The sequence below is a fragment of the Heterodontus francisci genome, chromosome 20 (assembly GCF_036365525.1).
Source record: "Heterodontus francisci isolate sHetFra1 chromosome 20, sHetFra1.hap1, whole genome shotgun sequence".
Lineage (NCBI taxonomy): Eukaryota > Metazoa > Chordata > Chondrichthyes > Heterodontiformes > Heterodontidae > Heterodontus > Heterodontus francisci.
In genome coordinates, this window is record NC_090390.1 from 15478448 (window position 1) to 15548851 (window position 70404).

General features: G+C 45.8%; 4 protein-coding genes across 4 annotated transcripts; 3 read left to right on the top strand and 1 right to left on the bottom strand.

Moving 5' to 3' along the window:
• Positions 1-9148: 9148 nt before the first annotated feature.
• LOC137380841 (calphotin-like) lies at positions 9149-12191 on the bottom strand. The gene is made up of 6 exons (XM_068053252.1): positions 11973-12191; positions 11675-11870; positions 10799-11491; positions 10294-10698; positions 10001-10193; positions 9149-9809 (listed from the first exon to the last, which is right to left on the bottom strand). The coding sequence occupies exons 1-6, from the start codon at positions 12189-12191 to the stop codon at positions 9149-9151; spliced, it is 2367 nt and encodes a 788-aa protein (XP_067909353.1).
• Positions 12192-12369: 178 nt separating this feature from the next.
• LOC137380842 (coiled-coil domain-containing protein 8 homolog) lies at positions 12370-13017 on the top strand. The gene is made up of 2 exons (XM_068053254.1): positions 12370-12796; positions 12941-13017. The coding sequence occupies exons 1-2, from the start codon at positions 12370-12372 to the stop codon at positions 13015-13017; spliced, it is 504 nt and encodes a 167-aa protein (XP_067909355.1).
• Positions 13018-21202: 8185 nt separating this feature from the next.
• Positions 21203-31942, top strand: LOC137380843 (fap1 adhesin-like). Its single transcript, XM_068053255.1, has 18 exons — positions 21203-21485; positions 21534-22037; positions 22158-22373; positions 22494-22733; positions 23381-24076; positions 24173-24916; positions 25540-25827; positions 26620-26907; positions 27067-27243; positions 27724-28179; positions 28276-28419; positions 28636-29043; positions 29140-29259; positions 29644-29787; positions 29884-30027; positions 30483-31010; positions 31155-31322; positions 31755-31942. Exons 1-18 carry the CDS (start codon positions 21203-21205, stop codon positions 31940-31942), a joined length of 5736 nt encoding a protein of 1911 aa, XP_067909356.1.
• Positions 31943-32262: 320 nt separating this feature from the next.
• LOC137380844 (fap1 adhesin-like) lies at positions 32263-40876 on the top strand. The gene is made up of 18 exons (XM_068053256.1): positions 32263-32401; positions 32618-32809; positions 33193-33408; positions 33505-33720; positions 33817-34152; positions 34945-35088; positions 35185-35328; positions 35425-35568; positions 35953-36096; positions 36193-36336; positions 36433-36552; positions 36673-37248; positions 37873-38040; positions 38737-38928; positions 39312-39527; positions 39624-39863; positions 39960-40103; positions 40368-40876. The coding sequence occupies exons 1-18, from the start codon at positions 32263-32265 to the stop codon at positions 40874-40876; spliced, it is 3984 nt and encodes a 1327-aa protein (XP_067909357.1).
• The last annotated feature ends 29528 nt before the right edge of the window (positions 40877-70404 follow it).

Below are 70404 nucleotides of genomic sequence, written 5' to 3' on the forward strand. Positions count from 1 at the left end.
CAATAGCAGGTTTGATGGCCAAATCTATAGCAGGTTTGATGGACAATTCTATAGAAGGTTTGGTGGCCAAATCTATAGCAGGTTTGGTGGCCAAATCTTTAGCAGGTTTGATGGCCAATTCTATAGCAGGTTTCGTGGCCGAATCTAACGCAGGTTTGGTGGCCAAATCTACAGCAGATTTGATGGCCAATTCTATAGCAGGTTTGGTGGCCAAATCTATAGCAGGGTTGATGGCCAATTCTATAGCAGGTTTGATGCCAAATCTATAGCAGGTTTGATGGGAAAAACTACAGTCAGTTTGAGGGCCAAATCTATAGCAGGTTTGATGTCCAAATGTATAGCAGGTTTGATGAGCAAATCTATAGCAGGTTTGATGAGCGAATCTATAGCAGGTTTGATGGCCCAATCCATAGCAGGTTTGATGGCCAAATCTATAGCAGGTTTGATGGCCAAATCTATAGCAGGTTTGATGGCCAAAGCTGCAGCAGGTTTGGTGGCCGAATCTAAAGCAGGTTTGGTGTCCGAATCTACCGCAGGTTTGGGGGCCGCATCTGTAGCAGGTTTGAGGGTCAAATGTATAGCAGGTTTGATGAGCAAATCGATAGCAGGTTTGATGAGCGAATCTATAGCAGGTTTGATGGCCCAATCCATAGCAGGTTTGATGGCCGAATCTATAGCAGATTTGATGGCCAAATATGTAGCAGGTTCGATGGCCGAATCTTTAGCAGGTTTGGTGGCCAAATCTATAGCAGGTGTGATGGCCGAATCTATAGCAGATTTGATGGCCAAATATATAGCAGGTTCGATGGCCGAATCTTTAGTAGGTTTGGTGGCCAAAACTATAGCAGATTTGATGGCCAAATCTATAGCAGGTTTGATGGCCAAATCTATAGCAGGTTTGATGGCCAAAGCTACAGCAGGTTTGGTGGCCAAATCTATAGCAGGTTTGATGGCCAATTCTATAGCAGGTTTGATGGCCGAATCTATAGCAGATTTGGTGGCCGAATCTACGGCAGGTTTGTTGGCCAAATCTACAGCAGGTTTGATGTCTGAATCTATAGCAGGTTTGATGGCCGAATCTACAGCAGGTTAGATGGCCGAATCTATAGCAGGTTTGATGGCCAAATCTATAGCAGGTTTGATGGCCGAATCAAGAGCAGGTATGGTGGCCCAATCAATAGCAGCTTTGGTGGCCAAAGCTATAGCAGATTTGATGGCCAATTCTATAGCAGGTTTGATGGCCAAATCTATAGCAGGTTTGATGGAAAAAACTACAGTCCGTTTGAGGTCCAAATCTATAGCAGGTTTGGTGGCCAAAACTATAGCAGATTTGATGGCCAAATCTATAGCAGGTTTGATGGCCAATTCTATAGCAGGTTTGGTGGCCAAATCAATAGCAGGTTTGATGGCCAAATCTATAGCAGGTTTGATGGACAATTCTATAGAAGGTTTGGTGGCCAAATCTATAGCAGGTTTGGTGGCCAAATCTTTAGCAGGTTTGATGGCCAATTCTATAGCAGGTTTCGTGGCCGAATCTAACGCAGGTTTGGTGGCCAAATCTACAGCAGATTTGATGGCCAATTCTATAGCAGGTTTGGTGGCCAAATCTATAGCAGGGTTGATGGCCAATTCTATAGCAGGTTTGATGCCAAATCTATAGCAGGTTTGATGGGAAAAACTACAGTCAGTTTGAGGGCCAAATCTATAGCAGGTTTGATGTCCAAATGTATAGCAGGTTTGATGAGCAAATCTATAGCAGGTTTGATGAGCGAATCTATAGCAGGTTTGATGGCCCAATCCATAGCAGGTTTGATGGCCAAATCTATAGCAGGTTTGATGGCCAAATCTATAGCAGGTTTGATGGCCAAAGCTGCAGCAGGTTTGGTCGCCAAATCTATAGCAGGTTTGATGGCCAATTCTATAGCAGGTTTGATGGCCAATTCTATATCAGGTTTGATGCCAAATTTATAGCAGGTTTGATGGGCAAAACTACAGTCAGTTTGAGGGCCAAATCTATAGCAGGTTTGATGTCCGAATGTATAGCAGGTTTGATGAGCAAATCGATAGCAGGTTTGATGAGCGAATCTATAGCAGGTTTGATGGCCCAATCCATAGCAGGTTTGATGGCCAAATCTATAGCAGGTTTGATGGCCGAATCTACAGAAGGTTTGATGGCCGAATCTACAGCAGGTTTGATGGCCGAATTTAAAGCAAGTTTGATGGCCAAATCTATAACAGGTTTGATGGCCGAATCTACCACAGGTTTGGGGGCCGAATCTATAGCAGGTTTGGGGGCCGAATCTATAGCAGGTTTGGTGGCTGAATATATAGCAGGTTTGGGGGACGAATCTATGGCAGGTTTGGTTGCTGAATCTATAGCAGGTTTGGTGGCTGAATATATAGCAGATTTGATGGCTGAATCTATAGCAGGTTTGATGGCCGAATCTTTAGCAGGTTTGGTGGCCAAAACTATAGCAGATTTGATGGCCAAATCTTTTGCAGGTTTGATGGCCAAATCTACAGCAGGTTTGGTGGCCGAATCTAAAGCAGGTTTGGTGTCCGAATCTACCGCAGGTTTGGGGGCCGCATCTGTAGCAGGTTTGAGGGTCAAATGTATAGCAGGTTTGATGAGCAAATCGATAGCAGGTTTGATGAGCGAATCTATAGCAGGTTTGATGGCCCAATCCATAGCAGGTTTGATGGCCGAATCTATAGCAGATTTGATGGCCAAATATGTAGCAGGTTCGATGGCCGAATCTTTAGCAGGTTTGGTGGCCAAATCTATAGCAGGTGTGATGGCCGAATCTATAGCAGATTTGATGGCCAAATATATAGCAGGTTCGATGGCCGAATCTTTAGTAGGTTTGGTGGCCAAAACTATAGCAGATTTGATGGCCAAATCTATAGCAGGTTTGATGGCCAAATCTATAGCAGGTTTGATGGCCAAAGCTACAGCAGGTTTGGTGGCCAAATCTATAGCAGGTTTGATGGCCAATTCTATAGCAGGTTTGATGGCCGAATCTATAGCAGATTTGGTGGCCGAATCTACGGCAGGTTTGTTGGCCAAATCTACAGCAGGTTTGATGTCTGAATCTATAGCAGGTTTGATGGCCGAATCTACAGCAGGTTAGATGGCCGAATCTATAGCAGGTTTGATGGCCAAATCTATAGCAGGTTTGATGGCCGAATCAAGAGCAGGTATGGTGGCCCAATCAATAGCAGCTTTGGTGGCCAAAGCTATAGCAGATTTGATGGCCAATTCTATAGCAGGTTTGATGGCCAAATCTATAGCAGGTTTGATGGAAAAAACTACAGTCCGTTTGAGGTCCAAATCTATAGCAGGTTTGGTGGCCAAAACTATAGCAGATTTGATGGCCAAATCTATAGCAGTTTTGATGGCCAATTCTATAGCAGGTTTGGTGGCCAAATCAATAGCAGGTTTGATGGCCAAATCTATAGCAGGTTTGATGGACAATTCTATCGAAGGTTTGGTGGCCAAATCTATAGCAGGTTTGGTGGCCAAATCTTTAGCAGGTTTGATGGCCAATTCTATAGCAGGTTTCGTGGCCGAATCTAACGCAGGTTTGGTGGCCAAATCTACAGCAGATTTGATGGCCAATTCTATAGCAGGTTTGGTGGCCAAATCTATAGCAGGGTTGATGGCCAATTCTATAGCAGGTTTGATGCCAAATCTATAGCAGGTTTGATGGGAAAAACTACAGTCAGTTTGAGGGCCAAATCTATAGCAGGTTTGATGTCCAAATGTATAGCAGGTTTGATGAGCAAATCTATAGCAGGTTTGATGAGCGAATCTATAGCAGGTTTGATGGCCCAATCCATAGCAGGTTTGATGGCCAAATCTATAGCAGGTTTGATGGCCAAATCTATAGCAGGTTTGATGGCCAAAGCTGCAGCAGGTTTGGTCGCCAAATCTATAGCAGGTTTGATGGCCAATTCTATAGCAGGTTTGATGGCCAATTCTATATCAGGTTTGATGCCAAATTTATAGCAGGTTTGATGGGCAAAACTACAGTCAGTTTGAGGGCCAAATCTATAGCAGGTTTGATGTCCGAATGTATAGCAGGTTTGATGAGCAAATCGATAGCAGGTTTGATGAGCGAATCTATAGCAGGTTTGATGGCCGAATCTACAGAAGGTTTGATGGCCGAATCTACAGCAGGTTTGATGGCCGAATTTAAAGCAAGTTTGATGGCCAAATCTATAACAGGTTTGATGGCCGAATCTACCACAGGTTTGGGGGCCGAATCTATAGCAGGTTTGGGGGCCGAATCTATAGCAGGTTTGGTGGCTGAATATATAGCAGGTTTGGGGGACGAATCTATGGCAGGTTTGGTTGCTGAATCTATAGCAGGTTTGGTGGCTGAATATATAGCAGATTTGATGGCTGAATCTATAGCAGGTTTGATGGCCGAATCTTTAGCAGGTTTGGTGGCCAAAACTATAGCAGATTTGATGGCCAAATCTTTTGCAGGTTTGATGGCCAAATCTACAGCAGGTTTGGTGGCCGAATCTAAAGCAGGTTTGGTGTCCGAATCTACCGCAGGTTTGGGGGCCGCATCTGTAGCAGGTTTGAGGGTCAAATGTATAGCAGGTTTGATGAGCAAATCGATAGCAGGTTTGATGAGCGAATCTATAGCAGGTTTGATGGCCCAATCCATAGCAGGTTTGATGGCCGAATCTATAGCAGATTTGATGGCCAAATATGTAGCAGGTTCGATGGCCGAATCTTTAGCAGGTTTGGTGGCCAAATCTATCGCAGGTGTGATGGCCGAATCTATAGCAGATTTGATGGCCAAATATATAGCAGGTTCGATGGCCGAATCTTTAGTAGGTTTGGTGGCCAAAACTATAGCAGATTTGATGGCCAAATCTATAGCAGGTTTGATGGCCAAATCTATAGCAGGTTTGATGGCCAAAGCTACAGCAGGTTTGGTGGCCAAATCTATAGCAGGTTTGATGGCCAATTCTATAGCAGGTTTGATGGCCGAATCTATAGCAGATTTGGTGGCCGAATCTACGGCAGGTTTGTTGGCCAAATCTACAGCAGGTTTGATGTCTGAATCTATAGCAGGTTTGATGGCCGAATCTACAGCAGGTTAGATGGCCGAATCTATAGCAGGTTTGATGGCCAAATCTATAGCAGGTTTGATGGCCGAATCAAGAGCAGGTATGGTGGCCCAATCAATAGCAGCTTTGGTGGCCAAAGCTATAGCAGATTTGATGGCCAATTCTATAGCAGGTTTGATGGAAAAAACTACAGTCCGTTTGAGGTCCAAATCTATAGCAGGTTTGGTGGCCAAAACTATAGCAGATTTGATGGCCAAATCTATAGCAGGTTTGATGGCCAATTCTATAGCAGGTTTGGTGGCCAAATCAATAGCAGGTTTGATGGCCAAATCTATAGCAGGTTTGATGGACAATTCTATAGAAGGTTTGGTGGCCAAATCTATAGCAGGTTTGATGGAAAAAACTACAGTCCGTTTGAGGTCCAAATCTATAGCAGGTTTGGTGGCCAAAACTATAGCAGATTTGATGGCCAAATCTATAGCAGGTTTGATGGCCAATTCTATAGCAGGTTTGGTGGCCAAATCAATAGCAGGTTTGATGGCCAAATCTATAGCAGGTTTGATGGACAATTCTATAGAAGGTTTGGTGGCCAAATCTATAGCAGGTTTGGTGGCCAAATCTTTAGCAGGTTTGATGGCCAATTCTATAGCAGGTTTCGTGGCCGAATCTAACGCAGGTTTGGTGGCCAAATCTACAGCAGATTTGATGGCCAATTCTATAGCAGGTTTGGTGGCCAAATCTATAGCAGGGTTGATGGCCAATTCTATAGCAGGTTTGATGCCAAATCTATAGCAGGTTTGATGGGAAAAACTACAGTCAGTTTGAGGGCCAAATCTATAGCAGGTTTGATGTCCAAATGTATAGCAGGTTTGATGAGCAAATCTATAGCAGGTTTGATGAGCGAATCTATAGCAGGTTTGATGGCCCAATCCATAGCAGGTTTGATGGCCAAATCTATAGCAGGTTTGATGGCCAAATCTATAGCAGGTTTGATGGCCAAAGCTGCAGCAGGTTTGGTCGCCAAATCTATAGCAGGTTTGATGGCCAATTCTATAGCAGGTTTGATGGCCAACTCTATAGCAGGTTTGATGGCCGAATCTATCGCAGGTTCGATGGCCAAATCTATTGCATGTTTGATGGCCAATTCTATGGCAGGTTTGATGGCTAAATCTATAGCAGGTTTGATGGCCAAACCTACAGCAGGTTTGATGGCCGAATCTATAGCAGGTTTGATGGCCAACTCTATAGCAGGTTTGATGGCCGAATCTATAGCTGGTTTGGTGGCCAAATCTATTGCAGGTTTGATGGCCAAACCTACAGCAGGTTTGGTAGCTGATTTCTGTAGCAGGTTTGATGGTCGAATCTTTAGCATGTTTGGTGGCCAAAACTATAGCAGATTTGATGGCCAAATCTATAGCAGGTTTGATGGCCAAACCTATAGCAGCTTTGATGGCCAAATCTACAGCAGGTTTGATGGCTGAATCTACGGCAGATTTGGTGGCCGAATCTACAGCAGGAATGGGGGCCGAATCTATAGCATGTTTGGGGGCCGAATCTACGGCAGGTTTGGTGGCTGAATCTACAGCAGGTTTGATGGCCGAACCTATAGCAGGTTTGATGGCCGAATCTACAGCAGGTTTGATGGCCAATTCTATAGCAGGTTTGATCGCCAATTGTATAGCAGGTTTGGTGGCCAAATCTCTGGCAGGTTTGATGGCCAATTCTATAGCAGGTATGATGGCCAAATCTATAGAAGGTTTGATGGCAAATTCTATAGCAGGTTTGGTGGCCAAATCTATAGCAGGATTGGTGGCCAAATCTATAGCAGGTTTGATGGCCAATTCTATAGCAGGTTTGGTGGCCGAATCTACAGCGGTTTTGCTGGCCAAATCTACAGCAGATTTGATGGCCAATTCTATAGCAGGTTTGATGGCCAATTCTATATCAGGTTTGATGCCAAATTTATAGCAGGTTTGATGGGCAAAACTACAGTCAGTTTGAGGGCCAAATCTATAGCAGGTTTGATGTCCGAATGTATAGCAGGTTTGATGAGCAAATCGATAGCAGGTTTGATGAGCGAATCTATAGCAGGTTTGATGGCCAATTCTATAGCAGGTTTGATGGCCGAATCTATAGCAGATTTGGTGGCCGAATCTACGGCAGGTTTGTTGGCCAAATCTACAGCAAGTTTGATGTCTGAATCTATAGCAGGTTTGATGGCCGAATCTACAGCAGGTTAGATGGCCGAATCTATAGCAGGTTTGATGGCCAATTCTATAGCAGGTTTGATGGCCAAATCTATAGCAGGTTTGATGGAAAAAACTACAGTCCGTTTGAGGTCCAAATCTATAGCAGGTTTGGTGGCCAAAACTATAGCAGATTTGATGGCCAAATCTATAGCAGGTTTGATGGCCAATTCTATAGCAGGTTTGGTGGCCAAATCAATAGCAGGTTTGATGGCCAAATCTATAGCAGGTTTGATGGACAATTCTATAGAAGGTTTGGTGGCCAAATCTATAGCAGGTTTGGTGGCCAAATCTTTAGCAGGTTTGATGGCCAATTCTATAGCAGGTTTCGTGGCCGAATCTAACGCAGGTTTGGTGGCCAAATCTACAGCAGATTTGATGGCCAATTCTATAGCAGGTTTGGTGGCCAAATCTATAGCAGGGTTGATGGCCAATTCTATAGCAGGTTTGATGCCAAATCTATAGCAGGTTTGATGGGAAAAACTACAGTCAGTTTGAGGGCCAAATCTATAGCAGGTTTGATGTCCAAATGTATAGCAGGTTTGATGAGCAAATCTATAGCAGGTTTGATGAGCGAATCTATAGCAGGTTTGATGGCCCAATCCATAGCAGGTTTGATGGCCAAATCTATAGCAGGTTTGATGGCCAAATCTATAGCAGGTTTGATGGCCAAAGCTGCAGCAGGTTTGGTCGCCAAATCTATAGCAGGTTTGATGGCCAATTCTATAGCAGGTTTGATGGCCAACTCTATAGCAGGTTCGATGGCCAAATCTATTGCATGTTTGATGGCCAATTCTATGGCAGGTTTGATGGCTAAATCTATAGCAGGTTCGATGGGCAAAACTACAGTCGGTTTGAGGGCCAAATCTATTGCAGGTTTGATGTCCGAATGTATAGCAGGTTTGATGAGCGAATCTATAGCAGGTTTGATGGCCAAACCTACAGCAGGTTTGATGGCCGAATCTATAGCAGGTTTGATGGCCAACTCTATAGCAGGTTTGATGGCTGAATCTATAGCTGGTTTGGTGGCCAAATCTATTGCAGGTTTGATGGCCAAACCTACAGCAGGTTTGGTAGCTGATTTCTGTAGCAGGTTTGATGGTCGAATCTTTAGCATGTTTGGTGGCCAAAACTATAGCAGATTTGATGGCCAAATCTATAGCAGGTTTGATGGCCAAACCTATAGCAGGTTTGATGGCCAAATCTACAGCAGGTTTGATGGCTGAATCTACGGCAGATTTGGTGGCCGAATCTACAGCAGGAATGGGGGCCGAATCTATAGCATGTTTGGGGGCCGAATCTACGGCAGGTTTGGTGGCTGAATCTACAGCAGGTTTGATGGCCGAACCTATAGCAGGTTTGACGGCCGAATCTACAGCAGGTTTGATGGCCAATTCTATAGCAGGTTTGATCGCCAATTGTATAGCAGGTTTGGTGGCCAAATCTCTGGCAGGTTTGATGGCCAATTCTATAGCAGGTTTGGTGGCCAAATCTATAGCAGGTTTGATGGCCAAATCTATAGCAGGTTTGATGGCCGAATCTACAGAAGGTTTGATGGCCGAAGCGATAGCAGGTTTGATGGCCATATCTATAGCAGGTTTGGTGGCCAAATCTATAACAGGTTTGGTGGCCAAATCTATAACAGGTTTGATGGCCGAATCTATAGCAGGTTTGGTGGCCAAATCTATAACAGGTTTGATGGCCGAATCTATAGCAGATTTGGTGGCCGAATCTACCGCAGGTTTGTTGGCCAAATCTACAGCAGGTTTGATGTCTGAATCTATAGCCCGTTTGATGGCCGAATCTACAGCAGGTTAGATGGCCGAATCTATAGCAGGTTTGATGGCCAAATCTATAGCAGGTTTGATGGCCGAATCAAGAGCAGGTATGGTGGCCCAATCAATAGCAGCTTTGGTGGCCAAAGCTATAGCAGATTTGATGGCCAATTCTATAGCAGGTTTGATGGCCAAATCTATAGCAGGTTTGATGGAAAAAACTACAGTCCGTTTGAGGTCCAAATCTATAGCAGGTTTGATGGCCGATTCTATAGCAGGTTTGGTGGCCAAATCAATAGCAGGTTTGATGGCCAATTCTATAGCAGGTTTGGTGGCCAAATCTATAGCAGGTATGATGGCCAAATCTATAGCAGGTTTGATGGACAATTCTATAGAAGGTTTGGTGTCCAAATCTATAGCAGGTTTGGTGGCCAAATCTTTAGCAGGTTTGATGGCCAATTCTATAGCAGGTTTCGTGGCCGAATCTAACGCAGGTTTGGTGGCCAAATCTACAGCAGATTTGATGGCCAATTCTATAGCAGGTTTGGTGGCCAAATCTATAGCAGGGTTGATGGCCAATTCTATAGCAGGTTTGATGCCAAATCTATAGCAGGTTTGATGGGAAAAACTACAGTCAGTTTGAGGGCCAAATCTATAGCAGGTTTGATGTCCAAATGTATAGCAGGTTTGATGAGCAAATCTATAGCAGGTTTGATGAGCGAATCTATAGCAGGTTTGATGGCCCAATCCATAGCAGATTTGATGGCCAAATCTATAGCAGGTTTGATGGCCAAATCTATAGCAGGTTTGATGGCCAAAGCTGCAGCAGGTTTGGTCGCCAAATCTATAGCAGGTTTGATGGCCAATTCTATAGCAGGTTTGATGGCCAACTCTATAGCAGGTTTGATCGCCGAATCTATAGCAGGTTTGATGGCCAAATCTATTGCATGTTTGATGGCCAATTCGATGGCAGGTTTGATGGCTAAATCTATAGCAGGTTCGATGGGCAAAACTACAGTCGGTTTGAGGGCCAAATCTATTGCAGGTTTGATGTGCGAATGTATAGCAGGTTTGATGAGCGAATCTATAGCAGGTTTGATGGCCAAACCTACAGCAGGTTTGATGGCCGAATCTATAGCTGGTTTGGTTGCCAAATCTATTGCAGGTTTGATGGCCAAACCTACAGCAGGTTTGATAGCTGATTTCTGTAGCAGGTTTGATGGTCGAATCTTTAGCATGTTTGGTGGCCAAAACTATAGCAGATTTGATGGCCAAATCTATAGCAGGTTTGATGGCCAAATCAACAGCAGGTTTGATGGCTGAATCTACGGCAGATTTGGTGGCCGAATCTACAGCAGGAATAGGGGCCGAATCTATCGCATGTTTGGGGGCCGAATCTACGGCAGGTTTGGTGGCTGAATCTACAGCAGGTTTGATGGCCGAACCTATAGCAGGTTTGATGGCCGAATCTACAGCAGGTTTGATGGCCAATTCTATAGCAGGTTTGATCGCCGATTGCATAGCAGGTTTGGTGGCCAAATCTCTGTCAGGTTTGATGGCCAATTCTATAGCAGGTTTGGTGGCCAAATCTATAGCAGGTTTGATGGCCAAATCTATAGCAGGTTTGATGGCCAATTCTATAGCAGGTTTGGTGGCCAAATCTATAGCAGATTTGGTGGGCAAACCTACAGCAGGTTTGATGGGTGAATTCTATAGCAGGTTTGGTGGCCAAATCTACAGCAGGTTTGATTGCCAATTCTATGGTAGGTTTGATGGCCAAATCTATAGCAGGTTTGTTTGCCAAATCTATAGCATGTTTGATGGCCAAGTCTATAGCAAGTTTGATGGCCAATTCTATAGCAGGTTTGGTGGCCAAATCTATAGCAGGTTTGATGGCCAATTCTATAGCAGGTTTGATGGCCAAATCTATAGCAGGTTTGATGGGCAATACTACAGTCGGTTTGAGACCCGAATCTGTAGCAGGTTTGATGTGCGAATGTATAGCAGGTTTGATGAGCGAATCTATAGCAGGTTTGATGGCCAAATCTATAGCAGGTTTGATGGCCAAATCTATAGCAGGCTTGATGGCCAAAGCTACAGCAAATTTGGTGGCCAAATCTACAGAAGGTGTGATGGCCGAATCTGTAGCAGATTTGATGGCCAAATATATAGCAGGCTCGATGGGCGAATCTATAGCAGGTTTGATGGCTGAATCTATAGTCGGTTTGATTGCCGAATCTACAGCAGGTTTGATGGCCGAATCTATAGCAGGTTTGATGGCCAATTCGATAGCAGGTTTGATGGCCGAATCTACAACAGGTTTGTTGGCCGAATCTACAGCAGGTTTGATGGCTGAATCTATCGCAGGTTTGATGGCCGAATCTACAGCAGGTTTGATGGCCGAAGCGATAGCAGGTTTGATGGCCATATCTATAGCAGGTTTGATGGCCGAATCTACAGCAGGTTTGGTGGCCAAATCTGCAGCAGGTTTGATGGCCGAATCTTTAGCAGGTTTGGTGGCCAAAGCTATAGCAGATTTGTTGGCCAATTCTATAGCAGGTTTGCTGGCCAAATGTATCGCAGGTTTGATGGGCAAAACTGCAGTCGGTTTGAGGGCCAAATCTGCAGCAGGTTTGATGTGCGAATGTATAGCAGGTTTGATGAGCGAATCTAAAGCAGGTTTGATGGCCAAATCTATAGCAGGTTTGATGGCCAAAGCTACAGCAGATTTGGTGGCCAAATCTACAGCAGGTGTGATGGCCTAATCTATAGCAGATTTGATGGCCGAATCTATAGCAGATTTGATGGCCAAATATATAGCAGGTTCGATGGCCGAATCTTTAGCAGGTTTGGTGGCCAAAACTATAGCAGATGTGATGGCCAAATCTATAGCAGGTTTGATGGCCAAATCTACAGCAGGTTTGATGGGCAATTCTATAGCAGGTTTGATCGCCAAATCTATAGCAAGTTTGCTGGCCAAATCTATCGCAGGTTTGATGGGCAAAACTACAGTCGGTTTGAGGGCCAAATCTATAGCAGGTTTGATGTGCGAATGTATAGCAGGTTTGATGAGCGAATCCATAGCAGGTTTGATGGCCAAATCTACAGCAGGTTTGATGGCTGAATCTATAGCAGGTTTGGTGGCTGAATATATAGCAGATTTGATGGCTGAATCTATAGCAGGTTTGATGGCCGAATCTTTAGCAGGTTTGGTGGCCAAAACTATAGCAGATTTGATGGCCAAATCTTTTGCAGGTTTGATGGCCAAATCTACAGCAGGTTTGATGGCTGAATCTACGGCAGGTTTGGTGGCCGAATCTAAAGCAGGTTTGGTGTCCGAATCTACCGCAGGTTTGGGGGCCGCATCTGTGGCAGGTTTGAGGGTCAAATGTATAGCAGGTTTGATGAGCAAATCGATAGCAGGTTTGATGAGCGAATCTATAGCAGGTTTGATGGCCCAATCCATAGCAGGTTTGATGGCCGAATCTATAGCAGATTTGATGGCAAAATATGTAGCAGGTTCGATGGCCGAATCTTTCGCAGGTTTGGTGGCCAAATCTATAGCAGGTGTGATGGCCGAATCTATAGCAGATTTGATGGCCAAATATATAGCAGGTTCGATGGCCGAATCTTTAGCAGGTTTGGTGGCCAAAACTATAGCAGATTTGATGGCCAAATCTATAGCAGGTTTGATGGCCAAATCTATAGCAGGTTTGATGGCCAAAGCTACAGCAGGTTTGGTGGCCAAATCTATAGCAGGTTTGATGGCCAATTCTATAGCAGGTTTGATGGCCGAATCTATAGCAGATTTGGTGGCCGAATCTACGGCAGGTTTGTTGGCCAAATCTACAGCAGGTTTGATGTCTGAATCGATAGCAGGTTTGATGGCCGAATCTACAGTAGGTTAGATGGCCGAATCTATAGCAGGTTTGATGGCCAAATCTATAGCAGGTTTGATGGCCGAATCAAGAGCAGGTATGGTGGCCCAATCAATAGCAGCTTTGGTGGCCAAAGCTATAGCAGATTTGATGGCCAATTCTATAGCAGGTTTGATGGTCAAATCTATAGCAGGTTTGATGGAAAAAACTACAGTCCGTTTGAGGTCCAAATCTATAGCAGGTTTGGTGGCCAAAACTATAGCAGATTTGATGGCCAAATCTATAGCAGGTTTGATGGCCAAATCTACAGCAAGTTTGATGGCGGAATCTACGGCAGGTTTGGTGGCCGAATCTATAGCAGGTTTGGGGGCCGAATCTATAGCATGTTTGGGGGCCGAATCTACGGCAGGTTTGGTGGCTGAATCTACAGCAGGTTTGATGGCCGAACATATAGCAGGTTTGGTGGCCGAATCTACAGCAGGTTTGATGGCCAATTCTATTGCAGGTTTGGTGGCCAAATCTATAGCAAGTATGATGGCCAAATCTATAGCAGGTTTGATGGCAAATTCTATAGCAGGTTTGATGGCCGAATCTACAGCGGTTTTGGTGGCCAAATCTACAGCAGATTTGATGGCCAATTCTATAGCAGGTTTGATGGCCAATTCTATAACAGATTTGGTGGCCAAATCTATAGCAGGTTTGATGGCCAATTCTATATCAGGTTTGATGCCAAATTTATATCAGGTTTGATGGGCAAAACTACAGTCAGTTTGAGGGCCAAATCTATAGCAGGTTTGATGTCCGAATGTATAGCAGGTTTGATGAGCAAATCGATAGCAGGTTTGATGAGCGAATCTATAGCAGGTTTGATGGCCCAATCCATAGCAGGTTTGATGGCCAAATCTATAGCAGGTTTGATGGCCGAATCTACAGAAGGTTTGATGGCCGAATCTACAGCAGGTTTGATGGCCAAACCTATAGCAGGTTTGATGGCCGAATCTGCAGCAGGTTTGATGGCCAATTCTATAGCAGGTTTGATCGCCAATTGTATAGCAGGTTTGGTGGCCAAATCTCTGGCAGGTTTGATGGCCAATTCTATAGCAGGTTTGGTGGCCAAATCTATAGCAGGTTTGATGGCCAAATCTATAGCAGGTTTGATGGCCAATTCTATAGCAGGTTTGGTGGCCAAATCTATAGCAGATTTGGTGGGCAAACCTACAGCAGGTTTGATGGCTGAATTCTATAGCAGGTTTGATGGCCAAATCTATAGCAGGTTTGTTTTCCAAATCTATAGCAGGTTTGATGGCCAAGTCTATAGCAAGTTTGATGGCCAATTCTATAGCAGGTTTGGTGGCCAAATCAAGAGCAGGTTTGATGGCCAATTCTATAGCAGGTTTGATGGCCAAATCTATAGCAGGTTTGATGGGCAATACTACAGTCGGTTTGAGACCCGAATCTGTAGCAGGTTTGATGTGCGAATGTATAGCAGGTTTGATGAGCGAATCTATAGCAGGTTTGATGGCCAAATCTATAGCAGGTTTGATGGCCAAATCTATAGCAGGCTTGATGGCCAAAGCTACAGCAAATTTGGTGGCCAAATCTACAGAAGGTGTGATGGCCGAATCTGTAGCAGATTTGATGGCCAAATATATAGCAGGTTCGATGGGCGAATCTATAGCAGGTTTGATGGCCGAATCTATAGCAGGTTTGATGGCTGAATCTATAGTCGGTTTGATTGCCGAATCTACAGCAGGTTTGATGGCCGAATCTATAGCAGGTTTGATGGCCAATTCGATAGCAGGTTTGATGGCCGAATCTACAACAGGTTTGTTGGCCGAATCTACAGCAGGTTTGATGGCTGAATCTATCGCAGGTTTGATGGCCGAATCTACAGCAGGTTTGATGGCCGAAGCGATAGCAGGTTTGATGGCCATATCTATAGCAGGTTTGATGGCCGAATCTACAGCAGGTTTGGTGGCCAAATCTGCAGCAGGTTTGATGGCCGATTCTTTAGCAGGTTTGGTGGCCAAAGCTATAGCAGATTTGTTGGCCAATTCTATAGCAGGTTTGCTGGCCAAATGTATCGCAGGTTTGATGGGCAAAACTGCAGTCGGTTTGAGGGCCAAATCTGCAGCAGGTTTGATGTGCGAATGGAAAGCAGGTTTGATGAGCGAATCTAAAGCAGATTTGGTGGCCAAATCTGCAGCAGGTGTGATGTCCGAATCTATAGCAGATTTGATGGCCAAATATATAGCAGGTTCTATGGCCGAATCTTTAGCAGGTTTGGTGGCCAAAACTATAGCAGATGTGATGGCCAAATCTATAGCAGGTTTGATGGCCAAATCTACAGCAGGTTTGATGGGCAATTCTATAGCAGGTTTGATCGCCAAATCTATAGCAAGTTTGCTGGCCAAATCTATCGCAGGTTTGATGGGCAAAACTACAGTCGGTTTGAGGGCCAAATCTGTAGCAGGTTTGATGTGCGAATGTATAGCAGGTTTGATGAGCGAATCCATAGCAGGTTTGATGGCCAAATCTACAGCAGGTTTGATGGCTGAATCTATAGCAGGTTTGATGGCCGAATCTACAGCAGGTTTGATGGCCGAATCTATAGCAGGTTTGATGGCCAACTCTATAGCAGGTTTGATGGCCGAATCTATAGCAGGTTTGGTGGCCAAATCTATAACAGGTTTGATGGCCAAATCTACAGCAGGTTTGATGGCTGATTTCTGTAGCAGGTTTAATGTTCGAATCTTTAGCAAGTTTGGTGGCCAAAACTATAGCAGATTTTATGGCCAAATCTATAGCAGGTTTGATGGCCAAATCTACAGCAAGTTTGATGGCTGAATCTACGGCAGGTTTGGTGGCCGAATCTATAGCAGGTTTGGGGGCCGAATCTATAGCATGTTTGGGGGCCGAATCTACGGCAGGTTTGGTGGCTGAATCTACAGCAGGTTTGAAGGCCGAACATATAGCGGGTTTGGTGGCCGAATTTGCAGCAGGTTTGATGGCCAATTCTATAGCAGGTTTGATGGCCAATTCTATATCAGGTTTGATGCCAAATTTATAGCAGGTTTGATGAGCAAAACTACAGTCAGTTTGAGGGCCAAATCTATAGCAGGTTTGATGTCCGAATGTATAGCAGGTTTGATGAGCGAATCTATAGCAGGTTTGATGGCCCAATCCGTAGCAGGTTTGATGGCCAAATCTATAGCAGGTTTGATGGCCGAATCTACAGAAGGTTTGATGGCCGAATCTACAGCAGGTTTGATGGCCGAATTTAAAGCAACTTTGATGGCCAAATCTCTAACAGGTTTGATGGTCAAATCTACCGCAGGTTTGGGGGCTGAATCTATAGCAGGTTTGGGGGCTGAATATATAGCAGGTTTGGTGGCCAAAACTATAGCAGATTTGATGGCCAAACCTTTTGCAGGTTTGATGGCCAAATCTACAGCAGGTTTGATGGCTGAATCTACGGCAGGTTTGGTGGCCGAATCTAAAGCAGGTTTGGTGTCCGAATCTACCGCAGGTTTGGGGGCCGCATCTGTAGCAGGTTTGAGGGTCAAATGTATAGCAGGTTTGATGAGCAAATCGATAGCAGGTTTGATGAGCGAATCTATAGCAGGTTTGATGGCCCAATCCATAGCAGGTTTGATGGCCGAATCTATAGCAGATTTGATGGCCAAATATGTAGCAGGTTCGATGGCCGAATCTTTAGCAGGTTTGGTGGCCAAATCTATAGCAGGTGTGATGGCCGAATCTATAGCAGATTTGATGGCCAAATATATAGCAGGTTCGATGGCCGAATCTTTAGCAGGTTTGGTGGCCAAAACTATAGCAGATTTGATGGCCAAATCTATAGCAGGTTTGATGGCCAAATCTATAGCAGGTTTGATGGCCAAAGCTACAGCAGGTTTGGTGGCCAAATCTATAGCAGGTTTGATGGCCAATTCTATAGCAGGTTTGATGGCCGAATCTATAGCAGATTTGGTGGCCGAATCTACGGCAGGTTTGTTGGCCAAATCTACAGCAGGTTTGATGTCTGAATCTATAGCAGGTTTGATGGCCGAATCTACAGCAGGTTAGATGGCCGAATCTATAGCAGGTTTGATGGCCAAATCTATAGCAGGTTTGATGGCCGAATCAAGAGCAGGTATGGTGGCCCAATCAATAGCAGCTTTGGTGGCCAAAGCTATAGCAGATTTGATGGCCAATTCTATAGCAGGTTTGATGGCCAAATCTATAGCAGGTTTGATGGAAAAAACTACAGTCCGTTTGAGGTCCAAATCTATAGCAGGTTTGGTGGCCAAAACTATAGCAGATTTGATGGCCAAATCTATAGCAGGTTTGATGGCCAATTCTATAGCAGGTTTGGTGGCCAAATCTATAGCAGATTTGGTGGGCAAACCTACAGCAGGTTTGATGGCTGAATTCTATAGCAGGTTTGGTGGCCAAATCTACAGCAGGTTTGATTGCCAATTCTATGGTAGGTTTGATGGCCAAATCTATAGCAGGTTTGTTTTCCAAATCTATAGCAGGTTTGATGGCCAAGTCTATAGCAAGTTTGATGGCCAATTCTATAGCAGGTTTGGTGGCCAAATCTATAGCAGGTTTGATGGCCAATTCTATAGCAGGTTTGATGGCCAAATCTATAGCAGGTTTGATGGGCAATACTACAGTCGGTTTGAGACCCGAATCTGTAGCAGGTTTGATGTGCGAATGTATAGCAGGTTTGATGAGCGAATCTATAGCAGGTTTGATGGCCAAATCTATAGCAGGTTTGATGGCCAAATCTATAGCAGGCTTGATGGCCAAAGCTACAGCAAATTTGGTGGCCAAATCTACAGAAGGTGTGATGGCCGAATCTGTAGCAGATTTGATGGCCAAATATATAGCAGGTTCGATGGGCGAATCTATAGCAGGTTTGATGGCCGCATCTGTAGCAGGTTTGAGGGTCAAATGTATAGCAGGTTTGATGAGCAAATTGATAGCAGGTTTGATGAGCGAATCTATAGCAGGTTTGATGGCCCAATCCATAGCAGGTTTGATGGCCGAATCTATAGCAGATTTGATGGCCAAATATGTAGCAGGTTCGATGGCCGAATCTTTAGCAGGTTTGGTGGCCAAATCTATAGCAGGTGTGATGGCCGAATCTATAGCAGATTTGATGGCCAAATATATAGCAGGTTCGATGGCCGAATCTTTAGCAGGTTTGGTGGCCAAAACTATAGCAGATTTGATGGCCAAATCTATAGCAGGTTTGATGGCCAAATCTATAGCAGGTTTGATGGCCAAAGCTACAGCAGGTTTGGTGGCCAAATCTATAGCAGGTTTGATGGCCAATTCTATAGCAGGTTTGATGGCCGAATCTATAGCAGATTTGGTGGCCGAATCTACGGCAGGTTTGTTGGCCAAATCTACAGCAGGTTTGATGTCTGAATCTATAGCAGGTTTGATGGCCGAATCTACAGCAGGTTAGATGGCCGAATCTATAGCAGGTTTGATGGCCAAATCTATAGCAGGTTTGATGGCCGAATCAAGAGCAGGTATGGTGGCCCAATCAATAGCAGCTTTGGTGGCCAAAGCTATAGCAGATTTGATGGCCAATTCTATAGCAGGTTTGATGGCCAAATCTATAGCAGGTTTGATGGAAAAAACTACAGTCCGTTTGAGGTCCAAATCTATAGCAGGTTTGGTGGCCAAAACTATAGCAGATTTGATGGCCAAATCTATAGCAGGTTTGATGGCCAATTCTATAGCAGGTTTGGTGGCCAAATCTATAGCAGATTTGGTGGGCAAACCTACAGCAGGTTTGATGGCTGAATTCTATAGCAGGTTTGGTGGCCAAATCTACAGCAGGTTTGATTGCCAATTCTATGGTAGGTTTGATGGCCAAATCTATAGCAGGTTTGTTTTCCAAATCTATAGCAGGTTTGATGGCCAAGTCTATAGCAAGTTTGATGGCCAATTCTATAGCAGGTTTGGTGGCCAAATCTATAGCAGGTTTGATGGCCAATTCTATAGCAGGTTTGATGGCCAAATCTATAGCAGGTTTGATGGGCAATACTACAGTCGGTTTGAGACCCGAATCTGTAGCAGGTTTGATGTGCGAATGTATAGCAGGTTTGATGAGCGAATCTATAGCAGGTTTGATGGCCAAATCTATAGCAGGTTTGATGGCCAAATCTATAGCAGGCTTGATGGCCAAAGCTACAGCATATTTGGTGGCCAAATCTACAGAAGGTGTGATGGCCGAATCTGTAGCAGATTTGATGCCAAATATATAGCAGGTTCGATGGGCGAATCTATAGCAGGTTTGATGGCCGAATCTATAGCAGGTTTGATGGCTGAATCTATAGTCGGTTTGATTGCCGAATCTACAGCAGGTTTGATGGCCGAATCTATAGCAGGTTTGATGGCCAATTCGATAGCAGGTTTGATGGCCGAATCTACAACAGGTTTGTTGGCCGAATCTACAGCAGGTTTGATGGCTGAATCTATCGCAGGTTTGATGGCCGAATCTACAGCAGGTTTGATGGCCGAAGCGATAGCAGGTTTGATGGCCATATCTATAGCAGGTTTGATGGCCGAATCTACAGCAGGTTTGGTGGCCAAATCTGCAGCAGGTTTGATGGCCGAATCTTTAGCAGGTTTGGTGGCCAAAGCTATTGCAGATTTGTTGGCCAATTCTATAGCAGGTTTGCTGGCCAAATCTATCGCAGGTTTGATGGGCAAAACTGCAGTCGGTTTGAGGGCCAAATCTGCAGCAGGTTTGATGTACGAATGTATAGCAGGTTTGATGAGCGAATCTAAAGCAGGTTTGATGGCCAAATCTATAGCAGGTTTGATGGCCAAAGCTACAGCAGATTTGGTGGCCAAATCTACAGCAGGTGTGATGGCCGAATCTATAGCAGATTTGATGGCCAAATATATAGCAGGTTCGATGGCCGAATCTTTAGCAGGTTTGGTGGCCAAAACTATAGCAGATGTGATGGCCAAATCTATAGCAGGTTTGATGGCCAAATCTACAGCAGGTTTGATGGGCAATTCTATGGCAGGTTTGATCGCCAAATCTATAGCAAGTTTGCTGGCCAAATCTATCGCAGGTTTGATGGGCAAAACTACAGTCGGTTTGAGGGCCAAATCTATAGCAGGTTTGATGTGCGAATGTATAGCAGGTTTGATGAGCGAATCCATAGCAGGTTTGATGGCCAAATCGACAGCAGGTTTGATGGCTGAATCTATAGCAGGTTTGATGGCCGAATCTACAGCAGGTTTGATGGCCGAATCTATAGCAGGTTTGATGGCCAACTCTATAGCAGGTTTGATGACCGAATCTATAGCAGGTTTGGTGGCCAAATCTATAGCAGGTTTGATGGCCAAATCTACAGCAGGTTTGATGGCTGATTTCTGTAGCAGGTTTAATGTTCGAATCTTTAGCAAGTTTGGTGGCCAAAACTATAGTAGATTTGATGGCCAAATCTATAGCAGGTTTGATGGCCAAATCTACAGCAAGTTTGATGGCTGAATCTACGGCAGGTTTGGTGGCCGAATCTAGAGCAGGTTTGGGGGCCGAATCTATAGCATGTTTGGGGGCCGAATCTACGGCAGGTTTGGTGGCTGAATCTACAGCAGGTTTGAAGGCCGAACATATAGCAGGTTTGGTGGCCGAATCTACAGCAGGTTTGATGGCCAATTCTATAGCAGGTTTGATGGCCAATTCTATAGCAGGTTTGGTGGCCAAATCTATAGCAGGTTTGATGGCCAATTCTATAGCAGGTTTGGTGGCCAAATCTATAGCAGGTATGATGGCCAAATCTATAGCAGGTTTGATGGCAAATTCTATAGCAGGTTTGGTGGCCAAATCTATAGCAGGATTGGTGGCCAAATCTATAGCAGGTTTGATGGCCAATTCTATAGCAGGTTTGGTGGCCGAATCTACAGCGGTTTTGGTGGCCAAATCTACAGCAGATTTGATGGCCAATTCTATAGCAGGTTTGATGGCCAATTCGATAACAGATTTGGTGGCCAAATCGATAGCAGGTTTGATGGCCAATTCTATATCAGGTTTGATGCCAAATTTATAGCAGGTTTGATGGGCAAAACTACAGTCAGTTTGAGGGCCAAATCTATAGCAGGTTTGATGTCCGAATGTATAGCAGGTTTGATGAGCAAATCGATAGCAGGTTTGATGAGCGAATCTATAGCAGGTTTGATGGCCCAATCCATAGCAGGTTTGATGGCCAAATCTATAGCAGGTTTGATGGCCGAATTTAAAGCAACTTTGATGGCCAAATCTCTAACAGGTTTGATGGCCGAATCTACCGCAGGTTTGGGGGCTGAATCTATAGCAGGTTTGGGGGCTGAATATATAGCAGGTTTGGGGGCCGAATCTATGGCAGGTTTTGTTGCTGAATCTATCGCAGGTTTGGTGGCTGAATATATAGCAGATTTGATGGCTGAATCTATAGCAGGTTTGATGGCCGAATCTTTAGCAGGTTTGGTGGCCAAAACTATAGCAGATTTGATGGCCAAACCTTTTGCAGGTTTGATGGCCAAATCTACAGCAGGTTTGATGGCTGAATCTACGGCAGGTTTGGTGGCCGAATCTAAAGCAGGTTTGGTGTCCGAATCTACCGCAGGTTTGGGGGCCGCATCTGTAGCAGGTTTGAGGGTCAAATGTATAGCAGGTTTGATGAGCAAATCGATAGCAGGTTTGATGAGCGAATCTATAGCAGGTTTGATGGCCCAATCCATAGCAGGTTTGATGGCCGAATCTATAGCAGATTTGATGGCCAAATATGTAGCAGGTTCGATGGCCGAATCTTTAGCAGGTTTGGTGGCCAAATCTATAGCAGGTGTGATGGCCGAATCTATAGCAGATTTGATGGCCAAATATATAGCAGGTTCGATGGCCGAATCTTTAGCAGGTTTGGTGGCCAAAACTATAGCAGATTTGATGGCCAAATCTATAGCACGTTTGATGGCCAAATCTATAGCAGGTTTGATGGCCAAAGCTACAGCAGATTTGGTGACCGAATCTACGGCAGGTTTGTTGGCCAAATCTACAGCAGGTTTGATGTCTGAATCTATAGCAGGTTTGATGGCCGAATCTACAGCAGGTTAGATGGCCGAATCTATAGCAGGTTTGATGGCCAAATCTATAGCAGGTTTGATGGCCGAATCAAGAGCAGGTATGGTGGCCCAATCAATAGCAGCTTTGGTGGCCAAAGCTATTGCAGATTTGATGGCCAATTCTATAGCAGGTTTGATGCCCAAATCTATAGCAGGTTTGATGGAAAAAACTACAGTCCGTTTGAGGTCCAAATCTATAGCAGGTTTGGTGGCCAAAACTATAGCAGATTTGATGGCCAAATCTATAGCAGGTTTGATGGCCAAATCTGCAGCAAGTTTGATGGCTGAATCTACGGCAGGTTTGGTGGCCGAATCTATAGCAGGTTTGGGGGCCGAATCTATAGCATGTTTGGGGGCCGAATCTACGGCAGGTTTGGTGGCTGAATCTGCAGCAGGTTTGATGGCCGAACATATAGCAGGATTGGTGGCCGAATCTACAGCAGGTTTGATGGCCAATTCTATAGCAGGTTTGATGGCCAATTCTATAGCAGGTTTGGTGGCCAAATCTATAGCAGGTTTGATGGCCAATTCTATAGCAGGTTTGGTGGCAAAATCTATAGCAGGTATGATGGCCAAATCTATAGCAGGTTTGATGGCAAATTCTATAGCAGGTTTGGTGGCCAAATCTATAGCAGGATTGGTGGCCAAATCTATAGCAGGTTTGATGGCCAATTCTATAGCAGGTTTGGTGGCCGAATCTACAGCGGTTTTGGTGGCCAAATCTACAGCAGATTTGATGGCCAATTCTGTAGCAGGTTTGATGGCCAATTCTATAACAGATTTGGTGGCCAAATCTATAGCAGGTTTGATGGCCAATTCTATATCAGGTTTGATGCCAAATTTATAGCAGGTTTGATGGGCAAATCTACAGTCAGTTTGATGGCCAAATCTATAGCAGGTTTGATGGCCGAATCTACAGAGGTTTTGATGGCCGAATCTACAGCAGGTTTGATGGCCGAATTTAAAGCAGGTTTGATGGCCAAATCTATAACAGGTTTGATGGCCGAATCTACCGCAGGTTTGGGGGCCGAATCTATAGCAGGTTTGGGGGCCGAATCTATAGCAGGTTTGGTGGCTGAATATATAGCAGGTTTGGGGGCCGAATCTATGGCAGGTTTGGTTGCTGAATCTATAGCAGGTTTGGTGGCTGAATATATAGCAGATTTGATGGCTGAATCTATAGCAGGTTTGATGGCCGAATCTTTAGCAGGTTTGGTGGCCAAAACTATAGCAGATTTGATGGCCAAATCTTTTGCAGGTTTGATGGCCAAATCTACAGCAGGTTTGATGGCTGAATCTACGGCAGGTTTGGTGGCCGAATCTAAAGCAGGTTTGGTGTCCGAATCTACCGCAGGTTTGGGGGCCGCATCTGTAGCAGGTTTGAGGGTCAAATGTACAGCAGGTTTGATGAGCAAATCGATAGCAGGTTTGATGAGCGAATCTATAGCAGGTTTGATGGCCCAATCCATAGCAGGTTTGATGGCCGAATCTATAGCAGATTTGATGGCCAAATATGTAGCAGGTTCGATGGCCGAATCTTTAGCAGGTTTGGTGGCCAAATCTATAGCAGGTGTGATGGCCGAATCTATAGCAGATTTGATGGCCAAATATATAGCAGGTTCGATGGCCGAATCTTTAGCAGGTTTGGTGGCCAAAACTATAGCAGATTTGATGGCCAAATCTATAGCAGGTTTGATGGCCAAATCTATAGCAGGTTTGATGGCTGAATCTACGGCAGGTTTGGTAGCCGAATCTATAGCAGATTTGGTGGCCGAATCTACCGCAGGTTTGGGGGTTGAGTCGATAGCAGGTTTGGGGGCCGAATCTATGGCAGGTTTGGTGGCTGAATCTACAGCAGGTTTGATGTGCGAATCTATAGCAGGTTTGATGAGTGAATCTATAGCAGCTTTGATGGCCAAATCTATAGTAGGTTTGATGGCCAAATCTATCGCAGGTTTGATGGCCAAAGCTGCAGCAGGTTTGGTGGCCAAATCTATAGCAGGTTTGATGGCCAATTCTATAGCTGGTTTGATGGCCAAATCTATAGCAGGTTTGGTGGCTGAATCTATAGCAGGTTTGATGTGCGAATCTATAGCAGGTTTGATGAGTGAATCTATAGGTGGTTTGATGGCCAATTCTATAGCTGGTTTGATGGCCAAATCTATAGCAGGTTTGGGGGCCAAATCTATGGCAGGTTTGCTGGCTGAATCTAGAGCAGGTTTGATGTGCGAATGTATAGCAGGTTTGATGGCCCAATCCATAGCAGGTTTGATGGCCAAATCTGTAGCAGGTGTGATGGCCGAATCTATAGCAGATTTGATGGCCAAATATATAGCAGGTTCGATGGCCGAATCTTTAGTAGGTTTCGTGGCCAAAACTATAGCAGATTTGATGGCCAAATCTATAGCAGGTTTGATGGCCAAATCTACAGCAGGTTTGATGGCTGAATCTACGGCAGGTTTGGTAGCCGAATCTATAGCAGATTTGGTGGCCGAATCTACCGCAGGTTTGGGGGTTGAGTCGATAGCAGGTTTGGGGGCCGAATCTATGTCAGGTTTGGTGGCTGAATCTACAGCAGGTTTGATGTGCGAATCAAAAGCAGGTTTGATGAGTAAATCGATAGCAGGTTTGATGGCCAAATCTATAGTAGGTTTGATTTCCAAATCTATAGCAGGTTTGATGGCCAAAGCTACAGCGGGTTTGGTGGCCAAATCTATAGCAGGTTTGATGGCCTATTCTGTAGCTGGTTTGATGGCCAAATCTATAGCAGGTTTGATGTGCGAATGTATAGCAGGTTTGATGAGCGAATCTATAGCAGGTTTGATGGCCAAATCTACCGCAGGTTTGATGGCTGAATCTATCGCAGGTTTGATGGCCGAATCTACAGCAGGTTTGATGTCCGAATCTATAGCAGGTTTGATGGCCGAATCTATAGCAGGTTTGGTGGCCAAATCGATAGCAGGTTTGATGGCCAAATCTACAGCAGGTTTGATGGCTGAATCTATGGCAGGTTTGGTGGCCAAATCTACAGCAGATTTGATGGCCAATTCTATAGCAGGTTTGGTGGCCAAATCTATAGCAGGTTTGATGGCCAAATCCATAGCAAGTTTGATGGCCAATTCTATAGCAGGTTTGATGCCAAATCTATAGCAGGTTTGATGGGCAAAACTACAGTCGGTTTGAGAGCCAAATCTATAGCAGGTTTGATGTCCGAATGTATAGCAGGTTTGATGAGCAAATCTATAGCAGGTTTGATGGCCAAATCTATAGCAGGTTTGATGGCCGAATCTACAGAAGGTTTGATGGCCGAATCTACAGCATGTTTGATGGCCGAATCTATCGCAGGTTTGATGGCCAAATCTATAGCAGGTTTGATGGCCGAATCTACCGCAGGTTTGGTGGCTGAATGTACAGCAGGTTTGATGGCTGAATCCACAGCAGATTTGGTGGCTGAATCTATAGCAGGTTTGGGGGCCGAATCTATGGCAGGTTTGGTGGCTGAATATATAGCTGATTTGATGGCTGAATCTATAGCAGGTTTGATGGCCAAATCCTTGGCAGGTTTGGTGGCCAAAACTATAGCAGATTTGATGGCCAAATCTTTTGCAGGTTTGATGGCCAAATCTACAGCAGGTTTGATTGCTGAATCTGCAGCAGGTTTGGTGGCCGAATCTAAAGCAGGTTTGGTGGCCGAATCTACCGCAGGTTTGGGGGCCGAAGCTATAGCAGGTTTGGGGGCCGAATCTATGGCAGGTTTGGTGGCTGAATCGATAGCAGGTTTGATGGCTGAATATATAGCAGATTTGATGGCTGAATCTACAGCAAATTTGTTGGCCAAATCTATAGCAGGTTTGATGGCCAATTCTATAGCAGGTTTGGTGGCCAAATCTCTAGCAGGTTTGATGGCCAAATCTATGGCTGGTTTGGGGGCCGAATCTAGGGCAGGTTTGGTGGCTGAATGTACAGCAGGTTTGATGGCTGAATCCACAGCAGATTTGGTGGCTGAATCTATAGCAGGTTTGGGGGCCGAATCTATGGCAGGTTAGGTGGCTGAATCTATAGCAGGTCTGGTGGCTGAATATATAGCAGATTTGATGGCTGAATCTATAGCAGGTTTGATGGCCGAATTTTTAGCAGGTTTGGTGGCCAAAACTATAGCAGATTTGATGGCCAAATCTTTTGCAGGTTTGATGGCCAAATCTGCAGCAGGTTTGATGGCTGAATCTACAGCAGGTTTGATGGCCGAACCTATAGCAGGTTTGATGGCCGAATCTACAGCAGGTTTGATGGCCAATTCTATAGCAGGTTTGATCGCCAATTGTATAGCAGGTTTGGTGGCCAAATCTCTGGCAGGTTTTATGGCCAATTCTATAGCAGGTTTGATGGCCGAATCTACAGCAGGTTTGGTGGCCAAATCTGCAGCAGGTTTGATGGCAGAATCTTTAGCAGGTTTGGTGGCCGAACCTATAGCAGGTTTGATGGCCGAATCTACAGCAGGTTTGATGGCCGAACCTATAGCAGGTTTGATGGCCGAATCTACAGCAGGTTTAGTGGCCAAATCTGCAGCAGGTTTGATGGCAGAATCTTTAGCAGGTTTGATGGCCGAACCTATAGCAGGTTTGATGGCCGAATCTACAGCAGGTTTGGTGGCCAAATCTGCAGCAGGTTTGATGGCAGAATCTTTAGCAGGTTTGGTGGCCAAAGCTATAGCAGATTTGTTGGCCAAATCTATAGCAGGTTTGATGGCCAATTCTATAGTAGGTTTGGTGGCCAAATCGATAGCAGGTATGATGGCCAAATCTATCGCAGGTTTGATGGGCAAAACTACAGTCGGTTTGAGGGCCAAATCTACAGCAGGTTTGATGTGCGAATGTATAGCAGGTTTGATGAGCGAATCTAAAGCAGGTTTGATGGCCAAATCTATAGCAGGTTTGATGGCCAAAGCTACAGCAGATTTGGTGGCCAAATCTACAGCAGGTGTGATGGCCGAATCTATAGCAGATTTGATGGCCAAATATATAGCAGGTTCGATGGCCGAATCTTTAGCATGTTTGGTGGCCAAAACTATAGCAGATTTGATGGCCAAATCTATAGCAGGTTTGATGGCCAAATCTACAGCAGGTTTGATGGCCAATTCTATAGTAGCTTTGGTGGCCAAATCTATAGCAGGTTTGATGGCCAATTCTATAGTAGGTTTGGTGGCCAAATCTATAGCAGGTATGATGGCCACATCTATAGCAGGTTTGATGGCCAATTCTATAGCAGGTTTGGTGGCCAAATCTATAGCAGGTTTGGTGGCCAAATCTATAGCAGGTTTGATGGCCAATTCGATAGCAGGTTTGGTGGCCGAATCTACAGCGGTTTTGGTGGCCAAATCTACAGCAGATTTGATGGCCAATTCTATAGCAGGTTTGGTGGCCAAATCTATAGCAGGTTTGATGGCCGAATCTACAGAAGGTTTGATGGCCGAATCTGCAGCAGGTTTGATGGCCGAATTTAAAGCAGGTTTGATGGCCAAATCTATAGCAGGTTTGATGGCCGAATCTACCGTAGGTTTGGGGGCCGAATCTACGGCAGGTTTGGTGGCTGAATGTACAGCAGGTTTGATGGCTGAATCCACAGCAGATTTGGTGGCTGAATCTATAGCAGGTTTGGGGGCCGAATCTATGGCAGGTTTGGTTGCTGAATCTATAGCAGGTTTGGTGGCTGAATATATAGCAGATTTGAGGGCCGAATGTATAGCAGGTTTGATGAGCAAATCGATAGCAGGTTTGATGAGCGAATCTATAGCAGGTTTGATGGCCCAATCCATAGCAGATTTGATGGCCAAATATATAGCAGGTTCGATGGCCGAATCTTTAGCAGGTTTGGTGGCCAAAACTATAGCAGATTTGATGGCCAAATCTATAGCAGGTTTGATGGCCAAATCTACAGCAGGTTTGATGGCTGAATCTACGGCAGGTTTGGTAGCCGAATCTTTAGCAGATTTGGTGGCCGAATCTACCGCAGGTTTGGGGGTTGAGTCGATAGCAGGTTTGGTGGCTGAATCTACAGCAGGTTTGATGTGTGAATCTATAGCAGGTTTGATGGCCAAATCTATAGTAGGTTTGATGGCCAAAGCTCCAGCAGGTTTGGTGGCCAATTCTATTGCAGGTTTGATGGCCAAAGCTACAGCAGGTTTGGTGGCCAATTCTATAGCAGGTTTGATGACCAATTCTATAGTAGGTTTGATGGCCAAAGCTCCAGCAGGTTTGGTGGCCAATTCTATTGCAGGTTTGATGGCCAAAGCTACAGCAGGTTTGATAGCCAAATCTATAGCAGGTTTGATGGGCAAAACTACAGTCGGTTTGAGGGCCAAATCTATAGCAGGTTTGATGTGCAAATGTATAGCAGGTTTGATGAGCGAATCTATAGCAGGTTTGATTGCCAAATCTACAGCAGGTTTGATGGCCGAATCTATAGCAGGTTTGATGGCCGAATCTACAGCAGGTTTGATGGCCGGATCTATAGCAGGTTTGATGGCCAACTCTATAGCAGGTTTGATGGCCAACTCTACAGCAGGTTTGATGGCTGAATATACGGCAGATTTAGTGGCCGAATCTATCGCAGGCTTGGGGGCCGAATCTATAGCATGTTTGGGGGCCGAATCTACGGCAGGTTTGGTGGCTGAATCTACAGCAGGTTTGATGGCTGAACCTATAGCAGGTTTGGTGGCCGAATCTACAGCAGGTTTGATGGCCAATTGTATAGCAGGATTGATGGCCAATTCTATAGCAGGTTTGGTGGCCAAATCTTTAGCAGGTTTGATGGCCAATTCTATAGCAGGTTTGGTGGCCAAATCGATAGCAGGTATGATGGCCAAATCTATAGCAGGTTTGATGGCCAATTCTATAGAAGGTTTGGTGGCCAAATCTATAGCAGGTTTGATGGCCAATTCTATAGCAGGTTTGGTGGCCAAATCTATAGCAGGTTTGATGGCCAAATCTACAGCAGGTTTGATGGCTGAATCTACGGCAGGTTTGGTAGCCGAATCTTTAGCAGATTTGGTGGCCGAATCTACCGCAGGTTTGGGGGTTGAGTCGATAGCAGGTTTGGTGGCTGAATCTACAGCAGGTTTGATGTGTGAATCTATAGCAGGTTTGATGGCCAAATCTATAGTAGGTTTGATGGCCAAAGCTACAGCAGGTTTGGTGGCCAATTCTATTGCAGGTTTGATGGCCAAAGCTACAGCAGGTTTGGTGGCCAATTCTATAGCAGGTTTGATGACCAATTCTACAGCAGGTTTGATAGCCAAATCTATAGCAGGTTTGATGGGCAAAACTACAGTCGGTTTGAGGGCCAAATCTATAGCAGGTTTGATGTGCGAATGTATAGCAGGTTTGATGAGCGAATCTATAGCAGGTTTGATGGCCAAATCTACAGCAGGTTTGATGGCCGAATCTATAGCAGGTTTGATGGCCGAATCTACAGCAGGTTTGATGGCCGGATCTATAGCAGGTTTGATGGCCAACTCTATAGCAGGTTTGATGGCCAACTCTACAGCAGGTTTGATGGCTGAATATACGGCAGATTTGGTGGCCGAATCTATCGCAGGCTTGGGGGCCGAATCTATAGCATGTTTGGGGGCCGAATCTACGGCAGGTTTGGTGGCTGAATCTACAGCAGGTTTGATGGCTGAACCTATAGCAGGTTTGGTGGCCGAATCTACAGCAGGTTTGATGGCCAATTGTATAGCAGGTTTGATGGCCAATTCTATAGCAGGTTTGGTGGCCAAATCTACAGCAGGTTTGATGGCCAATTCTATAGCAGGTTTAGTGGCCAAATCGATAGCAGGTATGATGGCCAAATCTATAGCAGGTTTGATGGCCAATTCTATAGAAGGTTTGGTGGCCAAATCTATAGCAGGTTTGATGGCCAATTCTATAGCAGGTTTGGTGGTCGAATCTACAGCAGGTTTGGTGGCCAAATCTACAGCAGATTTGATGGCCAATTCTATAGCAGGTTTGGTGGCCAAATCTATAGCAGGTTTGATGGCCAAATCCATAGCAAGTTTGATGGCCAATTCTATAGCAGGTTTGATGCCAAATCTATAGCAGGTTTGATGGGCAAAACTACAGTCGGTTTGAGAGCCAAATCTATAGCAGGTTTGATGTCCGAATGTATAGCAGGTTTGATGAGCAAATCTATAGCAGGTTTGATGAGCGAATCTATAGCAGGTTTGATGTCCAAATCTATAGCAGGTTTGATGGCCGAATCTACAGAAGGTTTGATGGCCGAATCTACAGCTTGTTTGATGGCCGAATCTATAGCAGGTTTGATGGCCAAATCTATAGCAGGTTTGATGGTCAAATCTACCGCAGGTTTGGGGGCCGAATCTCCGGCAGGTTTGGTGGCTGAATGTACAGCAGGTTTGATAGCTGAATCCACAGCAGATTTGGTGGCTGAATCTATAGCAGGTTTGGGGGCCGAATCTATGGCAGGTTTGGTGGCTGAAGATATAGCTGATTTGATGGCTGAATTTATAGCAGGTTTGATGGCCGAATCTACAGCAGGTTTGATAGCCGCATCTATAGCAGGTTTGATGGCCAACTCTATAGCAGGATTGATGGCCGAATCTATAGCAGGTTTGGTGACCAAATCTATAGCAGGTTTGATGGCCAAATCTACAGCAGGTTTGATGGCTGAATATACGGCAGATTTGGTGGCCGAATCTATCGCAGGTTTGGTGGCCGAATCTACAGCATGTTTGGGGGCTGAATCTACGGCAGGTTTGGTGGCTGAATCTGCAGCAGGTTTGATGGCTGAACCTATAGCAGGTTTGGTGGCCGAATGTACAGAAGATTTGATGGCCAATTGTATAGCAGGTTTGGTGGCCAAATCTATAGCAGGTTTGATGGCCAATTCTATAGCGGGTTTGGTGGCCAAATCTATAGCAGGTTTGATGGCCAATTCTATAGAAGGTTTGGTGGCCAAATCTATAGCAGGTTTGGTGGCCAAATCTATAGCAGGTTTGATGGCCAATTCTATAGCAGGTTTGGTGGTCGAATCTATAGCAGGTTTGGTGGCCAAATCTATAGCAGGTTTGATGGCCAATTCTAGAGCAGGTTTGGTGGTCGAATCTACAGCAGGTTTGGTGGCCAAATCTACAGCAGATTTGATGGCCAATTCTATAGCAGGTTTGGTGGCCAAATCTATAGCAGGTTTGATGGCCAAATCCATAGCAAGTTTGATGGTCAATTCTATAGCAGGTTTGATGCCAAATCTATAGCAGGTTTGATGGGCAAAACTACAGTCGGTTTGAGGGCCAAATCTATAGCAGGTTTGATGTCCGAATGTATAGCAGGTTTGATGAGCAAATCTATAGCAGGTTTGATGAGCGAATCTATAGCAGGTTTGATGGCCAAATCTATAGCAGGTTTGATGGCCGAATCTACAGAAGGTTTGATGGCCGAATCTACAGCATGTTTGATGGCCGAATCTATAGCAGGTTTGATGGCCAAATCTACAGAAGGTTTGATGTCCGTATCTACAGCATGTTTGATGGCCGAATCTATAGCAGGTTTGATGGCCAAATCTATAGCAGGTTTGATGGCCGAATCTACTGCAGGTTTTGGGGGCCGAATCTCCGGCAGGTTTGGTGGCTGAATGTACAGCAGGTTTGATAGCTGAATCCACAGCAGATTTGGTGGCTGAATCTATAGCAGGTTTGGGGGCCGAATCTATGGCAGGTTTGGTGGCTGAATATATAGCTGATTTGATGGCTGAATCTATAGCAGGTTTGATGGCCGAATCCTTAGCAGGTTTGGTGCCAAAACTATAGCAGATTTGATGGCCAAATCTTTTGCAGGTTTGATGGCCAAATCTACAGCAGGTTTGATTGCTGAATCTACGGCAGGTTTGGTGGCCGAATCTAAAGCAGGTTTGGTGGCCGAATCTACCGCAGGTTTGGGGGCCGAATCTATAGCAGGTTTAAGGGCCGAATCTACGGCAGGTTTGGTGGCTGAATCTACAGCAGGTTTGATGGCCGAATCTATAGCAGATTTGGGGGCCGAATCTATGGCAGGTTTGGTGGCTGAATCGATAGCAGGTTTGATGGCTGAATATATAGCCGATTTGATGGCTGAATCTACAGCAAATTAGATGGCCAAATCTATAGCAGGTTTGATGGCCAATTCTATAGCAGGTTTGGTGGCCATATCTCTAGCAGGTTTGATGACCAAATCTATGGCTGGTTTGGGGGCCGAATCTACGGCAGGTTTGGTGGCTGAATGTACAGCAGGTTTGATGGCTGAATCCACAGCAGATTTGGTGGCTGAATCTATAGCAGGTTTGGGGGCCGAATCTATGGCAGGTTTGGTGGCTGAATCTATAGCAGGTTTGGTGGCTGAATATATAGCAGATTTGATGGCCGAATCTATAGCAGGTTTGATGGCCAATTCTATAACAGGTTTGGTGGCCAAATCTATAGCAGCTTTAATGGCCAATTCTATAACAGGTTTGGTGGCCAAATCTATAGCAGGTTTGGGGGCCGAGTCTACGGCAGGTTTGGTGGCCGAATCTACAGCAGGTTTGGTGGCCGAATCTACGGCAGGTTTGGTGGCTGAATCTACAGCAGGTTTGATGGCCGAATCTAGAGCTGGTTTGACGGCTAATTCTATAACAGGTTTGGTGGCCAAATCTATAGCAGGTTTGATGGCCAATTCTATAACAGGTTTGGTGGCCAAATCTGTAGCAGGTTTGGGGGCCGAATCTACGGCAGGTTTGGTGGCCGAATCTACAGCAGGTTTGATGGCCAAATCTATAGCAGGTTTGATGGGCAAAACTACAGTCGGTTTAAGGGCCAAATCGATAGCCGGTTTGATAGCCAATTCTATAGCAGGTTTGATGGGCAAATATATAGCAGGTTTGATGGGCAAAACTACAGTCGGTTTGAGGGCCAAATCTATCGCAGGTTTGGTGGCCAATTCTATAGCAGGTTTGATGGCCAAATCTATAGCAGGTTTGATGGGCAAAACTACAGTCGGTTTGAGGGCAAATCTATAGCAGGTTTGATGGCCAATTCTATAGCAGGTTTGATGGCCAAATCTACAGCAGGTTTGATGGCCAAATCTATAGCAGGTTTGATGGCCGAATCTTTGGCAGATTTGGTGGCCAAAGCTATAGCAGATTTGATTCCCAAATCTGTAGCAGGTTTGATGGCCAAATCTACAGCAGGTTTGATGGCCAGATCTACGTCAGGTTTGGTGGCCGAATCTATAGCAGGTTTGGTGGCCGAATCTACCGCAGGTTTGGGGGTCGAATCTACGGCAGGTTTGGTGGCTGAATGTACAGCAGGTTTGATGGCTGAATCTACAGCAGATTTGGTGGCTGAATCTATAGCAGGTTTGGGGGCCGAATCTATGGCAGGTTTGGTGGCTGAATCTCTAGCAGGTTTGGTGGCTGAATATATAGCTGATTTGATGGCTGAATCTATAGCAGGTTTGATGGCCGAATCTTTAGCAGGTTTGGTGGCCAAAACTATAGCAGATTTGATGGCCAAATCTGTAGCAGGTTTGATGCCCAAATCTATAGCAGGTTTGATGGCTGAATCTACGGCAGGTTTGGTGGCCGAATCTATAGCAGGTTTGGTGGCCGAATCGACCGCAGGTTTGGGGGCCGAATCTATAGCAGGTTTGGTGGCTGAATCTACAGCAGGTTTGATGGCCGAATCTACAGCAGGTTTCGGGGCCGAATCTATGGCAGGTTTGGTGGCTGAATCTATAGCAGGTTTAATGGCTGAATCTACAGCAAATTTGATGGCCAAATCTATAGCAGGTTTGATGGCCGAATCTACCGCAGGTTTGGGGGCCGAATCTCCGGCAGGTTTGGTGGCTGAATGTACAGCAGGTTTGATAGCTGAATCCACAGCAGATTTGGTGGCTGAATCTATAGCAGGTTTGGGGGCCGAATCTATGGCAGGTTTGGTGGCTGAATATATAGCTGATTTGATGGCTGAATCTATAGCAGGTTTGATGGCCGAATCCTTAGCAGGTTTGGTGGCCAAAACTATAGCAGATTTGATGGCCAAATCTTTTGCAGGTTTGATGGCCAAATCTACAGCAGGTTTGATTGCTGAATCTACGGCAGGTTTGGTGGCCGAATCTAAAGCAGGTTTGGTGGCCGAATCTACCGCAGGTTTGGGGGCCGAATCTATAGCAGGTTTAAGGGCCGAATCTACGGCAGGTTTGGTGGCTGAATCTACAGCAGGTTTGATGGCCGAATCTATAGCAGATTTGGGGGCCGAATCTATGGCAGGTTTGGTGGCTGAATCGATAGCAGGTTTGATGGCTGAATATATAGCAGATTTGATGGCTGAATCTACAGCAAATTAGATGGCCAAATCTATAGCAGGTTTGATGGCCAATTCTATAGCAGGTTTGGTGGCCATATCTCTAGCAGGTTTGATGGCCAAATCTCTGGCTGGTTTGGGGGCCGAATCTACGGCAGGTTTGGTGGCTGAATGTACAGCAGGTTTGATGGCTGAATCCACAGCAGATTTGGTGGCTGAATCTATAGCAGGTTTGGGGGCCGAATCTATGGCAGGTTTGGTGGCTGAATCTATAGCAGGTTTGGTGGCTGAATATATAGCAGATTTGATGGCCGAATCTATAGCAGGTTTGATGGCCAATTCTATAACAGGTTTGGTGGCCAAATCTATAGCAGGTTTGATGGCCAAATCTACAGCAGGTTTGATGGCCGAATCTATAGCAGGTTTGATGGCCGAATCTACAGCAGGTTTGATGGCCGGATCTATAGCAGGTTTGATGGCCAACTCTATAGCAGGTTTGATGGCCAACTCTACAGCAGGTTTGATGGCTGAATATACGGCAGATTTGGTGGCCGAATCTATCGCAGGCTTGGGGGCCGAATCTATAGCATGTTTGGGGGCCGAATCTACGGCAGGTTTGGTGGCTGAATCTACAGCAGGTTTGATGGCTGAACCTATAGCAGGTTTGGTGGCCGAATCTACAGCAGGTTTGATGGCCAATTGTATAGCAGGTTTGATGGCCAATTCTATAGCAGGTTTGGTGGCCAAATCTATAGCAGGTTTGATGGCCAATTCTATAGCAGGTTTGGTGGCCAAATCGATAGCAGGTATGATGGCCAAATCTATAGCAGGTTTGATGGCCAATTCTATAGAAGGTTTGGTGGCCAAATCTATAGCAGGTTTGATGGCCAATTCTATAGCAGGTTTGGTGGTCGAATCTACAGCAGGTTTGGTGGCCAAATCTATAGCAGGTTTGATGGCCAAATCTACAGCAGGTTTGATGGCTGAATCTACGGCAGGTTTGGTAGCCGAATCTTTAGCAGATTTGGTGGCCGAATCTACCGCAGGTTTGGGGGTTGAGTCGATAGCAGGTTTGGTGGCTGAATCTACAGCAGGTTTGATGTGTGAATCTATAGCAGGTTTGATGGCCAAATCTATAGTAGGTTTGATGGCCAAAGCTACAGCAGGTTTGGTGGCCAATTCTATTGCAGGTTTGATGGCCAAAGCTACAGCAGGTTTGGTGGCCAATTCTATAGCAGGTTTGATGACCAATTCTATAGCAGGTTTGATAGCCAAATCTATAGCAGGTTTGATGGGCAAAACTACAGTCGGTTTGAGGGCCAAATCTATAGCAGGTTTGATGTGCGAATGTATAGCAGGTTTGATGAGCGAATCTATAGCAGGTTTGATGGCCAAATCTACAGCAGGTTTGATGGCCGAATCTATAGCAGGTTTGATGGCCGAATCTACAGCAGGTTTGATGGCCGGATCTATAGCAGGTTTGATGGCCAACTCTATAGCAGGTTTGATGGCCAACTCTACAGCAGGTTTGATGGCTGAATATACGGCAGATTTGGTGGCCGAATCTATCGCAGGCTTGGGGGCCGAATCTATAGCATGTTTGGGGGCCGAATCTACGGCAGGTTTGGTGGCTGAATCTACAGCAGGTTTGATGGCTGAACCTATAGCAGGTTTGGTGGCCGAATCTACAGCAGGTTTGATGGCCAATTGTATAGCAGGTTTGATGGCCAATTCTATAGCAGGTTTGGTGGCCAAATCTATAGCAGGTTTGATGGCCAATTCTATAGCAGGTTTGGTGGCCAAATCGATAGCAGGTATGATGGCCAAATCTATAGCAGGTTTGATGGCCAATTCTATAGAAGGTTTGGTGGCCAAATCTATAGCAGGTTTGATGGCCAATTCTATAGCAGGTTTGGTGGTCGAATCTACAGCAGGTTTGGTGGCCAAATCTACAGCAGATTTGATGGCCAATTCTATAGCAGGTTTGGTGGCCAAATCTTTAGCAGGTTTGATGGCCAAATCCATAGCAAGTTTGAGGGCCAAATCTATAGCAGGTTTGATGTCCGAATGTATAGCAGGTTTGATGAGCAAATCTATAGCAGGTTTGATGAGCGAATCTATAGCAGGTTTGATGTCCAAATCTATAGCAGGTTTGATGGCCGAATCTACAGAAGGTTTGATGGCCGAATCTACAGCTTGTTTGATGGCCGAATCTATAGCAGGTTTGATGGCCAAATCTATAGCAGGTTTGATGGCCAAATCTACCGCAGGTTTGGGGGCCGAATCTCCGGCAGGTTTGGTGGCTGAATGTACAGCAGGTTTGATAGCTGAATCCACAGCAGATTTGGTGGCTGAATCTATAGCAGGTTTGGGGGCCGAATCTATGGCAGGTTTGGTGGCTGAATATATAGCTGATTTGATGGCTGAATCTATAGCAGGTTTGATGGCCGAATCTACAGCAGGTTTGATGGCCGCATCTATAGCAGGTTTGATGGCCAACTCTATAGCAGGATTGATGGCCGAATCTATAGCAGGTTTGGTGACCAAATCTATAGCAGGTTTGATGGCCAAATCTACAGCAGGTTTGATGGCTGAATATACGGCAGATTTGGTGGCCGAATCTATCGCAGGTTTGGGGGCCGAATCTACAGCATGTTTGGGGGCTGAATCTACGGCAGGTTTGGTGGCTGAATCTACAGCAGGTTTGATGGCTGAACCTATAGCAGGTTTGGTGGCCGAATGTACAGAAGATTTGATGGCCAATTGTATAGCAGGTTTGGTGGCCAAATCTATAGCAGGTTTGATGGCCAATTCTATAGCGGGTTTGGTGGCCAAATCTATAGCAGGTTTGATGGCCAATTCTATAGAAGGTTTGGTGGCCAAATCTATAGCAGGTTTGGTGGCCAAATCTATAGCAGGTTTGATGGCCAATTCTATAGCAGGTTTGGTGGTCGAATCTATAGCAGGTTTGGTGGCCAAATCTATAGCAGGTTTGATGGCCAATTCTATAGCAGGTTTGGTGGTCGAATCTACAGCAGGTTTGGTGGCCAAATCTACAGCAGATTTGATGGCCAATTCTATAGCAGGTTTGGTGGCCAAATCCATAGCAAGTTTGATGGCCAATTCTATAGCAGGTTTGATGCCAAATCTATAGCAGGTTTGATGGGCAAAACTACAGTCGGTTTGAGAGCCAAATCTATAGCAGGTTTGATGTCCGAATGTATAGCAGGTTTGATGAGCAAATCTATAGCAGGTTTGATGAGCGAATCTATAGCAGGTTTGATGGCCAAATCTATAGCAGGTTTGATGGCCGAATCTACAGAAGGTTTGATGGCCGAATCTACAGCATGTTTGATGGCCGAATCTATAGCAGGTTTGATGGCCGAATCTACCGCAGGTTTTGGGGGCCGAATCTCCGGCAGGTTTGGTGGCTGAATGTACAGCAGGTTTGATAGCTGAATCCACAGCAGATTTGGTGGCTGAATCTATAGCAGGTTTGGGGGCCGAATCTATGGCAGGTTTGGTGGCTGAATATATAGCTGATTTGATGGCTGAATCTATAGCAGGTTTGATGGCCAAATCCTTAGCAGGTTTGGTGGCCAAAACTATAGCAGATTTGATGGCCAAATCTTTTGCAGGTTTGATGGCCAAATCTACAGCAGGTTTGATTGCTGAATCTACGGCAGGTTTGGTGGCCGAATCTAAAGCAGGTTTGGTGGCCGAATCTACCGCAGGTTTGGGGGCCGAATCTATAGCAGGTTTAAGGGCCGAATCTACGGCAGGTTTGGTGGCTGAATCTACAGCAGGTTTGATGGCCGAATCTATAGCAGATTTGGGGGCCGAATCTATGGCAGGTTTGGTGGCTGAATCGATAGCAGGTTTGATGGCTGAATATATAGCAGATTTGATGGCTGAATCTACAGCAAATTAGATGGCCAAATCTATAGCAGGTTTGATGGCCAATTCTATAGCAGGTTTGGTGGCCATATCTCTAGCAGGTTTGATGGCCAAATCTATGGCTGGTTTGGGGGCCGAATCTACGGCAGGTTTGGTGGCTGAATGTACAGCAGGTTTGATGGCTGAATCCACAGCAGATTTGGTGGCTGAATCTATAGCAGGTTTGGGGGCCGAATCTATGGCAGGTTTGGTGGCTGAATCTATAGCAGGTTTGGTGGCTGAATATATAGCAGATTTGATGGCCGAATCTATAGCAGGTTTGATGGCCAATTCTATAACAGGTTTGGTGGCCAAATCTATAGCAGCTTTAATGGCCAATTCTATAACAGGTTTGGTGGCCAAATCTATAGCAGGTTTGGGGGCCGAGTCTACGGCAGGTTTGGTGGCCGAATCGACAGCAGGTTTGGTGGCCGAATCTACGGCAGGTTTGGTGGCTGAATCTACAACAGGTTTGATGGCCGAATCTATAGCTGGTTTGACGGCTAATTCTATAACAGGTTTGGTGGCCAAATCTATAGCAGGTTTGATGGCCAATTCTATAACAGGTTTGGTGGCCAAATCTGTAGCAGGTTTGGGGGCCGAATCTACGGCAGGTTTGGTGGCCGAATCTACAGCAGGTTTGATGGCCAAATCTATAGCAGGTTTGATGGGCAAAACTACAGTCGGTTTAAGGGCCAAATCGATAGCCGGTTTGATAGCCAATTCTATAGCAGGTTTGATGGGCAAATATATAGCAGGTTTGATGGGCAAAACTACAGTCGGTTTGAGGGCCAAATCTATCGCAGGTTTGGTGGCCAATTCTATAGCAGGTTTGATGGCCAAATCTATAGCAGGTTTGATGGGCAAAACTACAGTCGGTTTGAGGGCAAATCTATAGCAGGTTTGATGGCCAATTCTATAGCAGGTTTGATGGCCAAATCTACAGCAGGTTTGATGGCCAAATCTATAGCAGGTTTGATGGCCGAATCTTTGGCAGATTTGGTGGCCAAAGCTATAGCAGATTTGATTCCCAAATCTGTAGCAGGTTTGATGGCCAAATCTACAGCAGCTTTGATGGCCAGATCTACGTCAGGTTTGGTGGCCGAATCTATAGCAGGGTTGGTGGCCGAATCTACCGCAGGTTTGGGGGTCGAATCTACGGCAGGTTTGGTGGCTGAATGTACAGCAGGTTTGATGGCTGAATCTACAGCAGATTTGGTGGCTGAATCTATAGCAGGTTTGGGGGCCGAATCTATGGCAGGTTTGGTGGCTGAATCTCTAGCAGGTTTGGTGGCTGAATATATAGCTGATTTGATGGCTGAATCTATAGCAGGTTTGATGGCCGAATCTTTAGCAGGTTTGGTGGCCAAAACTATAGCAGATTTGATGGCCAAATCTGTAGCAGGTTTGATGCCCAAATCTATAGCAGGTTTGATGGCTGAATCTACGGCAGGTTTGGTGGCCGAATCTATAGCAGGTTTGATGGCCAATTCTATAGCAGGTTTGATGGCCAAATCTACAGCAGGTTTGATGGCCAAATCTATAGCAGGTTTGATGGCCGAATCTTTGGCAGATTTGGTGGCCAAAGCTATAGCAGATTTGATTCCCAAATCTGTAGCAGGTTTGATGGCCAAATCTACAGCAGGTTTGATGGCCAGATCTACGTCAGGTTTGGTGGCCGAATCTATAGCAGGTTTGGTGGCCGAATCTACCGCAGGTTTGGGGGTCGAATCTACGGCAGGTTTGGTGGCTGAATGTGCAGCAGGTTTGATGGCTGAATCTACAGCAGATTTGGTGGCTGAATCTATAGCAGGTTTGGGGGCCGAATCTATGGCAGGTTTGGTGGCTGAATCTATAGCAGGTTTGGTGGCTGTATATATAGCTGATTTGATGGCTGAATCTATAGCAGGTTTGATGGCCGAATCTTTAGCAGGTTTGGTGGCCAAAACTATAGCAGATTTGATGGCCACATCTGTAGCAGGTTTGATGGCTGAATCTACGGCAGGTTTGGTGGCCGAATCTATAGCAGGTTTGGTGGCCGAATCAACCGCAGGTCTGGGGGCCGAATCTATAGCAGGTTTGGTGGCTGAATCTATAGCAGGTTTAATGGCTGAATCTACAGCAAATTTGATGGCCAAATCTATAGCAGGTTTGATGGCCAATTCTATAGCAGGTCTGGTGGCCAAATCTATATCAGGTTTGATGGTCAAAACTACAGTCGGTTTGAGGGCCAAATCTATAGCAGGTTTGATGTGCGAATGTATAGCAGGTTTGATGAGTAAGTCTATAGCAGGTTTGATGGCCAAATCTATAGCAGGTTTGATGGCCAAAGGTACAGCAGGTTTGGTGGCCCAATCAAGAGCAGGTTTGATGTCCAATTCTATAGCAGGTTTGATGGCCAAATCTATAGCAGGTTTGATGGGCAAAACTACAGTCGGTTTGAGGGCCAAATCTACAGCAGGTTTGATGTGCGAATGTATAGCAGGTTAGATGGCCAAAACTACAGCAGGTTTGGTGGCCGAATCTACAGCAGGTTTGGTGGCCGAGTCTCTCGCAGGTTTGATGGCCTCATCTACAGCAGGTGTGGTGGCTGAATCTATAGCAGGTTTGGTGGCCGAATCTATCGCAGGTTTGATGGGCAAATCTACAGCAGGTTTGATGGCTGAATCTATAGCAGGTTTGGTGGCCGAATCTACGGCAGGTTTGTTGGCCAAATCTACAGCAGGTTTGATGGCCGAACCTATAGCAGGTTTGGTGGCCGAATCTACGGCAGGTTTGGTGGCCAAATCTACAGCTGGTTTGATGGCTAAAACTGTAGCAGTTTTGATGGCCAAATCTATCGCAGGTTTGCTGGCCAAATCTGCAGCAGGTTTGATGGCAGAATCTACGGCAGGTGTGGTGGCCGAATCTATAGCAGGTTTGTTGGCCGAATCTACCGCAGGTTTGGGGGCCGAATCTACGGGTGGTTTGGTGGCTGAATCTACAGCAGGTTTGATGGCCAATTCTATATCAGGTTTGGTGGCCAAATCTATAGCAGCTTTGATGGCCAATTCTATAACAGGTTTGGTGGCCAAATCTATAGCAGGTTTGGTGGCCGAATCTACAGCAGGTTTGGTGGCCGAATCTACGGCAGGTTTGGTGGCCAAATCTACAGCAGGTTTGATGGCCAATTCTATAACGGGTTTGGTGGCCAAATCTATAGCAGGTTTGGGGGCCGAATCTACGGCAGGTTTGGTGGCCAAATCTATAACAGGTTTGATGGGCAAAACTACAGTCGGTTTGAGGGCCAAATCTATAGCAGGTTTGATGGCCAATTCTATAGCAGGTTTGTTGGCCAAATCTATAGCAGGTTTGATGGGCAAAACTACAGTCGGTTTGAGGGCCAAATCTATAACAGGTTTGGTGGCCAAATCTATAGCAGGTTTGATGGGCAAAACTACAGTCGGTTTGATGGGCAAAACTACAGTCGGTTTGAGGGCCAAATCTATAGCAGGTTTGATGGCCAATTCTATAGCAGGTTTGTTGGCCAAATCTATAGCAGGTTTGATGGGCAAAACTACAGTCGGTTTGAGGGCCAAATCTATAACAGGTTTGGTGGCCAAATCTATAGCAGGTTTGATGGGCAAAACTACAGTCGGTTTGATGGGCAAAACTACAGTCGGTTTGAGGGCCAAATCTATAGCAGGTTTGATGGCTAATACTATAGCAGGTTTGATGGCCAAAGCTGCAGCAGGTTTGGTGGCCAAATCTATCGCAGGTTTGATGGCCAATTCTATAGCAGGTTTGATGGCCAAATCAATAGCAGGTTTGATGGGCAAATCTACAGTCGGTTTAAGGGCCATTTCTATAACAGGTTTGGTGGCCAAATCTATAGCAGGTTTTATGGCCAAATCTATAGCAGGTTTGATGGGCAAAACTACAGTCGGTTTGAGGGCCATTTCTATAGCAGGTTTGATGGCCAATTCTGTAGCAGGTTTGATGGCCAAATCTATAGCAGGTTTGATGGGCAAAACTACAGTCGGTTTGAGGGCCAAATCTATAGCAGGTTTGATGGCCTAATCTATAGCAGGTTTGATGGCCAAATCTATAGCAGGTTCGATGGCCAAATATATAGCAGGTTCGATGGCCGAATCTAGAGCAGGTTTGGGGACCGAATCTGCGGCACGTTTGGTGGCTGAATCTATAGCAGGTTTGATGGCTGAATCTATAGCAGGTTCGGTGGTCAAATCTACAGCAGGTTTGGTGGCCCATTGTCCCATGCCAATGCCCTTCAACGATACTCCTATTTCCCTCAGGTTTTCCCATATCCTTTCATTTTTATCCATTTCCAAGGTGATAATTAAAGGTGGTTCCATTCTCTGTCTCAGTAGCTTCTTGTGGTGAGACATCCCCTGTTTTAATAACCTGTGTGTAAACCCCTGTCCTCTAACTTCCCCTTTCATTTCTTCTCGTGAAGTTTCTCAATCTTCTTTGCTTCTTTATTACTGATTCACTAAACAATGGCAGAAATATCTCACAATTTACTCCCATAACAGTCTGCCCACAAATGGGAACAGTGTCTGTACTAATAATCTGGAGGCACGGACTAATGCTTCAGAAACATAAAGTCAAATCCTACCACGGCAGTTGGTGGAATTTAAATTCAATTAATTAATAAATTTGGAAATAAAGGCTAGTCTCAGGAATGGTGACCATGAAACAATCATCGATTGTCATAAAAACCCATCTGGTTCACTAATGTCCTTTAGGGAAGGAAATCTGCTATCCTTACCTGATCTGGCCTACATGTGACTCCAGACCCACAACAAGGTGGTTGACTCTTAACTGCCCTCTTAAATGGTCTAGAAAGTTATATCAAAGCATAACAAAAATGTTGAAAAAGAATAAAACCTGATGGACCACCTGGCATCAACAATCCACTGATCCTGCAAAGTCCTCCTCACTAACATCTGGGGTCTTGTGCCAACATTGAGAGAGCTGTCCCACAAAACAGTCAAGCAACAACTGAAATATTCGTACTCTCAGACTCATACTTCGCAGCCAATGTCCCAGACTCCTGCATCACCACCCTTGGATATGTCCTGTCCCATCCAAAGTAACAGCACAGTGGTATACAGTCAGGAGGGAGTGGCCCTGGGAGTCCTCAACATTGACTCCAGACCCCATGAACTCTCATGGCAGCAGGTCAAACGTGGGCAAGGAAACCTCTTTCTGATTACCACCTACCGCTCTCCCTCAGCTGATGAATCAGTACTCCTCCATGTTGAACTCCTTTTGGAAGAAGCACTGAGGGCAGCAAGGGCACAGAATGTACTCTGGGTAGGGGATGCCCAATTACCATCACCAAAAGTGGCTAAGTAGTACCACTATTCACTGGGCTGGGTGAGCCCTCAAGGACACGTCTGCCAGACTGGGCCTGTGACAGGTGGTGAGCGAACCAACAAGAGGCAAAAACCAACTTGTCCTTACCAATCTACCTGCCACAGATGCATCTGTCCATGACATTCTTGGTAGGAGTGACCACCATACAGTCCTTGTGGAAATGAAGTCCCATCTTTGCACTGAGGACACGCTCCATCATGTTGTGTAGCACTCGTCTTTGGCCTCTTTACTCGAGAGACAATGGGTAAGCGCCTAGAGGTGGTCAGTGGTTTGTGTATCACTACCACTGTGCTAAATGGAATAGATTCAGAACAGATTTAGCAGCTCAAAACTGGGCATCTATGAGGCACTGTGGGCCATCAGCAGCAGCAGAATTGCATTCAACCACAATCTGTAACCTCATGGCCCGGCATATCCCTCACTCTACCATTACCATCAAGCCAGGAGACCAACCCCGGTTCAATGAGGAGTGCAAATGAGCATGACAGGAGCATGACCAACCTGGTGAAAGTACAACACGGAACTACATGCATGCTAAACATAGGGCAGAGCTAAGTGATCCCACAACCAACGGATCAGATCTAAGCTCTGCAGTCCTGCCACATTCAGTCATGAATGGTGGTGGACAGTTAAACAACTAATCAGAAGAGGAAGCACTTCAAACATTCCCGTCCTCAATGATGGGGAGCCCAGCACATCAGTGCAAATCATAAGGCTGAAGCATTTGCATCTACCTTCAGCCAGAAATACTGAGTGGCTGATCCATCTTGGCCTCTTTCTATGTCCCCAGCATCACAGATGCCAGTCTTCAGCCAATTCGATTCACATCACATGATATGGAGAAATGGCTGAAGGCACTGGATACTGCAAAGGCTATGGGCCCTGACAACATTCCGGATGCAGGACTTTGGACTTGTATTCCAGAATGAGCCGTGCCCCTAGCCAAGCTGTTCCAGTACAGCTCCAATGCTGGCATCTACCCAACAATGTGGAAAACTTCCCCAACTATGGCCTGTCCACAAAAAGCAGGACAAATCCGATCTGACCAATTACTGCCCTATCAGTCTACTCTCAATCATCAGCAAAGTGATGGGAGGTGTCATTGATAGTGCTATCAAGCGGCACTTAATCATAAACAACCTGCTCACTGATGTTTAGTTTGGGTTCCGCCAAGGGCACTTGGCTCCAGACCCCATGACAGTTTTGGTCCAAACATGGATAAAACATGAACTCCAGAGGTGAGGTGAGCGTGACTGCCCTTGACATTAAGGCAGCATTTGATCAAATGTGGCATTAAGGAGCCACAGCAAAATTGAAGTCAATTGAAATCAGGGGGGAAATTCTCCACTGGTTGGAGTCATGCCTAGCACAAAGGAAGGTGATTGTGTTTGTTAGAGGTCAATCATCTCAGTCCCGGGACATCACTGCAGGAGTTTCTCACGGTATTGTCCTCAGCCCAAACATCTTCAGTTGCTTCATCAACGACCTTCCCTCCGTCATAAGGTTAGAAGTGGGGATGTTCGCTGATGATTGCACAATTGCACCATTCTCAACTCATCAGATACTGAAGCAGTCTATGTCTGCATGCAGCAAAACCTGGACAACATTCAAGCTTAGGCTGATAAATAGCATGTAACATTCGCACCACACAAGTGCCAGGCAGTGACCATCACCAACAACAGGGAATCTAACCATCTCCCCTTGACATTCAATGGTATTACCATCGTTGAATGGGGGTTACCATTGACCAGAAACTTAACTGGACCAGCCATATAAATACTGTGGTCAGAGGCTAGGAATTCGGTGGTGAGTAACTCCTCTCCTGACTCTCAAAAACCTGTCCACCATCTACAAGGCCCATGTCAGGAGTGTGATGGAATACTCTACACTTGCGTGGATGAGTGCAGCTCCAACAACACTCAAGAAGTTTGATAACATCAAGGATAAAGGAGCCCATTCACCACTCACACACAGTGGCAGCAGTGTGTACCATCTACAAGATGCACTGCAGCAACGCACCAAGGCTCCTTCGCCAGCACCTTCCAAACCTGCAACCTCTACCATCTAAAAGAACAAGGGCAGCAGACACATAGGAACACCACCACCTACAAGTTTCCCTCCAAGTCACACACCATCCCAACTTGGAACTATATCGCCGTGCCTTCATTATCGCTGGGTCAAAATCCTGGAACTCCCTCCTAAACAGCATTGTGGGTGCACCCACACCAGATGGACTGCAGCGGTTCAAGAAGGCAGCTCACCACCACCTGCTCAAGGGCAATTAGGGATAGGCAACAAATGCTGGCCTCGCCAGCAATGCCCACATCCCATGAAAGAATAAAAAAAGCCTCTTTACACTTTGTTTCGCCACTGCTCAGAAACAATTGATCTTCCAAACCAGACAGTCTAATTTCAAATCTCACTGTTACTGTGTCCACTGGGAAGCGATCGTTAAAGGGAATCCAATGGGAGGGTTTGAAATTGTGAAAAGTGCTGAGGGGTGAATGGTGAAAGATTGTCTGCATGGGTTGGTGAATTGGCAGCAAGGGAGGTGGCATTGACTGAGCATAATCACTGACGATTTACATACAAAAAAGGGAATGCATCACCACAAGGGCCTATTGAAGTGAAATCAGCCATGGCATTTAAAGGGGAAATCAGATAAACAATTGAAGGGGCAAGTTAGTAAAAGGTGTGAGGAAAGTGTGAGGAAATAAAGTTGGAAGGCTTGATGAGTTGAATAGTTTCTTTCAATGCTAACATTTCTTTGATTTTCTTCTACCTCAAACCAAGAGGTAGAAAATCCCAATGACCTACCTTTGCCTCAGTCTCCACTAATGAGTTCATAGGTTCCCTTGGCAACATCCCTGTCACCAACATGTCACTTCAGCTTTTAGAGTATTATTCCCTTAGCAATCACTTCAGAATAAAATATTTGCAGTAAAAAAAGCATGGCACCAACCAAAAATATCGCTTTACAAACAAGCACAATAAGATCTTGTTTATTTTTGCTCATTTAGATTAACTCAGGGGAAGACATAGGTTTATGTTACACTCAGACATTCTCCCCCAGCCAAAAATGACATGTCTTGTTTCTGTCCACTGCAGTTGCATCATGACAACACTTCACAACCTCGAACTTGGCGGAACATTCTGGAGTGCGGCAGTGGAGCTTTCCAATTTGAACACCGAGGGTGGTTTCCAAGCCCGGCCTAATTAGTTGTGAACTCGGGGCAGATTGTGCTGTGGCTTGCCAAGAAGACTGAGAAACAAAAACTTTGGTCTTAACTCCTAGCTCTAGAATTAAACGCAGGTTGCAGAGGTGAAAGAAAACATTTACTGAGCACTAAGTACAGCCAGCACAGCGGAACATGGGAGCAAGCCAGACTGCAAACATACCGTTATTGCAATGTATGGAGAGAAAGTTCATATTAGTGAAGTTTTGGATTGGGAGCAGAGCCTGCACGGACTCAGTGAGGAGGGCTGGGAGCCTTGTCGGGGGGTGGGGGACTTGGAGGGTAGGAGTTGGGCCCCTTTTTCGAGCGTGAAATGGGTGTAAACTACTGTATGACAATCTTGCAGTGTGGCAGCCTGCATCCAACTTGTGATGCCCATCTTTTTATAGATGCCCAAATCAGGCATTAGGCCTCTTGAATATATAAATGAGGGAGCCTAAGGCCTGTTTAAGGATCCCTTTGACTGGCCACTTCCTGAGCTGTTAGGTCTGCCCTACTCAGGATTCTTTTCTGACCCCACAGCCACCAGCCAAAAGCAAGTTGTTGAAATTTTTCCCAAAAGCAGCTTTCTGTGGAGCCAGGAAGAGTGGGAATGGTCCTCCAATTCCATATGAGAGTTACAATTGGCTACCCCATGCGCCATCTCGTAACCCACTGCAACCACCCCCCTCCCCACCCCTAACTCCACTTCTGAATTACCTGAGGGCTATTGCCAGAGAAACAAGTAGCCCAAAAGCAGGCTGTGATTAATTTCTAAAATAAAAACAAAATACTGTGGATGCTGGAAATCTGAAATAAAAACAAGAAATGCTGGAATCACTCAGCAGGTCTGCCCTTCATCGGAACACTGATTAATTTCTACCTGGTATCTGTGAACAGGAAGGAGGAAGATCAGGAAACCATAGGATGGGGGCCTGGGGAGGTCACTGGGATATGCTGGGGGCTTGGAACTATTGCAGTTGGTTGAGGATGAATGCACTTTAAACACACACTCTTTTCAGGTGTACCTGAACTGGGGTCACGCTGTAGCGCTCTGCAGATTAGGTGGTGATAAAAATTTCAGAGAAGCCTGAGTGTTCTGCTCTGAAATTGGAGATTTTGAAAGCAACTTTCTCTCTATCTCTATCCCCCCTCTCTCTATCTCTATTTCTCTCTTTCTATCTCTCTATATCTCTATTTCTGTCTACGTGCCTCTCTATCTCTCTATTTCTCTCTTTCTCTATTTCTCTTTCTTCCTCTGACTCTATTTCTCTCCCCTCTAAGTCTCTTTATTTTTCTCTTTCTATCTCTGTCTCTATCTCTATTTCTTTCTATCTCTGTCTATCTCTATTTCTTTCTATCGCTCTCTCAATCTTTCTATTTTTCTTTCTAGTTCTCTCTGTGACTGGGCTGATTTTCCTCTCCCCTTTCTCTTTGGTGCTAGTCACGTGACGTGCTCCTGCTGAACTTCACTGAACCTGCCTGTATTTCTGGGTTTTGGTTATTACTCTACACTCGATGTTCCCTGGGCATAAGCTCGACCATGGCAGAGGACTTGAGCCCAGAATCAGGCCTCCAACTCCAACCCCAATAATAGCCACTGGCCACGGGGCCTTATAGTTTAAAATATCATAGAATCATAGAATAGTTACAGCACAGAAGGAGGCCATTCAGCCTGTCGTGTTTGTGCTGGCTCTCTGCAAGAACAACTCACCTAGCCCCACTCCCCTGCCTTTTCCCTGTAGCCCTGCAAATCTTTACTCTTCGGATTATTATCCAGTTCTCTTTTGAAGGCCTCGATTGAATCAGCCTCCACCACACTCTCAGGTAGAGCATTCCAGACCTTAACCACTCACTGTGTGAAAAAGTTTTCCCTCAGGTCACTGTTGCTTCTTTTGCCAATCACCTTAAATCGGTGTCCTCTGGCTCTGTATCCTTTGATCAATGGGAGTAGTTTCTGCTCTGTCCAGATCCCTCATGATTTTGAACACCTCTATCAAATCTTCTTTTAATCTTCTCTTCTCCAAGGAGAACAGACCCAGTTTCTCCAACCTATCCAAGTAACTGAAGTTCTTCATCCCTTGAACCATTCTTGTTAACCTTTTCTGCACCCTCTCTAATGCCTTAGCAACTTTCCGAAAGTGTGGTGCCCAGAGATGGACACAATACTCCAGCTGAGGCTGAACCAGTGTTTTATACAGATTTATCATAACTTCCTTGTTTTTGTACTCTATGCCCCTATTTATAAAGTCCAGGATCCAGTATGCTTTATGAACCTTTTTTTCAACTTGCCCTGCCATCTTCAATGATTTGTGTACATACCCCCAGGTCCCTCTGCTCCTGCACTCCCTTTAAAATTGTACTCTAATTTATACTGCCTCTCCTCATTCTTCCTACCAAAATGAATCATTTTACACTTCTTTGCTCTAAATTTCATCTGCCACTTGTCTGTTCATTCCACCAGCCTGTCTATGTCCTCTTGAAGTCTATCACTATCCTCCTCACAGTTCACAACGTCCACGTTCTGTGTCATCTGCAAATTTTGAAATTGTGCCCTGCACACCCAAATATGACATGAACGCCCACAGAATAACCTCATCCTATAGGAAATTGCTGCTCAAAAACAAACTTGCTGAGAGGAGGACCCTGGTTTCAAAACATGGAAGCCACGTTCTTTAGAGTTCATTGTTGGATGCTCCTTGTCTTTGGTGAGCATGTACCAGATTTAGTCTCTCAGTTCTGAGAATGCTATACATATGCAGTAGCTCATGAGACGAGAGACTGGCTAGTGGTTTAGGAGCTAGTGTGGGCCAGTGAATGTGGAGCAGTCCGGGGTGATACAGTGGCTTGACTCACACTGACCTGGAGGTTTCCACCTCCACATGGCCTTGCCCACCTACTGAAATCCCACTGAAATACACGGCCAGGTTTTTCCCCTCTGTGGCAGGTGTCACTCTGTGGCTTGTAATTTGAGGCTATCCTGGGGTAGCCTGTGGCCTGTAGTTTGAGACTGTCCTGGGACAGGGGCCCAGTACATTGTCGACTGGAGAACATCACCCGAGCAATGTAAAAGTGTATCAGAATCTTTTCCCCAACGTTCCTCATGGCAGATCATTGTTTCTGCTGCAGGTAAGAGGGAGAAGGAGGCAGTTTAGAAAAGTTCGCTCACCTTTTTTGTCATACTGCATCTTGTTAAATTTAGCAATAGTTCCTTACAGCCTCCACTTTTAACCTGGATTTTGTGTTTTACACAAGCTGAAAAACTGAAAGTGTCAAACTATCCTGAACCAACAACACCAAGAACCGATCAACGGGTCATTTATCTCATTGCTGTTAATAGGAGCTTTCTGTGCACAAATTGGCTGCCATATTTCTCTATATAACAACAGTGGCTACTCTTCAAAAGCATTTCATTGGCTGGGAGAGGTCCAGAAGAGGTGATAAAACTCTATTCAAATGAAGTTCTTTCCTTTCCTTTATATTTTGCTGATTGTAAGGAATTGTTTATTGGAATGGGCATTGTTTCGCACTCAACCACTTTTCATCAATGGGATCTATTGGTAAGTAATGCCCAGGGGTAGTTTCCCACCTTTAGACTCTGGTGTAGAACCATTGCTTGCTGGGAATGCCTGGAGTATCGAACACTCAATGTGTTTTTTTACTTGACGCCGGAGGTCTTGGAAGCACTGAAGACACAGAAATTACAGCAAAGAAACAGGCCATTCAGCCCAGCCAATCCCTGTTGGTGTTTCTCTCCACTGGGGCAGTACCCTAATCCCACATGCTCGCCTTGTTCCCACATCCCTTTATCCCCCTTTCCCTTATCACTACCATTCGTTAGATATATGGGCACAGTTAGCTGGCAATGAATGAAAAGCACTACATCCCAAGACTGGTGATAAAGAATTGGCAGAGCTGAGCCTTCTCTTGCACACATTTAACACAGATAGCATTGTCACTGTCTGCCAAATTCAGCACAGCCCTCGTTCCATGTCTCTAGTTCCTTTCAGATTCACATATTGAATACGTTCAAACAGGTTTCCACTCCACCAAAGCAGCCCTAACCAAAATCACTTAAAGCCTGCGACTGTAACCATGGTGAACTATCCCTTCTTGACACATCTGCATCCTTTGACATGGTCGATCATTCATCCTCCTCCAACACTGTTCCTCCATTGGTCAGCTTGTTAGGTTCTACTCTTATCTAACCAGTCATAGCCATAGAATCTCCAGTGAGGACTTTCTCTCCCTGTCAGGATTATTATCATTGGCTGCGAACCCTAGACAAAGAGGTGTTACGGACGGGGGAAGATGGTGTGGGCGATTTCACTTTTCACCTCCCAACTGACTGTAGACTGTGTTTTTAAAAATATTGTTTTAGTCCCTGAATATTTTAGTGGTCAAATAAACAGACAAATAATAGGTTTTCTCGTAGGAGTAAAAGAAAGATTAATTATTTATTAAACAGTTCCCAGAAAAAAATATTCACAACCTCACCCACTCACTCATGCACACACACAAGACGAAATAGAGATTAGAGGATAGCATGCATTAAGTCCGATTGTTGTAAATGAGTTTACTTTGAAACCTTTTTGGTTTTCCAGGAGGAATTTTTTTAACAGCTCTTTTTGGCCCACTGAAGTATTGCAGACTCCTCTGGCAAAGATTTAGTCAAAGTCAGTGGTGAGAAATCCTGTTATGATATCTGAGGTGGGGAGTTTTCAATGTCACCTTGTAGTCTCTGCCTCCGTGGTTTAAAGATGTTTAGGCAGGGTCTTCTTCTTGGCTGGAATGGATCTTCTGCTTTCTGGCTGGCTGGATTTCTGTCTGTCTTTCACAGAGCTCTTTTTTTAAAGAAAAAACCTTATCAGGCTTGGATTCGGCCAGGCGACCAAACATGCTCTCCCCAGTGTGTTCATACAATGTCTTTGAATGTGTGGCCATTGTTACACAATGGGGTTTGAATGTGGCTTTTCTTGATAAAGTGGTGTTATGTCTCGCTTATTATCTTGGTTTTGAATCCAGAGTCTCCCTGTCTGCGAAGGCCTTTTGTTAATCCAATTCTTGAAGATAGGAGCCATTTAATATTGAATGGGTTGTTTAGCATTTTAATGTGCCTTCCCCAGGACTAGTCCAGACATGATGATGCGTTTAGTCTCCAACAGTCACCATGTATATTTGCAGTATAGGAGAGGTCACCTGACCACTTACTCCATCCTGTCTGTAGCAAAAGCATGGTCATTGTTTGAAGTTTAGTTCATCTGTTCATTTTTGCAGTTCATAATTTCTCCAGTTCACTCTAGTTCATAACTGCTCCTTGCGTGAGTGTGACAGAGGCTCAACCATCGAGGAGTTAGCTTAATTGGAAAGTGATCTCACAGCAGGAGGCAGACACTGATGGTGAGCAAGCAACTCCTCAAACCCTAGAGTCACTGGGCAGACTGAAGCCTGAGACACTCATACAAGATATAGTGGTCTGAGTGGCTTAGCTGCTACTTTACACACTGTCCCTTCCACACGTACAACATAAAATAACACAAATTTCACAATGTTCAGCATCATTCGTGGCTCCTCAGATACTGAAGTAGCCTGTGTCCATATGCAGCAAGACAGAAACAACATCCAGGCTTGGGCTGATAAGTGACAAATAACATTCGCACCACACAAGTGCTAGGCAACGACCATCTCAAATGAGAAAGAATCTAACCATCTTCCCTTGACATTCAATGGCTGTACCATCGCTGAATCCTCCACTATCAACTTCCGGGGGTGGGGGGGTCACCATTGACCAGAAACTGAACTGGAGCAGCCACATAAATGCTGTGGATACAGTAGCAGGTCAGAGGTTGGCAATTCTGCATTGAGTATCTCACCTCCTGACTCCACAAAGCCTGTCCACCATCTACAAGGCACAAGTCAGGAGTGTGATGGAATACTCTCCACTTGCCTGGATGGGTGCAGCTCCAACAACACTCAAGAAGCTTGACACCATCCAGGACAAAGCAGCCCACTTGATTGACACCTCATCCGCCACCTTCAACATTCACTCTCTCCAACACCATGGCAGCAGTGTGTACCATCTCTAAGATGCACTGCAGCAACTCACCAAGGCTCCTTTGACAGCACCTTCCTAACCCGCGATCTCTATCACCTAGAAGGACAAGGACAGCAGATGCATGGGAACATCACCACCTGCAAGTTCCCCTCCAAGCCACACACCATCTTGACTTGAACTATCTCACCATTCCTTCACAGTCGCTGGGTCAAAATCCTGGAACTCCCTTCCTAACAGCACTGTAGGTGTACCTACCTCACATGGACTACAGCGGTTCATGAAGGCAGCTCACTACCACCTTCTCAAGGACAATTGGAGATGGTAAATAAATGCTGGCATAGCTAGCGATGCCCAGATCCCCCAAATGAATAAAAAACAAACACCTCCAGCAGGGTCCTCTTCCACCAGCATCAGTAAATTGACACAATCTCACACCTTCAGGTTAAAGTACAAATTGAATCCTGGCAGATGTGTGGGTAGAGTGTTTGGAGTCATGGGGCCAGGCAAAGCTAGGGTCTCCTGTCTCACCTGAGGAAGCAGAGAGGCTGGATGTGGGGAGCTTTAGTTGCCCTCACAGGATGGTCAAAGGATGTGGTGGTGGTGAGGACTAACTCCTTATTGGTCCTTCGAGAAGGTGCTGGAAAACGACCAGATCCGGCAGAAGGAAGGTGAGATTTTGGATAATAAGCAACAGGTTTGGAGTCACCTGGGGATTGCCTGATCACCTGCCCACACAACGGGGGGAAACTATGTGGACCACAGTGACTGATTTCCCAACTAATTCTCCTGTCATGTGAGGCTTTGAATCTACTCATTACTTCATATCCTGGAAAGTTGCCATTGTTTTTGATGGAATTGTTCTGTTATAAAATATGATGTTGACTTGTAGCTCTTGCCAATAAACTGCCCAATAGTGATATATCAGAGTTGACATGAATTGGACCCCAATTCTTGGATTATCATTTAATTAATAATTCTTTAAATCTCGGTGCAAATTGACAAGACAGTTATTAAGTCCCTGACTGGCATAATCTAGAAAGGATCATTTTGTATTAAACAAGAACTAATCTGGAAATACATTAGTATTGGAGTTTCTTATTTGTTCATTTGTAAATTTGACAATTAGATGATGCTTTACATAGCATCAGGAGTGACATCAGCCCTCTGGTCTGGGTGCAAACACATTTATCTTTTCCCATTACAGGGCTGTGTACTCATTGCTATTTTAATGACAACAATAAATGAGACAGTATCAGTAATGGCGTTTGCTTTGGGCAGTGAAGTATTTTGCTACAACATTGTGATTTTCTGGTCTATGAAAGTGAGAGATGTCGTACCCAATGCCAGCCTCGCAAACATCCTGGCCAGAATTGATCTGAAAATGTGCTTTCTCTAATTCTGTGTAATGTGTGTGTAGTTTTGACGCTTGCCTCAAAATTCAATAGGCCCTGAAGACTGGTGTGGGAATTACGATTGCTATTGACCTGCATCCAATTCTTTAGATGCTGCCAGCATGCAAACTTCATGCTGCTTGCTCATTTACATGATTGTAGTGTGCAGTTAGTGCTAAATGTGCTGTTGAGTAGCTGCATGCCTAAGCAGGGGTGCAAAATCACGAGAGGCTAGCATGAGTTCAAGCTAGCCAGCACCATGTAAAGCCAGCCCATACCTTTTAAAGGGAAAGGTTCATTTTGACAGGAGCGGGTGCTGGAAATAATTGTAGAGTTGAGTTTGACCTGGGAAAGGCACAAGCATGGTACAATCATGGAGGGGCAGCTGCGACCTGTTGCTTGCAATTTCTGCACCGTGTGGGAACTCCAGGACACTTCACGTGTCTTGGGGCACCAGGTGTGTAGGGAGTGTTTGCAGCTGCTTGAGCTTGAGCTCAGGATTTCAGAGCTTGAGGAACAGCTGGAGTCACTGCTGAGCATCAGGGAGCAGGAGAGTTTCCTGGCTTGTACTTTCCAAGAGGTGGTTACCCCATAGGCAGTAAGAATTCAGAATAGTAAATGCTAGGCCATCTGGTAGATTAGGAAGAGTCAGGAGGTGCAGGAGTCTTTGGGGTGTGTGCCACTCTAAAACAGGTACTCAGCATTGCAGACTGCTGGGAGTGACGAGTACAGTCCAGACCATGATACCAATTGGAGAAAAACAGGAGGGAGCAGCAAAGCGTAGAAATGCAGTCATTATAGGAGACTCCATAGTCAGGGGAACAGACAGGCATTTCTGTGACCATCATCATGAGTCCCGCATGATGTGTTGCCTCCCTGGTGCCAGGGTAAAGGACATCATGAAGAGGGTGCCGAATATTCTGCGGGTGGAAGGGAGAGAGCCAGAAGTTGTGGTACATGTTTGTACCAATGGCATAGAGATGGTAGGTATTAAGATCCTAGAGTCAGATTTTCAGGAGCTAGGGGGGAAGTTAAAGAGTAGGACTTCAAAGTTAATAATCTCTGGATTACTCCCAGTGCCATGTGCTCACGAGAGTAGAAAAAGAAGATAGGGAGGATCAATGCATGGCTTGAAACATGGTGAAGGAGAGAGGACTTCAGATTCTTGGGGCATTGGGGCCTGTTCTGAGGCAGAAGGCACCTAATCAAAAGGGTTGGGTTGCAAAGGCTATGGGTCCTGACAATGTTCCGGCAATAGTACTGAAGACCTGTGCTCCAGAACTAGCAGCTGCAACAATGGCATCTGCACAGCAGTGTGGAAAATTGCCCAGGTAAGTCCTGTCCACAAAAAGCAGGACAAATCCAAACTGGCCAATTACCCCCCTACTCTCGATCATCAGCAAAGTAATGGAAGGGGTCATCGACAGTCCTGTCAAGCGGCACATGCTCAGCAATAACCTGCTCAGTGACGCTCAGTTTGAGTTCCGTCAGGGACACTCAACTCCTGACCTCATTACAGCCTTGGTCCAAACATGGACAAAAGAGCTGAACTCCAGAGGGGAGGTAAAAGTGATTGCCCTTGACATTAAGGCAGCATTTGACTGAGTATGGCATCAAAGAACCCTAGCAAAACTGGAGTCAATGGGAAGCAGGGGGAAAACTCTCCGCTGGTTGTAGTCATAACCAGCACAAAGGAAGATGGTTATGGTTGTTAGAGGTCAATCTTCTCAGTCCCAGGAGTTCCTCAGGGTAGTGTCCTAGGACCAACCATCTTCAACTGCTTCATCAATGACCTTCCCTCCATCATAAGGTCAGAAGTGGGAGCGCTCACTGATGATTGCACAATGTTCAGCACCATTTATGACTCCTCAGATACTGATACAGCCCGTGTCCAGTTGCAGCAACATCCAGGCTTGGCCTGTTACATGACAAGTAACATTCGTGCCACACAAGTGCCATGCAATGACCATCACTAACAAGAGTGAATCTAACTATCTCCCCTCGACATTCAATGGCATTACCATCGCTGAATCCCCCACTATAAACATCCTGGGGGGTCACCATTGACCAGAAACTGAACTGGACCAGCCACATAAATACTGTGACTACAAAAGCAGGTCAGAGGCACAAGTCAGGAGTGTGATGGAATACTATCCACTTGCCTGGACGGGTGCAGCTCCAACAACACTCAAGACACTTGACACCATCCAAGATAAAGCAGACCGCTTGATTGGCACACCATCCACCACCTTAAACCTTCACTCCCTTCATCACCAATGCACTGTGGCAGCAGTATGTACCATCAACAAGCTGCACTGAGCAACTCACCAAGCCTCCTTCAGCAGTACCTTCCAAACCCACGATCTCTACCATCTAGAAGGACAAGGGCAGCAGATGCATGGGAACACCACCATCTGCAAGTTTCCCTCCAAGCGACACACCATCCTGACTTGGAACTATATCGCCATTCCTTCACTGTTGCTGGTCAAAATCCTGGAACTTCCTTCCTAATGGCACTGTAGTGTACCTACACCCCAAGGACTGCAGCAGTCCAAGAAGGCAGTTTGCCACCACCTTCTTAAGGGCAATTAGGGATGGGCAATAAATGCTGTCCTAACCAGCGATGCCCACATCCAGGAATGAATTTTAAAAAATCTTCAACAGGCCTGGGACCAACGTCCTTTCAGGAATATTCACTAGTGAGGTTGGGGAAAGTTGAAACTAAATTTACAGGGGGATGGGCACCAGCATATAGAAGAAATAAAGAAGAATAAGGTACATAATGTGAGAGTATTGGACAGTAATAGAGTAGGGAGTAGTTCCATATTAGATAACAGTGGACTGAGAAGGACTATGAAGAATGCAAAGAGAGGATTACAATGCATGTGTGCAAACACACAAAGTGTGGTGAATAAGATTGGTGAGCAACAAGCACAGATAGCAGTATGAGAATATAATCTAGTGGCAATAACGGAAACATGGCTTAAAATGGCAATTAATATACAAGGATACAAAGTGTTCTTTGAAAAGATAGAGAAGGAGAAAAGGGAGGTGGGATGGCAGTACTGATTAGGGAGGACATTGTATTGTTGTAAAGGAAGGATGTCCTTTAGGAGGAAAGGACAGAATCCATTTGCTTAGAGTTGAGAAGCAAAAAGAGTATAATCATGCTACTAGGGGTATTCCACACGTCTCCAAATAGTGGGAGAGAGATAGAGGAGCAAATCTGCAGGAAAATCACAGAGATGGGCAAGAACTATAACATGGTGATATTGGGGGACTTTAATTACCCAAGTATTGATTGGAATAATGTTAGAGTAAAGGGTAAGGAGGGGGAGGAATTTCTGAAATGTGATCAGGAGAATTTCCTTGATCAGTACGTTCTCAGCCCAACTAGAAAGGAGGCATTGCTGGATTGGGTGCTGGGAAATGAGGTGGACCAAGTGGATGAAGTGTCTGTGGGGGAACACTTGGGTAAACGTGATCATCGTATCATAAGGTTTAGTTTCGGAATGCAGAAAAGCAAGGAGCGATATAAAGTAAAACGTCGAGATTGGAAGAAGGCTAATTTCAATGGGATGAGAAGGGATCTGCCCAGGATAAAATGGAACCAAAGACTGACAGGAAAAGCTGTAATGGAATAATGGGTTATATTTAAGGGAGAGATGCTTCAGATACAGGCTAAGTGCATTCCAACAAGGGCAAAAGGTAGGGGAACAAAAAACAGGCTCCTTGGATGACGAGAGAGATAAGAGATTATGAGGAAATGAAAAAGAGGGTATATGATGCACGTCAGGTGAATTCTTCAAGCGAGAATCAGGCCAAATACAGTAAATTGAGATGGGAGGTGAAGAAGAAAATAAGACTAGCAAAAAGAGAGCATGACAATGGAATGGCAGGCAACATAAAAGGGAACTCAAAAATCTACTACCAGCATGTAAATATTAAGCTGGTAGTAAGAGGTAGGTAAGTCACCTGGTCCGGATGGCTTGCATCCCAGGTTGCTAAAGAAAGTGGGACTGGAGATAATGGAAGGGCTTTCCATAATCTTTCAATCTTCCCTAGATATGGGGAAGGTGTCAGAGGATTGGAGAGTGGCAAATTTGACACCCTTATCCAAGAAAGGGTATAAGGACAGTCCTAGCAACTACAGGCCCGTTAGTTTAACATTAGTAGTGTAAGTATTGTATCTTTGGGCTTGAGTATTAGAGGATATATGCTACTTGGAAGGGAAACTAAAAGTAGCTTTGTGTTTTGGGGAAAATACCTGACTTGGGGGTTGTTGTAAGGTCAGATAAGCATATGCTCCTTTAGTGAGCAGCGGCAAGAAAGAACCGTACAGACGTCTTTTTATTAAAGCTTGTTAAATCTTTGTTAAAGTTAAATCTGTGATTTCAAGTGTGAGTTTTCATCCTGTGATGCGACAAGTAGTGGGTAAGGTTTTAGAAACAACAATCAGGGAAAAAAATCATAAGGCACTTGGAGAGGTTTGGGTTATTTAAGGACAGCCAGCATGGATTTGTAAAAGGCAGATTACACTAGACTAATCTAATTGAATTTTTTGATGAAGTAACAGAGAAGGTTGATGAAGGGAATGCGGTGGTTGTTATCTATATGGATTTTAAGAATGCATTTGATAAAGAACCACATAAAAGGCTGGTTGACAAAATTGATTCTCATGGAATAGGAGGGTCACTATTGAATTGGATTAAGAATTAAAGATATAAAACAGCTATTCATGATAAATGTTTGTTTTTCAGACTGAAGGATGGGAGACAATGGTGGTTCCCAAGGGTCTGTGCTAGGACCCTTTTTTTTAACTATATATAAATGACTTAGATATTGGAATACAGAACAAAATTTCAAAATTAACTGATGGTAACAAGATTGGAGGAATGGCAAGCAGTGAGGATGGTACGAATTGCCTGAACAGGACAGAGATAGGCTAGCAGAATGGGCAGACAAGTGGCAGATAGAGTTTAATCCAGACAAGTTTGAGGTGATGCATTTTGGCAGAAGAGATAGGGAGAGGCAATATAGACTTAATGGCACAGTTCTAAAGAGTGTGCAGGAACAGAGGGACCTGAAGGTCCATGTGCATCAATCTTTGAAGATGGCAGGACATATTAAGGGAGTAGTTAGTAAAGCATATGGGATCTTGGGCTTCATAAATCGAGAACTGAGTGCAAAAGCAGGGAAGTTATGCTGAACCTTTATAAAGCTCTGGTTAGGTCCCAACTAGAGTAATGCATTTAGTTCTGGTCACCACACAATTAGGAATGATGTAAAGGTCCTTGAGAGTGTGCAGAGGAGATTTACCAGAATGGAACCAGGGATGGGGGATTTTAGTTACAAGGTTAGGTTGGAAAAGGTTAGATTTGATCGAGGTGTACAAGATTATGACAGGCTTAAATTAGACAAGGAAAAGCAGTTCTCAATGATGGTGCAAGGACTAAGGAACACAGATTGAAAGTTTATGGCAAGAGATGCGGGGGAATGTGAGGAAGAACTTTTTTTATGCGGCGAATGGTAATGACCTGGAACTTGCTGCCCATGAAGGTGGTGGAAGTGGAAACAAGCAATGATTTCAAAAGAATATTGGATGGGCACTTGAAGGAAATAAACTTGCAGGGCTACAGGGATCGAGTGGGGGAATGGGACTGACAGGATTGCTCCGTGGAGAGCTGGCGTGGAATCGATGGGCCAAATGGCCTCCTTCTGTACCATAAATGACTCTATGACTCTATCACATGGCAGAGCGTGGGCTCCGAGCTTCTCTGATACAACAGTAGAGACCTTGATGCTGGAGGTGGACAGGAGAGAAGTCCTCTATCCACAGGAGGCCAAGAAGCCATCCACACAGTCACTGTGAAGGCAATAGGAGCAGATAGCCATCATGGTCAATGCCAACTGAGTAGCCCAGAGGACCAGGATGCATTGCTGCAAAAAGTTCAATGACCTCACATGAGTGATCAAGGTTAGTGAATTCACCTTCAAATACCATATCCCATCAAATGCAACACAAACCTCACACACTGTTCAAAGCACCCACACCCCCATCACTCACCTACCAACAATTTCTATCAATTACGACTCCTACCTCACATTCATAGCATTTCTTCACCCTCACAGACTTAACATTGCTACAAGCCGCACAACCACATCTCATAGCTTGCACACACTGCCAGATATTCAACTATGGTAGCCATATCGGCCAAATACATTGCACCACACCCACTGACACACTTCCTTCTCTCTTGTAGGACAAAGTGACAAGCAGAGGCAGCAGGAATTAACCAGATGGGGACAGGCCCAGCTGCATGTCCTCACCCCAGTGGTGGAGACACTGCTGGCCATCATTGGAGTGGCCATCACTGAGGCTGTGACCAGCGGTGGGGCTAAAAACATTTAAGATAATGATATGTCCGTACCTAATCCTCCTTCTCACATCCCACTTGCACCTCATCCCATAATCTCTTCTGATTTATAAGCTGCAGATGGTTTAAGGATGCATCTCTTGCTTTTCCCCTCCCGTCATTGCAACTCTACCCTTGGGCCTTTCTTCTTTTAGATACCAACGAACTACAACCTGGCCAGGCAGTGGTGCAGGATTGGTAGAGGAAGAAGAGACTGATAATAAAGAAACACCACCACTTGCTCTCACGCTCACAGGCAATGTTGCACATACTTTAAAGGCTAGCTTAGAGGCGGGATCTGTATGTGGTGAGATACTGGACACGTGTGGCTTTCAGCCATTGCAGGGATAAAGGATAGCACAGGTGCCAGCTTGCCGGAGGGTGAGGTCACCTACTACAGAGGACTCAGATGAGGACTTCAATGGGGTGTTGTATAGAAAAGGGCTTATGGGTATGCGAACAGAAATGCTTGGTGCATTGGCAGGCCTGCCAGAAGGCCTGTGGTCATTGTCTAGGAGCATGGAGGAGACCGCCACCAACCTTGCACATGGCTTTGCACAGAGTTTGGAGTCCATCCTTTCCAGCATGGAACTGGTGGCCGAATACATTACCACACTAGTGGACTCAACCATGATGCAGTGTCTAATGGCTGATGTCTCAGCTTGCATTGCAGCATAAGCAGAAACCATCTAAAGTCTGCGTGCTGCAGTCGAAGCTCAGACTGAAGTCATCCAACTCAGCTTGTTGCCATGTGAGTGCACCTCGTTGCCACAAATGCTCAGACTGCTGCCATCGTGGCAGTGGATCTCCATGCTCAAAGAGGCTTGCAGGGTCTCACAGCAGCTCAGCAATCTGTTCCAGCAGAAACTAGGATTATTGCAGTGCCGTCCGTGGGTGTGACTGTGGCTCTGTGAAGCACAGAGCTGCTGTTCTTTCTCAGGATGATATTCATCCTCTCACCACTGCCATTCCACCAGTGCCCTGGCTGTGGCCTGTCAGCCAGCCAGCCCAAATTGCTGCTGCCCATGTCGAGGTTGTGCCGTTCAAAGGCCCAGCGTCACTAAGGGGTGTCCTCCAAGGTCATCTGCAGTCTCCCTTTGTGAAAGTCAGCAGCCTTCCACCAGCTATGCTGCAGCCACTGGGGTAGCAATGTGTAGGAGCTCTAGGCCAGGCAAAGGCACACGGAAGACAGGCACTAAGGGAATGCACAAGGGTGATTCGTTTACATTTGTATGGGATATTTGATGCTTTGATTGATAAAGTTGGTTTGGAATGTTTGTTTTCTGGTGGCTTTTATTTCAGCATTGTGGTCAAGAGGACACTGTGATGGTCAGTACTGTTACTGGAAGGTAAGGTATGGGACTGTTGGTGAATGGGGAATTGGGGTTGAGGTTACTGTACCACAGTTGGATGAGCTGATCACTGATAGTCTGGCGGGAAAGGGACTGTGTTGATTGCTTCCTCCCTTCCATCTCTTCATCCTTTCCTCTTCCTTTTCCTCCTTCTCAGCTGTTCAGCAGATCCCTGGTGGGAAGGGCTATGTCCTTATGTTGGTGAGATTATACAGGACGCAGCAGACCACAACAAATTGTGACACGCTGCATCTACATTCAGAGATGTACCACAATTGCAAAGGGTTCCACCCTCTCAATGTGCAGCTGGTGTGTGACTATATTGAGAGAATCATGCGGGTCAATGCCTAGTATCCTAGCAGCAGTCATGATGCCTTCATTCTGTGCCCCTCCACAGCATTTCAGCCACCATGACAAACCACAGGATGGCTACTGGGTGACAAGGGCTCATGACTCCAGTGCACAACTCATGAACCGGTGCAGCATGTGTATAATGAGAGCCATACTGTTATTGAACAGACCATTGGGATGTTTAAGCAACACTTCCACTACCTGACCTGTTTAGTTGGAGTCCTGTCGTGGGAACAGTGTGCGTGATATCTCCACTTGACTAAGGAGCTGCTCTCTGAAATCTGTCACCTGCCGCAGGTAGGCCTGCAGCCTCAGAGCAAGGCGAGGATGGCACTGCTAGTGGCTTTAGCGATGACTGTGAACTTCTTCATCTCCAACATCTCGCAGTTCACCGTCCATTGCTGTATGAGGGAAGAGACTGATGCACTGTAGCTGAAGAGAGGGGAATACATTGATACCCTGAGTATAGTCACAAAGCAGCTGCACAATGAGAAGCTGGGACCTTTCGCAGTTGTAGTACATCTCCGAATTTAAATGTAGCACCCGCAAAGCGACCTGTGTGCAGTCAGTGAGATCCTGCACCATTTAGAAGCCCGTTATCCGTATGAAGCCATATACACACTGCACCTGCTTTTCTCTGGAAAGAGAGAGGAAATGTATACCTCTCTCTTCAGCTACAGTACATCATAATGCCAGGTTTTGATCTTCCTGGATGTGGCACCTCCTCCGCTCTGCGATGGGATTGTAATTTAAATATGTTAAATAACATTTTGCATTAATTAGAATGCAATTCGCCGTGATCCTGCCATCCGTTCACAATCTTCTGCTTGACATGTAGCAGTCACCTGCCTTCACTTTCCCGTCCTTGAAAAGCTGGCGCTACCTAGGCGAGAGTCTTTGGTGCCTGCAAAGGTTAGGTAAGTTATACCTTGATATGTTGTTGAATTTTTTCAAAATTGGACATTGCTACTAAGGTTAATCCGCACATGTGAGGGGAGGTTGGAACTCTGTAAGTGGGTAACATTGAGAGGGGTGAAGAGGGGAGCTCTGCAGGTGGATGTTGTTGAGGGGAGGAAATGGGGGGAAACCTGAAAGTGGATAATGTCGTGGGGGGAAGGGGGGAACCTTGCAAGTAGATGCACTGTTTGTGGTGGGGGGGGGGGGGTGGGGGCAGGGTGGCAGAACTGGGAAACTGTATAGGTTGCTTTTGTCGTGGGTCCAGTGCAGGCAACTCAAATGGTATTCCAATGGTGATGATGGCTCGCACTTATTTAAAGGTTCTGAAGGCAATGTGAAGCCATACCATAGACCTATGCCAGAATACTGCTGAAGCAGAAATTAACACAAATCTCTGCCCAGATAGGTGTACTTGACCTTTTGAAGGAATCAAATTTACGAGGAGCATACAGATGGGTATGATCCACTCTGTTTTCCTGTATCCCCTTGCTGTGATGAGGCATCTCTGCCGGAGGTGGGCCCAAGAGGCAGCTGTGGCTCAAGGGGCAGCTCCCAGACACAAGCAGCAACAGTCACCAAGGCGCAGAGTAGCCCAGATACGCCAGCGAGACTATAGGACTCAGATGACATACCAGTAGATATCTGAGCGCCAATGTCAGAGACAACTGCGGATGACCAGAGAGGCCGCCGCACACCTCAGTGCATTGCTGAATGTTGATCGGCAGCCAATGGGCTTCGATGGTCACTCTATATCTGTGGCCCTCAAAATTACTGTGGCCCTTCTACGCTTCTGGATCATTCCAGGGATCGACCGATGACATGTGTGGGGTCTCTCAATCAGCAATGCACCGCTGCATCAAGGAGGTAACTGATGCTTTGTTCAGGAGGGCTGGCGACAATGTCCATGACAGGACTGACCCTGAGAGTCAGGTTGAGAGGGCCATTGAATTTGGGGGCATTGCGGGATTTCTACACATGCAAGGTATCATCGACTGCAGGAATGTGGCCGTCAAGGCTCCCACAGAACAACCAGCTGCCTACATAAACAGAAATGGCTTTCATTCCATCAATGTGCAACTAGTGTGCGATTACCGAAAGTGCTTCCTACAGTGTGTGCCCACTTCCCGGGCAGCTGCCATGACTCAAACATACCTCGTGGTGCCACCGTCCCAGGAGCCACTGCTTTTCATTCCCCCCGCTCACCTTCAGGGGTGGGTTTTTGGGGATAAGGGCTACCCTTTGATGACATGGCTTCTGACACCAGTGAGATTGGTGACCCCACGGAGTCAATGTGTCCTTTTAATACGTTTGCAGGTGCTCCTTCACAGTGTTACCCCTTCCCTTGGCAGCTGGACTGGAGGCAGGCTGCTGATCAGGATGCCGCTTGATCTGGGATGACTTCGGCAGTCGTCCTCTGGGTGCCTGAGGCCTGGAGGGCCCCAGCTGCCCGAAGGCCTCCTGCACCAGTAAAGGGCTATCCTCAGGCATCGCGGCTGCTGCAGCTGGACTCACCGGCAGAGAGGCTGAGGAGACGGTGTCAACATTCGGATTGCCTGAGGGGAGACCCCCAGATGCAGAACGCAGCCTCTCCTCCTCCCTCTCAAGGCATGTTGGAACCTCTCTACTCTCCGAAGAAGGACCAGGAGCAGGAACACGCTCCATGCTTCTGGTTCTTCTCTTGCCCTGCCTCTGCTGCATTGCAGTCATACCCGAGGCGAGGATTTGCAGGTCATGGTGGAATGTGACTCTCCGTAAGGGTCACCAACCTCTCCATGGATGAAGCCATGCACTCACATACCTGAGACATGGCAGCACTCATGGCATGGATGGACTCCTCCATCTTCCACTGAAGGCCGCGCATGGCCTCTGGCATCTCCGCCAGATAAAGAACAAAGAACAAACAAAGAACAGTACAGCACAGGAACAGGCCATTCGGCCCTCCAAGCCTGTGCCGATCTTGATGCCTGCCTAAACTAAAACCTTCTCCACTTCCGGGGACCGTATCCCTCCATTCCCATCCTATTCATGTATTTGTCAAGATGCCTCTTAAACGTTGCTATCGTACCTGCTTCCACCACCTCCCCCGGCAGCAAGTTCCAGGCACTCACCACCCTCTGTGTAAAGAACTTGCCTCGCACATCCCCTCTAAACTTTGCCCCTCGCACCTTAAACCTATGTCCCCTAGTAACTGACTCTTCCACCCTGGGAAAAAGCTTCTGACTATCCACTCTGTCCATGCCGCTCATAACTTTGTAAACCTCTATCATGTCGCCCCTCCACTTCCGTCGTTCCAGATGTTGCCTTACCGCTCTCTGCAACTCCAGCATGCCCTGTGCTGTTGACACCAGAGGCTCATCATCAGCCTGGGGCTCAGCATGGGCCTAGCCACCCACTGTACTCCGACTGTCAGCGGCCTCGGCTGTGTCAGCCTCTGCCAGCTGCTAGGGCACGAGTGTGGTGCTCTCGCCAGCTTGTGATCCAGACTCTAATGGCGATCGGATACCCACCGAGGTGAGAGTATCTGTGTTGGTGGAAGATGCAGGAGTGTTATGGGACAGTGCATCCTCTAAGTGTAGCTCGTCCTCGGAGGTTGTCGCCGTTCCCTTAGTGTCTGCCAGCATTTGCGAGCACCGCCCTGTAAGATACAATGTGAAGAACAGACATTTAGGTGTTATGGTACACATGTCGCAATGTTGTTTGCATAGGAAATGTAATTTGGATTCATTCTGTGTTTGTCAATAATCACTCTCTTCAACTGGGACCCCAAGCTCGACATCCGATATGGCATGCGCTCCTTGGCTCCCGGCTAACTCAAGCACCTCCTCTTCAGCCTGAGACAGAGGCCTCAGGTCGGGCACCCTGTAACTGGTCCTGGACACCTCCTGGCTGTTGTGGGCCCTCTTCTGAAAGAGCAAAGATGCAGTTACTGTTAAGTTATAAATGTCTCCCCAATGCTAACATGGGCCCCTATTCTGCACTTGGGGGATGTTGCTGCTCTCAAAATGACTCTTATCAGTCATGGGTTTAAACTGGGCTAAAATAGAAATGATGGGGACTGGTCTCACTTATGCAGTCAGTAATCAGCTATCATTATGATATGACAATGGCTGTGTCAACCGTCCGCCTTTACATTTGTGGGCAAGCAATTTGCAGCAAGCCATGTGGAACCGTGCAACTTACCTTGGCTGAGCATAGGAGGTCATTGACCCTCTTCCTGCACTGCACCCACTTATGACAGGTGATCCCTCGATTGCCCATCTCCGCTACGCTCTCCATCCAGGCTTGCTTGGTTAGGCGTGAGGACCTCTTCTTGCCATCTCAGTGGAAAATGACCTCCTGTCATTCCCTTGCAGCCTGGAGGCATCACTGTACCGTGGGGCCAGTCTTGCTCTTATGTCTGCCATGTTGGCCATGGTGCCCAGGGGGATGTTTGCTGAGATGCAAAATAAATCCCAAAAGCGTTGCTGAAACAATTTGCTCTTAAATGCAAACAGAGACTGAAAGCAGGGCTGGCAGCCTTTTAAAGATGGTGCCAGCACCAGATTCAGCATCAGGTGATGCTATTCACAGCATCGCCACTGCCACCCCCTACCACATGATTGGGGGGATGGCCACCGTCATTATGGTAAGTGGTCACGTGCGGGACGGCTGCCATTTTGCACATCCGCCACTGCTCCAAGCGGTGTAACTACAAAATCCAGCCCAGTATTTCCATTAACTCTACAGCAGCAAGAGGAAGGCTAAAACAGTTACCTGAAAGTCCCATGTTGATGCCTTTAAGTAAGGGGGGTGGGCAGCTGAACACATGAGGGTATTAATAGGAGTGGCAAGGGCAAAAATGGCAGGTCAGGTGTCAAATCAGTTGCTTGCTTCCGACTCACTCATGGCACGCCCATACTAATGCCCTTCCAAGCATGGCGCAATGCACAGGCTGCGTTAAAAGTGGCCAGAAGCAGACTGGCCAGCATTTTCTGGCCTCTGGGCTCCTGTAGTGTACAGCAGAGCTACAGAGCCTAATGTTGTAGCCCTGGTGTTTACACAGTGGTACAGTGCTGAGTTATAAAATTGATGCCTAGGGCTGCTGGGCTGGGTTGTGTTGTGTGTTGTTGTATTTGTCGCATTGCTAGGGCATTCTGGAGAAAGTCTTAGACTCTGGATAAAGTCAACTAACAAGTCTGTTATTCACATTTACTGCATACACTTTCCACAAGTCTCCCAAGCTAGCATCCTCTGTGCTGCTATCTCTTCTTCGCCTCAAGCCCATACCATGTGACTGTTACATCATCACTCTTACAGTGGGAGGGGCGCTCTCATTGTCTTTATTATTAACCCTTTACCTCCTTATACTACATCCCCCCCCCCATGTCTTTATCCAACATTTTCTCAAACATGTATACATTCATGACTTATCTGCTACCTTCTCTCCCCCCAAGTCTCTCAATTCACAGATTTAGTCTGACAGACGGTTTGATAACTCTCCCCGATCTGGTTGTAGTCTGTCTGGGATGATAAGTAGTCTTCTTTGTAAGTCTGGATTGCTGACTTGGTTGAACTTCATTATGGAGTGTAGCATTCTGTTCGGTTTGGGTTTGTTCATCTTCCTCTGGGTCATCCAAATAAATTATTGGCTTTTGCTTTTAGGGAATAGGAATGATATTCCTCTGATTGCTTCGTATACTCCCTTCAGTCGTGTATATCACATATGATCGCTGATAGTCTTCGTGTTTATGGATTACTGTACCTTCCCTTTCCAGGTCACGTATCCATATTCTTTGACCATTAATTTGGGTAAACTTCTCGCTCAAAATCTTCATGATAATTCCGGGTTTGTTTCCTTCTATAGGAGTTTTTCCTGTCTCGTACTGTCTCACTGTCTTGAGCCTTCAATCCAGGAACGATGCATTTTCCTTTAGTGAAGACTTTATGGTTTTCATACCTCTTTCCGCCTCACCATTGGACTGTGGATATCTCGGTGAGCTTGTAAGATGCTGAAAGCCCATCTTCACCACAAACCCGAGTAAAATATTCATTAGCGAACTGTAGTCGTTGTCTGATAATATTTCATCTGGAATCCCATGTGTTGCAAAGATGTCTTGAAGAATTCTGATAACTACTGCAGTGGTCGTAGAATGTAATCTCCAGACTTCTATCCACCTTGAAAAGTAATCGATGATGATTATATATGTCTTCCCACTGAGCAGGAAGAAATCCATACCTAGCCTTTGCCAAGGTCTGTATGGAAATTGTGTAGTTAACAGAGCTTCGCAATGTTCTGGCATCTGTATCGCACATGTCTCACAGTTCTGGATCATGGTCTTAGATATTCCAGGCCACCATACTGAAGATTGTGCCCTCGCTCTGCACCTGGTTATACTCAAATGGCCTTGGTGTAAATGACCTAAGATATTGAATCTCATTGTACTTGGAATAACAATTCTGTCATTGTAAAGTAATAAGTCATTGATTATGGTAAAGTATTTCCTATACTCATGGAATGTCTTCATTGTTCTCCCTCCTGGACTTTTTTGTGGCCACCCTTGTGTACAATATTGTCTCATGTGAATGCATTCTTCATCCCTTTTTTGGGGTTTGTCGTAATTTTTGCAAATTCTGTGTGCTTGTTGGCCAATTTTGTGTTGTATGTTTTGAATATAATTCTATGTCACATGCAAAATTCACGTCTTCCTGTGTGGGATGGTCTATTGTCGCCCATTGGATGTATACTGTCTCATACATTCTTCTTCTTCTTTGGCCTCCTTGTCTTGGGAGACAATGGGTAAGCGCCTGGAGGTGGTCAGTGGTTTGTGGAGCAGTGCCTGGAGTGGCTATAAAGGCCAATATTAGAGTGACAGACTCTTCCACAGGTGCTGCAGAAAAAATTGCTTGTCGGGGCTGTTACACAGTTGGCTCTCCCCTTGCGCTTTTGTCTTTTTTCCTGCCAACTGCTAAGTCTCTTCGACTCGCCACACTTTAGCCCCGCCTTTATGGCTGCCCGCCAGCTCTGGCGATCGCTGGCAAATGACTCCCACGACTTGTGATCAATGTCACAGGACTTCATGTCGCATTTGCAGACGTCTTTAAAGCGGAGACATGGACGGCCGGTGGGTCTGATACCGGTGGCGAGCTCGCTGTACAATGTGTCTTTGGGGATCCTGCCATCTTCCATGCGGCTCACATGGCCAAGCCATCTCAAGCGCCGCTGACTCAGTAGTGTGTATAAGCTGGGGATGTTGGCCGCCTCAAGGACGTCTGTGTTGGAGATACGGTCCTGCCACCTGATGCCAAGGATTCTCTGGAGGCAGCGAAGATGGAATGAAGTGAGACGCTCTTGGCTGACATACGTTGTCCAGGCCTCACTGCCATAGAGCAAGGTACTGAGGACACAGGCTTGATACACCCGGACTTTTGTGTTCCGTGTCAGTGCGCCATTTTCCCACACTCTCTTGGCCAGTCTGGACATAGCAGTGGAAGCCTTTCCCATGCGCTTGTTGATTTCTGCATCGAGAGACAGGTTGCTGGTGATAATTGAGCCTAGGTAGGTGAACTCTTGAACCACTTCCAGAGCGTGGTCGCCGATATTGATGGATGGAGCATTTCTGATGTCCTGTCCCATGATGTTCGTTTTCTTGAGGCTGATGGTTAGGCCAAATCCGTTGCAGGCAGCCGCAAACCTGTTCATGAGACTCTGCAGCCATTCTTCAGTGTGAGATGTAAAAGCAGCATCGTCAGCAAAGAGGAGTTCTCTGATGAGGACTTTCCGTACTTTGGTCTTCGCTCTTAGATGGGCAAGGTTGAACAACCTGCCCCCTGATCTTGTGTGGAGGAAAATTCCTTCTTCTGAAGACTTGAACGCATGTGAGAGCAGCAGGGAGAAGAAGATCCCAAACAGTGTGGGTGCG

Coding starts and splice junctions, on each gene's coding strand:
- LOC137380841 (XM_068053252.1), bottom strand. CDS start 12,191: ATGGATTCGCTCATCAAACCTGCTATACATTCGCACATCAAACCTGCT. Junction 11,871..11,972: donor TGGCCATCACATCTGCTATA/GTTTTGGCCACC, acceptor GCTATAGATTAG/GCCATCACACCTGCTGTAGA. Junction 10,699..10,798: donor ATTCACCCATCAAACCTGCT/GTAGGTTTGCCC, acceptor AACCTGCTATAG/ATTTGGCCACCAAACCTGCT.
- LOC137380842 (XM_068053254.1), top strand. CDS start 12,370: ATGGCCAAATCTACAGCAGGTTTGATGGCTGAATCTACGGCAGGTTTG. Junction 12,797..12,940: donor GATGGCCAAATCTATAGCAG/GTTTGATGGCCA, acceptor AATCTACGGCAG/GTTTGTTGGCCAAATCTACA.
- LOC137380843 (XM_068053255.1), top strand. CDS start 21,203: ATGGCCCAATCCATAGCAGGTTTGATGGCCAAATCTATAGCAGGTTTG. Junction 28,420..28,635: donor GATGGCCAAAGCTACAGCAG/GTTTGATAGCCA, acceptor GATCTATAGCAG/GTTTGATGGCCAACTCTATA. Junction 29,044..29,139: donor GGTGGCCAAATCTATAGCAG/GTTTGATGGCCA, acceptor AATCTACGGCAG/GTTTGGTAGCCGAATCTTTA.
- LOC137380844 (XM_068053256.1), top strand. CDS start 32,263: ATGGCCAAATCTATAGCAGGTTTGATGGCCAATTCTATAGCAGGTTTG. Junction 35,089..35,184: donor GGTGGCTGAATCTACAGCAG/GTTTGATGGCTG, acceptor ATTCTATAGCAG/GTTTGGTGGCCAAATCTATA. Junction 40,104..40,367: donor GGTGGCCGAATCTACCGCAG/GTTTGGGGGTCG, acceptor CATCTGTAGCAG/GTTTGATGGCTGAATCTACG.